At 31.6% G+C, this 72089-nt stretch overlaps 1 protein-coding gene across 1 annotated transcript; it reads right to left on the reverse strand.

Moving 5' to 3' along the window:
• Positions 1 to 23795: 23795 nt before the first annotated feature.
• On the reverse strand, positions 23796 to 34956 carry LOC129312945 (cysteine-rich receptor-like protein kinase 10). The gene is made up of 8 exons (XM_054955743.1): positions 34513 to 34956; positions 32612 to 33024; positions 30991 to 31101; positions 29344 to 29510; positions 28604 to 28814; positions 25687 to 25927; positions 25410 to 25560; positions 23796 to 24288 (listed from the first exon to the last, which is right to left on the reverse strand). Exons 1-8 carry the CDS (start codon positions 34878 to 34880, stop codon positions 23974 to 23976), a joined length of 1977 nt encoding a protein of 658 aa, XP_054811718.1. The 5' UTR covers positions 34881 to 34956; the 3' UTR covers positions 23796 to 23973.
• Between the last annotated feature and the right edge of the window lie 37133 nt (positions 34957 to 72089).

Raw genomic sequence — 72089 nt, forward strand, 5'->3', positions numbered from 1 at the left:
TAAAGATATAACTAATGGCATTGGTTTTACCCTCAAAAGGTGTCCTATTAAAGATTAGACACTCGAACGAAAAATAGTCACTTACGTAAACCTTGGCATCTAAATGCTCAAAATCTAAATCTAAGTGCCATCAATCTTTACCTAGACTTAAGTCAAGTCTAATGGACTGTGGCCCACCCAATAGAATAATCATAGGCATAAAATCATAGTCTAGACAATAATTGACCACTAAACCCCTAAAATCAACACAAAAGGGGCTCTTTGCCAAAATAATCTTTTGGCCACTTAAATCATCCAAATAATCATCATATCAAGTTTAACCTATCATAACATATACTTGTAATAGTAATTCAACCTTACTATACATTCAAAACATCAAATCCCATGTCCAGCCAAATTTCGCCATAGCAACATATATAATTTATACAAGTGTAACTAAAATAATCATGCATCCTAATTGACAATGTATCTATTTATATATTCAAGTTACACATAATAATCAAAAGTCAACATGGCATTACAAAGGTAGAATTCAAATCTACTCTATGCCCCGGTCGCCTTCCGCCTTGCTCCTATAGGCGGTATCACCTGTAAAAGTGTAACAACGGAGTGAGACAAAGTCATAATAACCAAATAAACTACACTACCTATTATCTCGCTAAAATATAAACAAGTACATAAAGTAGGTATATATTAAAAATATAGTTGAAGCATATATATCCAAATATACATAGATCACAATATACACATGCATGATCTTATGTCTATCTAAACCTCATCAACACTAGCAACTGAGTCTACAGGTTTAGCTTACCATTAGGTCAAGTCAATATGGCTAGACAGACCTAAACACATCAAATAAGGAAGGTAACTTGGCTACGGTCACATTCCACTTTGGGACCATGTGTTCCCTTAAAAAACAATAATTGAGGTGTTACATGCCTAACTACCACCACATTTAGTGAGCTACAACTTCCAAATAGATAAGATTAAATATTGGGGTTACTCATAGTATCAATGAATGCCATATGGTCTTTACACTACTCCACACCTAGGGTAAACCTCCTACCCCTACATGCACAATATGCATCACAACATCTCATGTTCACATTACAACAATAATATCCATTCTCATCTATCACAAGATAAGATCATGGCCTTCATTTTAATAATACATAGGCAGATAGATTCAAAGTCATATTTCCAAAACCAATTACCTACTTTACACACACACACATTTTAAAACTAACTCAGACACCCACATGCATGGGTGCTTGTGCACATAGAGAAAGATAATAATTTTATAAAACTCATTCATGAATCAATGAGCCAACAAATAGAGTACATTATCTAGTTACCTCAACTTTTTTATTATTGAAAGGGTAACTCAATGAATACTAAAGCTTTACAAGTTTCCACAAGGTCAAATGGTTCCAATTAACTAAAATCTACATAATTCAAATGCTAATCATTAAATAGTGGTTCTAACATAGGCACTACTTAGCCCAATTAAGCTACCCATAACCTTAAACCTTTATCATTATCTAATCCGATACCCTAGCAATTCACTATTAATATCATTTAGCTTATTTAAACTCAAAAAACACTAGATTATGCCTTACATTGCTCTTTAAACCCCAAACTTAACATAGGGCTTATCCAAACCCTAGTTTAAACCCTAGATTCCAATCACAAAATAGCATATAATCACTAAGCTTAGGTAGAGAAACTTAAATCAATTCCCAACAACCCTAACAAACTCGGTGGATTCAGATTAAATACCTCAAGGGATGAAATCATCATCTCCTAACACTGAAACTCTGAAAGAATTTGCATAGAGGAGGGGAAGAGTTATTAGGAAACTTACCTAGATGTTAAACTAGCTCAAATCACCTTCAAGAAGCTCTTCAATCTTGCCCTAGCAGTCCTCAAGTCGAGCTCTCTCCATCTCCCCCAACTCACTCCTTTCTTTTTATTTCTTTAGACGCTCTTTATGTCTTGTTAAACCCAAAAAATGGCTATCCTTCATGGTGCACCATGCATGCATCATGATAGATGGTACATTATGTCAACTCGGTGTTTTTAGGCCCTAACTCTTAAGCTGCCCAAAGGCCTAATTTACTCATTAATAACATATAAACTCAATAAACTTAATTATTTTATTATTTTACTAATTTATCCTTATTATATAGTGAAATTCCAAATTTAAAATTTTGGAATGTTACACAAGCCTTGAGAATTGCAATAGAGAGATATTTTGTTATGATCTAAAGGTCATAAGCAATAGGACAAGTTGTCAATTGTGTAGCAATTTCATGGGTCATTAAGTTGTATAGTCATCCAACGAGCAGTTGATCACTTACTTGCCAATCTTGCAATTTAGGATTGATTTTGAGCCCATCTTTGTCAAAGATGTGCTCAGGGGGACATGACCTTGTCCTAGCAATATGGCCTTCAAGATGACAACCACATATGATTGGAAGAGCAATAGTTTGCCTTAACATGTAGTTGTCTCAGTCCTATTTGACTAAGACAACAGTCAAGTTTGCAGACAAGATGAAAGGTGCCTTAAGGAAGGCAGCAATTACATTCATATTATTAGTTGAGGAATTGGATAGAGTATAGAGAAACTATAGTAGTAGATGTGCCAAAATTGGAACTTGAGCCTATATTGGAAGCTTAGGCCATTGCTTTGATACCAAGTTTGCAGAATTAGAAAATGTGATAAAGGTAATAATAAGGAAATCATGGTGGTATTACTTTAAGCATCATGCACCAATATACACATACATATACACGTAACATGATACTGCTTAAGGCACTACTAATGGAAAGAATAGTATTATACACATGTCATAAGATTAAACATTATATAGAAAAATAACTTTTAATAGCCATCTTATATTATTTTTCATAATACTAGGTTGTGATGATATTGTTATACCAGAGGCATTTGGCTTAATCATATAAGCATTAGGCTTATTTATCCAAAAGTTTATTCTTTATTAACTTGGGCTATAGCATTTTATGTCATTTCTTGTCACATATTATTTTCCAAATGTTTTTTATACAATTTGACACACTTGTTTATATTTTGAATACTCGAGATAATAAAATGTGCATTTTAAATTGTATAATATTGCTTATTTGCACATATTTTTGCTTTGGTGTCTAGCTTAATTGTTGTTGTCTTTTTATAAGGTTTGGTTGATTAAGGAATCAACCCATTTTAGACATTTGAAAGCTTTGAAAGCTCTTGGAAGAAACGAATTCAAAAGAAACAAATTTAATTTTGGTGGAAATTAATTAGGTTTGTAAACTATCCAATTGTAGTTATTGATTATAAAATATCAGTAATAGTAATAAAAGGTACCTTAGAATTTTTCATAAAGCAATAAATACCAAGCTTGCCCGAGACGTTAAGTTTCAACTATAATAATAGGGTTCCTGAGCTCCCTTACCATAGTTTACTCATATATAAAGATCAAAATTTATTTTTTAATTAATGTTGCAAATAAAAATACATAGCCACGCTAATTGCAACTCAAAACTAGAAGTAGTTATAAGGCTAATTGGGAATACAAGGTAAATTTGAAAAGTAAAATGGCTTTATTTGAAAATGTTGATAAAGTATTGTTGATGATTCTCCTCCTCACAGTCCTTAAGTCCATTTGTGAATTATTAACGACCATTTAGCACAACCTTTTGAGATGTAACATCTTGAATTCCTAATCCAATAACTAATTGCTACTTAGGGATAAATTAGTAAATTAGTGGGTAATCAAGATTTTGAATGGTGAACTGATGTTTTGGTATGTTGGGATGTTGAATGATTAGGATCAAGTGGAAGAGCAAAGTTTTCAAAGTGAAGCATGCGAGCAACAATGAGGTTTTCCTTACTGTGCCACAAGTTATGGCACACGTTGCATGTGTTGCGGCATATGGCATAGAACTTTAAATACACTGACATGGTCAACTTGTGAAACTAAAAGGGAAAAGAGGGAAATAGACAAGGAGGAGAGGAAGAAGGTGTGAGTTCTGCTAGGGCATTAAGTTTTGTAGCCGTGGAGGATATTTTTGACTAGTCACTTATTGGGTAAGTTTCATGCTACTTTAAGCTCTAATTCTACCCTAATTTTTCTTAGTTTAAGTTATAGAAAAATTGAATCAAGAAGTTTTAAGGTGTTGATTTCTTACCTTTTAGTAATAAAAAGATTCTTAAGAATCAAATTAAGGTTTTGTGACTAGTTTGGGAAGTAATAGTTAAGCTTTGAGGCTATAGGATAAATTTAGCCTTAATTGAAAAGGTAAGAGTTTTAGTATGAAGAGTTTTAGAACTTTTAGAGATGATAGAAAGGTTAAAGAGAATGAGTAAGTCTTAGAATGGTCGAATGAAAGGAAATTAATGGTTAATTGTGGTTAGTAGTGATAATTAGCACTTATAGTCAATTTACTAATTAAATAATAGTTCTAATTTATGTAGATTGATGTAATGGCATGTGGGGACTCGAGTTGTAAAAGTTAATTGCTTGTGAGAATAACACAGTAACTCTTCTCGTGATCTAAGGGTTAAGGTAACTAAATAATTTACTCTATTTGATTAATTCTCTTAACTATTTATGAGCAACTATGTAATACTTTATATGTGTTTTGAAATTGTTATATGTCTGTGAAATTGGCATATTGTGCATTCAAATTATAAAACTGAGTATGTTACTATTGAAATGATTTTAAAAGAAATAGATTTATGAAAAAATATATATATATGTGTGTGTATGTTAGTCTTGAATTACAAACATGTGGTTTGTATTTGAGAAATGTGAGCATGATCATATTAGGGGTGGGAGTTCACCCAGAGGGAGGAGTAGTAAAAGATCATATGGCTTATATTCTCCTAAGTACCTGATAGGGTACAATATTAGTGAATTCTTCTCCTGTGTGCCTATTTAGGTACAATATTGAAGGTCCCCTGAGTGCCTATATAGGTTTGGTCTTAGAGATTTGTATTCTTAAGCATTTATGTGATGTAGTATTGTAATAATGACACCTTGATTATGTGTGATAGGAGGAAACCATAGTTCAACAGTAGGATAAAACATCTTTGGTCTAGCGACTCTACAATTGAAGGCATGCTCTGATTAGTACATGTGTGATTGGTCCAGTAGAGCCTTTGCTTTTAGTTAGGGTGATATGGACGGTTAAATGGTAGGATGATCATGCTAGCATGTGAAAATAGTTTTAAGAAAAGGAACATGTGTTTATATAGATATACATATTTATATGAGCTTTACTTATTTACAGTTATGCATATTAATTGATAGTTGTAAGTATTCTATTACTAAGATGTTTATCTTACCTTGTAATTACATTTTTATAGGTTCTAATAGTAAGAGAGACAAAGGGAAAGACTCAAGATGTAACATCTTAGATTTTAATTTTGGGAATTTTTAGTGTTTATGAGGGTATTTTGGTTAAATTAGGTGAATAATTAATTAATGATATTTTTGGAGAACTAATATGGTCACTGGATTACTGAATAGCTTCAAAGAGGATTAGGTCAAAGTTTGAGTAGGCTATGGTATGGAGAGAAGTTTAAAACGTGTGGGGGACTCTCTGTTCCATGCACCGTGGCGAACACACTAATGCGCCACGACTCATATGCAAAATTTGCACTTATCAAACTCGCGAATTAAATTGAGAATCAAAAGTGAGATAAGAGAAATCATAAAGGATGATAGAGGACAAGCTTGTGGATGTTAGGGCTTGACTTAGGGACTGAATTGGAAGTATTTGAAGCAAGATTCATCCTTGAGTAAGCTTCCTACACCTCTCCCTCTCCCTTTTATGTGAATTTTCTAAAGTTTGGGGTAATGTAGGACTTGATTTCAAGTTTTCCTAGGTAATAATTGAACCCGTTGACTTAGATAAGGTCTTGGGGAGTTAAATCAAGCCTCTAAACCTAGGTTTATGGATTATAGTGATTTGAAAATTTTCAGTAAGGTTTGGACGAACCCTAAGTAGAAATTAAGAGATTAAGAGCAATGTGGGTAATGAAATGATGTTATTTAAGTGTTTGGATGTTAAATAGAAATAATGGAGTGTGTTAGGAGAGTTAATTAGGTTAAATTAAGGTTTTGAATATAGTGGGTACTTAAAATTGTATTAAAAATGAGGTAATTAGTGTGTGGATTGATGATTGAAAGTTTAATTGTATATATTAACTATTGATCGAGCATTATGGCGCTAGTAGACACAGGTGGAGTCATTGTTTAACCACAGTAACCCTTTTAGTGAGAAAAAAGTTTAGGTAACTGAATTGTCTAAACTCTCTATTTGCATGTTTAGATGGTTGTGTAATTACTTTTAAAGATAATGATATTATTTTGTACTAGTATAATATTAAAATGAAATAATTGCGATTTAGAAAATTTTTATGAAGTAGAATGGAAATTGTGTTTTTATTGTGAATTTGGAAGACTAAACCTTATATTCAAGTATAATTATTTGTGAAATTCTATGGTTTTAGTGGAAACTCACTTGTTATAGATATGTGTGGAAATGATTAAATTGTAAGAATTATATGTTATGGCTATGTGAAATCATTAAATATATGTTTGGCATGATCATTGTGAAAGGATGGGAGTTCACCTTAGTATGTTATTGGGGACATTATTTAGAAATCCATATGGTACACTGGCATTATGGAGGCCCCAATGCACAGTTCTATATTGTTTAGAAGTTCCAGTACTATATGAGATAGATTGGGCATTGACATTCCCAGTATTCGTGGATAAGGAGGATCTATGGTCCATAGTGGGTGAAGGAGCTCTTGACTAGGGCTACCTCTTATTAATGGTGAGTTTGGGCCAATTTAGTCACATGGACTTGGTCTTATTGAGTTGTTAGCCACTAGATTCAGTTGGAAGATATAAGAAGTATATAAGATGGTGTGTTGATCACGCATATTATACTATAACCATATGCATGTTGGTGTATGTGGTTATGTGTTTTCAATGCCACTTTAAATACTCACTATCTATTCTCTCACATGAATAGTTAGATTAGACTATTTAGTTATTGAGTCCCCAACTCACCCCATGGCTATATCTTACAAGTAAAGGCTTTGATAGGGACAAGAGGAAGTAAGGTGCAACCAAGCATCGAGGGGATTAGCTAACATTTATATAGTCCCTTCTCCTTATCTTGGTTTTGTAAAGAATGATATATGCATATGCCAACTTAGGAATCATATATTATTTTGTGAGCACTTGCATGAACTCTGGTGTAATTGTGAGCATTTCAACCTGAGAAATTGTAATTTTTGATGTAATGGCTATGAGAGGTCGAGATATTAGTGCAAGTGTCATTTTATGTTGATTCATGTGTTGGTTTGGCCATTTGGATGGATGTTGAATATTTGTTACCACTTTTGGATTTATGCTAAATTGTGGTTTGGATGGCCAATTTGTGTTTGGAATGTTGTTGTTGTGGTTTGAATGCATGAATAGGTTTGTGGTGCATTTGGGTGGTTTAAATGGTTCCACAGTTATTGGCACTTGGTTTATGAGTTTGGACACTTTGGTTATTGTTTTGGAAAGAAAAGATATCATTTTGGGTTTGGGTTTCCATCTCTCAATTGGTTTAGAATTTAGGTGTAAGATTAGTGCTAATAGCTAGGTGGCATAAAGAGCTATGTGTGGACGCTTAAATCGCTCAAATCAGACATTGGGCGGTGAAATAGTGTACTCTGAAAATTGACCTAGAGTGCTATCATGACAACAAGTGTGTGCCGCAACGCATGATGGTTGCTCCGTGGCACAATGACTAGTGAGAGCCTTGGCTCTTTGTGCCATCTGCTGCGGCAGATAGCACTTGTGCTGTGGCACGGACGAGGCCAATTTTTGAAAAACTCCAAATTTATTTAATATTGTTTTTAAGTGATATTGAAAATTCTTATGCTTCCATTATCTTGTTCAATCGATTTTAAAATATAGTTTAAGCTCAAACAACTATTTTAAAAAGGATTTTATTAGGATCTCAAACTTACTTCTTTTAACCCTTGCATTATGATAATCACTTTTAATGGATTTAATTAGTCTCGATTATTATAACGATGTCCTGTGTATTTAGTAATGTTGGGGATGACATTACAACAGGTGTATTTATGTTATAGTCGTGCTACACAAGTTAGTGTAATGAATTTGTCATATTGTAATTATAAATTATTTAAGTTGCTATAAGAATGCATGAGCATAAAGTATATAATGAATTTGTATAGTTTTGTGTGGATCTTATCCTTAGTGTGTGATAGTGTGATATGTGGTGAAATGTGACTTGTTGGACTAAAATAGTGATGTAGATGTTTGGTTGGGTGTGTGAAGGTAGTAGACGTGTAAGAAATTGGCCAGGAATATTTTGTATGTGGTAAATTGTGAAAACAAGCCCATTATGTGAACAAGGCAATTTGTTGGCCAAATTTGTGAAAATGTGTGATTATATTGATATTATTACTTAATCAGGTAAAACATGTCCTATTAGATGTGATCAAGCTTATAACACTCCAAATTGTATGAATTAATTTTTCACAAATTATTATTTCAATAAATTATTTTTACATCATTAAACCTTATTATGGTTGAAAAAGTTCTACCATGGTAATAAATAACAAAACGTCTTTTAAAACTCTACCATGATAGAAAAAAACTTGTTATACAACTAAAACATTTTACAAATAGCCTACCATGATAGAAAGAATTTAACATAATGAATAGGCACTACCATAATAATTTAAAATACATTTATAATAAAATTTTACCTAATGAAAAACAATGTAAAACCATTCATATCAAGAAAAATAATTTTAAAATTAGCATTTGGCACAGAAGCCTATCCAGGGTGGCAAAATCCCAAACAATTTTTAAAGACAAATTTTTTTTATGCATGTTATAATGTGACCCAAGTGTACATCCGAAACAATATACCATGACTCCTATTTAAGTACTAACACTTCCTAAATAATACTGGTTCAACAATACCCAAAATGAGTCTATACAATATTCACCATAATCTAACACTTGTCCTTAACAAAATATAGTTATAAGATGTCGACTTGTTCACAACATAAATATTTCTTCACTCAATGCTCGATGCTTTCAAGTAAATTTTGTTATGTTACTAATATTCTAAAAATCAATTAAGACCATGAGGGATAGAAAAATCCGTATGACATGATATTCAAATCAAGTCAAGGATCAAGTGGGACATACATGATCCTCTTGGTCGTATAAATGTAGCTAATAAAAAAGATTAGAGTTTATATGCTCTAAAATAAGATATGTCCTAAGTTGACACAAGATACATTGCATAATCCAAAATAAGAGGTAACGCAAAAAGGGTGGTGTCTCATATACCAAAGTTATGCCTTTGGTGGTTCTTCGACCATGCTCGTTCATGCAAAAATATTAACCACAGGAAATAAGACTTAAAAGTCTTAGTAACAAAAATTAATATGTAATGATACATGCCGTTATGACTAATCATGTGATTACTAAGTCAGCATATAAAAACATTTAACTGAACAATATTTCAACAAACCAAATAAATATTTAATTATATGACTACATCTTATATCCTCCTTTTGCCATGCTTAGACACCAAATTACTCTACCAAAGGTGAGTTAGACTAAGCTACTTGTCACTTATTAGGTCCAATGAGGGCTTACCATATAGTAATAATTAACCAGACATAAATTTCCAACAATACCATATATTAAAATACCTTGACAAGTCATACATAATTTAAACAACTAGATAAGAATATAACCAAATAATAATATCTCATCATAATACACATATACAAATTTTAACCCACTTGGCAATAATTTTGAAAAATTATCTATAAGTATTTATTTCCAAATAAATTATAATTTTCTAAATAACAAATAACACATAACCAATCACACACACATCCATTACAAGACATTAATAATGGTTACCTTGTGTCTTGGATAACACGTTCCCCTTTACAACACCACTTCCTTTACTTTCTTGTTCAACACAAACAACAAAATTATTTAATAATATATGTATAATATTAATTTCATAATTATCAACAATAATTGACTCTAATTATTGAGTTAAGGAGTATAGACCTAGCACACCCTTAGTACTAAATCAAGGTTAGTACCTACTTTAACTTTTTCAAAAATCCTTTCTAAAATTCTCATATTGCAATAAACCAGATTTAAGTCTCAAATCACTCTTCACATCCTACTTTCATCCATCTATATTCCAAAAATTCATCCAAAAATAAATTAAAAATTTAAAAATTATCCTCAAGCCTCAAATCACTATTCCATAACCTAAAAATCATTTATTTATATTCAATTAAACCTCTAATAATCAAAAATGCATTCCAACATCTTAAATCCAATATAAACTCAATCATATAAGTCTAGAGTTGATTCAAAAATTCTCAAATTTGAGTTTCAACCTTAAAGAAATATTCTATAATATTTCTTATATCCCTAACAACCTCAACATTTATTTTTAATTCATCATGATATCAAATTAACTATCCTATAGAAAAATCTTAATAAAAAAATTTTCTCTACTCTACAAAATAATCATATTATTAGAAAGCTATTGTTATTTATGCAATATTTATGAAAGAAAATTTGAAAATAAATACTTTTGTTATGCTAAAATAAGCTAAAAAGTTGAAACTTACTTGGGGGGAAAAAGGAATAGATGGACACTCTTATACACGAAGAGAAGAATGCGTAAAGTAGGGTGGAGGGAAAGGAATAAAATATTAAAATTGAAACATGGATCCCACAACTATATTCAAACCTGACAATAGATTTCAATTAATTATTCAAATATTTGGGCCATAAACTGTAGTTTTTAGAATTTGCATCTCAATTCCTTTTTGCCCCTGGCATGCTTGTAGTTGAGGAGATTACTCTTCTACATAGAACCAACGATGTGGGATAAAAAAAAGAAAAGAAAAAAGGTACACAAAACTAGTCTTTTACACACACACACACATGTATATGTATATATTTTAAATCCTTAAATTATATCTCAACTAAATTAATAAATATCTTTTATATGATTGTAAGCCTAAATTTTAATCCATAATTTAATACCTAAACATGTTATTAAACCTAAATAACTTCAAATACAAATTCATTCCTTAATTTAAACCTCAAAATAATATAAATTCCTACTTTTAAATCTTCAATAAGACTCAAATTCCATAATTTATTTATTATCTAAAGATCAAAATATTACAAAGCCCTTGAAAGTGGTTAATGATGTGTGGGTTAGATTCAGGACACTCGGGTTAGGTGAAAATGACTAAAAGTGGTCATTTTGCATCCGAGTGTCCAATTTTCAAATGAAACATTGGATTGAAACAAAACACATGTCTTTAGTTGGCTTAGCTTATTGGATAAGCTTTGTGCAGGTGCTTGACTTACTTTAATAGGACTTTGTATGAAGAAACAACACACGTCAAAAGTTTATATCAGCAAGCTGTCACTAACAGCAAAATTTAATATGTGCACTATAGTGCATAGTATGCATACCACAGCTCATATCATAGATTGTGGATTTCTTGCTTTGTACCACATGCTGTGACGCATATGGCCATTTTTCTTAAATGTGTTATTTTGCTTTAGTTTTCATGCTGTGTAATACTTATACAGCCTATGGGATTCTGCTGTGCAATAAAATATACATTTGAATGATTTTCATTAGTTTTTAAAAGGTTTTGGGGTCCCAAAAATTTTAAAGCATTTATATTCGATATTTTTGAATATTTATTATTTTGATAACATAAGTAGTTTACGGGGCCTTTAATTGTATTTGTGTGGATTAAATGTGAAAATTTGGTAATGTTAGGTGGACATTACATAAGATTTATGGCACATAAGATGATAATGCCATATCCACTCGACGGTCTCTAATGTCCCATCACCCTAAGTCTTAAGGGTTACCGCAAGCTCATGTATGGCATGATCCTTCTATTGGAAATGGACTGGGCTACATCTCTACTTATATAGCTTATGCTTGTGGCTCTATCTTAGTTTTCTCTTCTTGATTTTGAGCTAACACTTCATTTTAAGCCTAAAAAATGCCCTTATGTGAGAGTGGCTGATAGTCATAGGTCATATGACACATTTGAATATGAACCATTTTGTTGTTTCATTTCCTTAAGCCTCTTGAGACTATAAACTTCCCTGTCCCCATCAATCCTTCCTTTTGCTACTCTACGCTCCTGACTCTTCCTTACACTTTGAGCCTCTACCATTCTATCTTCTTGCATCCCTCTTAGTTCATCTTTTTCAATAATGGCATCCTAAACCAATGTTACCTAAACTACTCATGCCATTATCGCTGCTTAGACCACCTTAGGATGTTGCTCTAGTAAAAATTAATCTTTCTACATTTTCTCTACTGTTTGAGTCATTTTCTCTTTTTTAAAATTAGCCCTTCTTAATAGGACTCATTGACTTCACCTACATTACCTACTTCTCTTCAATTCTAGTGAGTATTTTCTTCCCATAGTCTATTTCTTTATTTTCTCACTTGCTTTAAATTTCTAATTTTTATTGTATTTGTCTGTGTTCAGTGATCTTTCATGTAGTTTCATCTCAGTTGTAGGGACCAATATTGGGCATTTATCTATAGCCTTAGAGATTATAGACCTAGAAGGCCTTACGATCCTTACCCCTTAATTGTTATCCTCAATGAAGGACTTATTACTAGCTAGGAGACCTTGTCATTTAAAGAGTCTCCCTATAGAAACTTCATAACTAGCCCCGGTCTCCACTTACTTAGGCCAAGTGGGTGTAACGTCTTCAACACAACTACTAGCTCTATTGTGAAGAGGTTAATTTGTTTGATTTAACCTAACTCTCGCTAGTCAAAATTGATATTCCTATCTACCTTCTTGAGTCCCTACTCTACTTTTAATCCCCCAGCTATAATGCCTTTCTACTTGAGATGAGCCCTATGAACGTTACCTTATTGGGCATGTTCATGTTCTTAGGGCTACCCATCACAATAGAGGAACTTCTACCATATCTTTATTGCTTATTTGACCTATCCCTCTCTGGATGCCAAGGTTAAAGCTAAGGTGAAGTCTTTAGGTTCGTATACCTCTATCATTACGAAGTATGTAAACCTACCTAATAGCCAAGCCATACCTACTAAAGAACATCTAGTCTGTTTATAGGTACTATTGAGCTAATGAATCTGCTCTAGGAGGAGATAAGCCTGTGTCCTACTACCTTCCCCAAGTAAACCACCTTTATTGTAAATGACATGTTGCTCTAAGCATAATGTTTTTGTATTGCTTATATGAGAAGATGAGGGACTCTATGGAAATCAATCTCTTTGACAACTTCTACAAGCCCATTTGGTTTCTGAAGTTGTAGGCTATGGCCTTTTTTACTAAACTCCACTTGGCTCTACTCTTTGAAGACCCTAAGGTAAGGGCTTCCTATGTTCTGCTTCTCGCCATCTATCCTCTATGTCAACTGGACTATTTTGATTTCTTTTGCTAGTAGAAATAGGAACTAGACTGTCAATTGAGTATGTTATCAGTCCCTGACCACCATCTCCCTCAATGTTTCAAGTTTTATTTACTAAGAGGTCTAGGATTGTTCTGTGAGATGGTGTCCTTATTTTGGCCACCACTCCTAAGAAGATGTGGCTGCCACTGACTACCTCTACTAGTAAGGCTTTCTTGGAGTGCTATCACCCCTATTAGTGATAAGCTAGTATAGGCTTAACCAATACATGCCCCGCAGTCTCACTCAAAGGTCTGGGTTGGAGACTATAGAGAAGGATAGTATCCCTGCTATAACTCTACCTCGTAAAATCAAATTACAATGAAAGGTAGAACTAGTGACTTAGGATGCTTGCATTCGCTTTAATAAGTGGTGGCCTCAACATTTTAAGCACACTTTAAGGACCTATATTGGTAAGTTTCTTTAACTTTAGATATGCTTATTTTTCTCCTAATGTTCATGTCTGATTTAATTATTTATCATAGTAAAGTTTGGCATATCTTTCTAGGTTGCTAACTTTAAATTTTATGGCTATAGAGGCTGATGAAAAAGTTACTTGTAAGGCAGTTGGGATTAACAAAAAGGCATGGTCCAAGAGGAAGCTCGAGGAAGATGCAGGATGTGAGAAGAATAAAAGTAAGAAAATAAAATTTTCAACTCTCAAAGTTAACTCTAATCTAGCCATTGCAAGGGCTATTCTTACTACTTTGGTCTTGTGATGACACTGTCATTATCATGCCCTAATAGCCGACAGTGAGGAAGAGGAAGATGATAACATGAGGATTCCTATCCTAACTCCTCTTTAAGGAAGTAATAGCTTACCACTACTAGAACTCATTAATGAACTAGTTGTTAAGGAGCCTCTAAAACTTTAGCCTTTTTCGTAGTAGAGTCTAAACCCATTCCTTTTGGATAGCACGAGCCAGCCCCCTTTCAATTTAGGTACACCTATTATCTCTCATAGATTAGTCCCCTTGACTTCCTTTCTCCCACCAAGTGCTAAAAGCGATCAGCCTTCTTCATTGCTCTTTGATGTTAGCATGATGTTTGTGTCAAGAGCTACGAAATCCACAAACAAAGGCAAATCTTCTATCATTTTCTAGGTAAGTTATTTATCTTAAGTGTTTTTTTCATTTATTACTTTTTCCTTGTATGATTACTTGGTTTTGTTTTATTGTAGGCCTGATATTCCTATCTTCAATCTCTTAGTGCATTCTTCATAGGACCTGAGCTCAATAATAACCTCATCATTGAAGAGGCCAAGGTGACCATCAAGTTCCACCTTAAAAAGGATTAAATGCATGGAAGCCTCACTTCGATGAGATTCTTAAGGGCTTAGATACTTCATATCAAAAGAGACTGTCACCTGTAGTTGACATGCTTTGTTCTTAACTCCCTCACAGCTTTACCTATATTCATACTTATCTTAGGGCACTACTCGATCTAGTAGCTAATATTAAGGTAAAGTGGGGAGTCCAGTCGATCTGGCTTGGATTATTTATAGAAATGGCATCCTTGGACACTAAGGCTGAGGCCTTGACAGCCAAGGTTGAACATGTTCTGGCACTAAAAGAGAGGAAAGAGATATTAGAACAAGATTTGGCTATAGTCTATAAGGAGCTTAAGGATCTAACTTTGGATGCAAGGCTAGTATAGGTACAAGAAAGATTTGTTGTGTTTAGAGCTGATGAGGCTACCTGTCTATCTTAAATGGCCGAGTTGGAGGAGGTTAAGTCTCGCTATAAACACACTAAGGCTAGCTTAGATGAAGCTGTGGATATTTGGAAGGCCTTTATGGAAAAATAGGAGACTTAGCCCTTTAGATACCTTAGTTTCTTTCTTTTTCTTGTACATATCTTTTGTTTTTGTACTTGTAAATAATTTTTATTTATGTACATGTATTCTTCCTCTACTTGTGTTTTTCCTTAAGGTTATTCTACACTTTAAGCCTTAATTTCTTTCCTCTAATGATGGCCAATGTTTCTTTAAGTATTTTCCATTTATGGCCTATTTATGTGGAGTCCTATCAAGACTAGATAACTAATACGTGTCCTTTAAGCATTTCACATACTTTAAGTGGTCCTTCCCAATTAGATGAAAATTTACCAAGTACACAATCCTTAATGCTAGGCGGTAAAATAAGTTTCTACGCAAACTTGCCTAACTAAAATTGTTTCTTTCTTATCCTTTTGTTATATACCTTTAAAACTTCTTTCTTCTAAGTAATCATATGATCTAATGTCTGTAGGCAAATTTCATCTAACTAGATTAATTCATTCATCATTACTTCATTATAATCATTTGGGCTCATTTGTAAACTCTTGGAAATTCATAGCAAAGGAACAACCACTTCCAATGGTAGCACGACCTCATATATATAAGTTAAAGCATAAGGGCTCATGCCTATGGCTTCTCTTTTCTATAATCGCATAATGCCTCTAGGAGTCTTTCATGCCATTTCTTAGGATTCTCTTCTTTCATTTTCTTTAGAATCCCTAGGATCATTTTGTTAAAGGTTTCAACTTGCCCATTTTCCTGAGGATAATATAATGTAGATGTTAGCATTTGATTCCACTCTCTTTGGTAAAGACCCTAAAGCTACTTCTTTTGAACAGAGTCCCTTAGTTTGTCATGGTCTAAGGGATCCCATAATGGAATACAAGTTTCTTGCGTATGAAGTTGATTATGTCATCTTGCTCGACCTTCTGTATAGGGGCAGCCTTTACCCATTTTGTAAAATAATAGGCAACCAATAAGATAAAGGAGTGGCCCTTGAAAGAGGCTGGGTTTATTTTCCCTAAAATATCCATGGCCTACCACCTGAAAAGCCATGTGTGTTAGTGTCACCTCCTTAAAGTCCTTTAGAATTTAAGTGGCCCCTACATAGTATATTATCAGGGCTAAGCTTGTACACTTATATCGCTAGTTTGAGTAGAGAGTCTCCTTCTATGACTACCTCGTGGGCTTTTACTCTTGAAGAATTTCTAGCCCTATCGATAATGCTTCATATTTAGCTTAGTTGTTAGTATATTCAAAGTCTAACTAGAGTGATAAGATAGTCGTTACGCTCCTTGGAGAGATCATTATAATCCAACCCTGGATGCTTCCTCTATGCTAGATCTATTAAACTTAAGTATCGAGGGCCCTAGTTTACTGAGAATACAGGTTGTTCTTTATCATCTTTCATAACTTCAGCTAAAAGGTGGTTTGCCAAGAAGTTCATTAATGCTTGGCCCTTTAATTTATAGATTTTTAAGATAGAAATATTAATGAAAATTCTACTAGGGCCAGTCTTCATTTTCCTATATAGCCTGTCATAATAGGCCAGATAAGCATGTACTTAATTAAATCAGAATGTGGAACTACATACACAACTACATTTATTATGTAGTTCCTTAATTTAGTACCAATCTAATACAAGGCCAAACACAATATCTCAATAAACGAGCATTAGGCCTCTATGGGAGTTAAACACTTACTTAAATAATACATTGCCTACTCGTGTCCCCCTTCATTAGTCTAAGCTAACATACAATCTATGGACATAGCAGTGGAAGCTAAATACAATAAAAATGGTGCATTCTCCTTTAAGGCTACTAAGATTGAGGGCTTTATTAAATATTCTTTACTCTTTTCAAAGGAAGCTTAATGATGTTTAGCCCATACAAATTCCTCGATATTTTTAAGCTTCAAAAGCTCAAAGAGCTCCTTAGTCTTGCCCTCCAGATTTAAAATGAAGTGTCTAAGATAGTTAACTTGTCCTAAAAACCTCTGTAATTATTTTTTGACTCTAGGTGCCTTTGCGTCTAATATAACCTGTGCCTTAGTCTAGTCTATTTTGATCCCTCACTTATAGACTAGGAATTTAAGGAAATCAATCACCTGCAAGCACATTTAAGTGGATTTAACTTAAGGCCTACTTCCCTTATCTAAAGAAAGCTCATCCTTAAATATATGATCTTGTGCCCTTTTTGACTTAATCATTATATCATCTATGTGTACTTTCAAATGCTTTCCTATCATATTATGAAAGATTGCATTCATAACCCATTGATAAGCGGCCCTAGTATTTTTGAGATCGAATAGCATAACCACCCATTTAAATATGCTAATGGAGCCTGAGCATCTAAAGGCAATCTTATCAATGTTCTCTTTTGCAATAAAAATGTGATTATAGCCTATAAAGCAATCTATAAATGACAATAATGCATTCTTAGCCCAACATCTATTAACCTATCTATAATAGGTGTTACATACACATCTTTAGGCATCATTGAGTTAAGGTTTTGAAAATCTACACAAACTTATAGTTTTCTATTTTTCTTTACTACTAGCATTATTATATTTGAATGCTACTAGGCATACATGTAAGGTTGTATGAGTAGAGAAGGCTTTTAATCTCCTCTTTTACTTTAAGTTCTACTTCAGTGGAATCCTATAGGCCAGTTGTTGATGCGGTCTAAAGTTTAACTTAATGGGAAGTTTGCACTCGACCAGTTGTCTTGCTAAACCTAGCATTTGATTATAGTCCCACATGAAGTAGTCCTTAAACTCCTTTAGCACCTATATTATGGCATTTTTTTATTCTAGAGTTAACATTAAAGTAAAATAAGTGACCCTCAACTCCCTAGGTGGTCTTATACTTCCTTAACTTCTCTGGTTTTTTCCTAAGTCAGTTGGCTTTTTTTCTAGACCTACATCCAGCCTGAAGGTCTACCTTTGAATAGTTCCTCACACTAGGTAGGGCTAGTGAAGTAATCAAACTTGCCCAATGGATACCCTAAGCAGTCCCACACTACCCTAGCTTTCTCCAATCTTTTCTCAGGTTGATCACCTCTTGTCCAAACATTCTAAGGTTGTCTATTTTCTTGTCTAGCCCCTTCATGTTGGACTGTAGGATTCCTTGCCCAATCCTTTTTGTCTTTTGCTGCATCTTCTTACTCCTCAATTGTTACAAGCTATTTCCACTATGTTAACAATAGCAAATGGCAGAAATAGGTCCTCATCCACTATAATGGACTCCTCCTTTCTTACGAACTTCAATATACCCTTGTTAATCCAATCATATACCACATTCTTGAAGGCCTAATAGTAGTTATACTGTGGCTCCACGAATGATAGTATTTGCAATATTCTTTACCTTTACAATCTTCTCTAGATGGGATTTTATGGTCCACGAGCAACAAAATAAATTTTTCTTTGAAAAAGTAGTCAAAGATCTCCTTAGTCTTAGAGGTGTCGAAAGTGTATTATACTATGTTAGGTCTCTTTAGGGAGTTAGTAGTGGCCTTTCTTATTAAGACCTGGCATTTATAATCTCTTGTGTTCTTTAACTTTGCCATAGACATATCGAGCTCGCCAAAATATGTCCCTATAGTTATGCATCTACAATGACTTTTGTAGTGAGTTTGTAGAAATCTCTAAACTCCATTCCTTAAAATTTCTTTCTCACTTTTATGTCCAGCCCTAACTATGCCAGCTTGACAATCTCGACCTCTGGAAGGGGCATGTTACACCTTCCTCTCAACCTCTTAAACCTTGCAAGGTATTGATCTACTATCTCACCAGTCAATTGAGCCAATTTGTATAGTTCTACAATGCTAATTTTAGGCTCATTTTTGTAAAACTATATGTCAAACTTCTACTCCATTTCTAGCCAAGTAAGAATAGAATTACACACCAAGGTTGCGAACCATGTGAAGGCCAAGCTCATGAGAGAATTTGAGAACAGCCTTAGCTTTAGATTGCTAAGGTTATCATAATTGGTGATTTCACCACACTAAATAATGAACCTACCAATGTGCTCCAATGTCAACTACATGCCATCTCTAAAAAATAGGGTAAAGTCCAAGCCTGGTATAAGGATTTTCTTGATTTACATACTCAAGATATGGTTTTGCAAATGTAGGTTGGCTAATTGGTCTTATCTTGGGTATATAGGTGTCCTAAATCACATCCCTCAAAGCTTCAACTATAACCAATTGGGTTTGCTACTTATTAAGTCTTTTTGGGGTTGCATCCATGCCCCTCGGGCCACCTATATTTGGTTCCTATAAATAGTACAAAGGGTTATTCACAGGATTGGCATAAGAAAAAACCATGAGGGGTAGAATAATCCTTTATAGGCATGTAGTCCTAAAGGCCTTATGTTTAAAGTGCTTCCTCATAGTTGCCCCTCGTGTGGCCCAAAGGTTGAACCATCTTCTAGAGATCCTCCTCTTTATGATGCAGCTATATTTTTCATCCCCTTGTGTAAAGCCTGCATCATCATTTATTAATATTTGTCCAAATGTTCCTGAATTCCCTATAGTATTTCTATGACCCATCTGTTGGTTATAATTAGAGGACTGACATTATTGCTACCTGCTTTTGAATAGGGGCTCGTGCTACTACTACTTATAGTCATCGGCACTATGTGCTCGCAATGTACACTTCAACATTGAGGGTGCTAATGGCTCTAACCTTATGGGGTAAGGCTTCATTCTAGTTTGTGAGACCTAGCACCTATCTCATCAATCTTTTTGTACTTTCATGGCGTTGGCATCTATGTCACATAAAGTCCCACCGAGCATGGTATAAATTGTTCTTCACAAATGAATAAATATCAGGCGTGCTAGAAACACTAGGTCTCAAAGATAATAACAGGGTTCCCATGTCCCTTACTACAATTTGCTAGAATGTGAAGATACAAAGGTAATTTTGGAAAGTAAAGTGGCTCTATTAAAAATGCTAATAAAGTGTTGTTAATGATTCTCCTCCTCGCGGTCCTTAGGTTCTTTTATAAGAATTTGACTGAGATTGTTGTATTCATAATATTTAAAGCCCGTTTACAAAATATCAAGGACTATTTGGCATGACTCTGCAAGATTTATGGCATTTAAGATGATAATGTCATATCCACTCAATGGTCTCTAATGTCTATTCACCCCGAGTCTTGAGGGTTATGCCAAGCTCATTTGTTGCATGATCCTTCTTGTAATGACCTTAATTTTTAATTTGAATAATTCTGTTTCCCTTATAATAGATATTTTATTTAAATAAGTTTTTTTTAGCAAGTAGAAAATGGTAAATTAGAGGAAGTTATGTTAGAAAATTTCTTAAAAATCCAAAGTTCAAGTTTTTTTTTTTTAGCAAAAGTTTGGTTCTAAATTATATAAAAATTTTGTGCCCTTTCGTATAATTTTCTTGTGCCCATTGTTGTGATTTTCCCGTGTTTCTTCTTGTAATTTTCACAAATACTTCTTTTGGTCAGAATTGATCTCTATGGTTCGAGAAAAAACAGAGCATTGTTCTCTTCACCGCCATTACTCTCCTCTGCTCCTTCATTATCGCTCTACTTCTCTAGTTCTTCTCATCAATTTTCTTTCCTCACCGTCGACTGCATCTCTTCGCTGTTGTTGGCTCACTCTCCATTCTTCTTTCTGCCTAAGTTCATATGTTACAGTAAGGTTGGGTTGTTGGATGCTTTTTCCCCTGCCATCGTTTTTATCATGTTAACTTGAGGTGAGTGCTCTTCAATTTCTCTGCTTGCCGTCGCATTCCTATAGATGAGAGGGAGTTGGAGTCACTGAATTCCTTCTTGGCTTGCTGTTCTTTATTTCTTTTCTACTCAGTGGCCGACCGTGGTGGTGCGTACGTTCGATTCCTTTATGCTCTTCCTCCTAAACTGTTGGCATCGTATGTTGCTTGATCTTCCTCTTCACTCTTCCTTCCTATTCAGCTAGTGGGTGCCGTGTGAGTGAGTATGCTAAATTCAACTTCTTTTTCTTTGTTTTTTTGTTTTGGTCAAAAATTCTGCCTCTGCTTTTCTTCTTGTTGCCGTGTCTTGCTTGAGAATTAAGGAGCTGAATTGGTTAATGCTGTGGAATTTTATTGTGATGCTAAGCTTAATGTTGATAAAGTTTATGTGATAAGTTGATTAAATGGCTAAATGATTATTGTTAGCTAAAGTTGGATCTTCCAAGATGTTTGTGAAAATATTTGAATGTAAAATTTAAGAGCTATTTTAGATAATATTGAATGCTATTCTATTAGTATTGAGCTAAAGATTGATGAAGAAATTAAATGTTGAAAATGGTTGAATTTGCTTGAATGTTTGCCTCATAATTTTGTTAATGGTAAAAGTTCTCTTGGTATTTGTAAATGTGCTTGAAAAATTTATTGGTAGAAATGAGATTGTTAAATTATTATAGTAGAGCTTGGATGAATTATGAATATTACTCAAAGAAGTATATGTAAGGTTAGGAATTTTAAGAATATCAAAATATGAAAAAGGAATGCCCAGAATGCCTTTATGGTATGTTATTAAATCCAAAGGAAGCAAGAGAATAGTTGATATGAGATGTTATGACTTATGATTGAGAGTAGATTACAAAGAGCTATGAGAATGAATTGCAAATCATCAAAGGTTTAACTAACTCAAGTATACCTAGAACATAATTAGTTATAATATTATCTTTAATATTGTTGGATTGCCCTTTAAGTGCTTGAAAAATTATTTGATAAATAATTTTAAAATTTTAATTTATTTGTCAAGACATTAAGGACATCATTAGAATAAAAGTGTAAAATAAGAGAAGCAAATTTTATAACTTTTGCAAACTTTCAGGTGAGTGGGTAGCGTTCTTAATGAATTTTTAATAATTGTTTACAAAATTCCTTTACTTAAATTTTAATACTATTTCTTTATTTGTTCTATAAACATTCTTGTCAATTCTACTTTTATAATAATTATTTTATTAATGATGAGATCTTGATTTTACTAATGATTTATGCTAATGATAAATAATCATTAAAATTGATATACAATAAACGGTGTTATTTTTCAAAAACAGCTCAATTGTTTAACTTTATGTTTGATATGCAAACCTTTAGCACAACAACTCGTGCATGAAGAAAATGACAATGAATATGAGAATGAAAAATGACAACTGAATTGTATATTTTAAAAGTGAAGATTTTGAATTTGCTTTTTTTACTCCATGCATGCTTGATTTTAATTAAGGGGACTGAGTTGAGAATGCTAGATGCTAACGGTAGTTTCGTTAGCCCTTGGTGCGCTATGGTACACTTAGTTAGCAAGGTGTTTGTTGGAGGTGCTAGCCCCGTGCGAAGGCCAATGCACGTGGATCGGAGGGATGGTAATTCGTGAGTATTGTACTCACTTATTTTCATAGGTCTCGTGCCTGCGCTTGATTCGTGGCTCCTGCCATGCTTGTTTCATGGCTTTTAGCTATGCTTGATTGGTTACTTGCCATCGTGGACTGTGTGTCCACGCTTGATTGCTTATTTACCCTCGTGGACTGTGTGTCCACGCTTGTTATTCGTTCTGATAAGGCCCTCCTATATTTGATTTAAAACTTATCATTTTATATTTGTTTCTTTAAAGGATTTTTAAATTGCACCTTTATTTGAAATCTTTATATATATATATTAAATAGAAAAATTTTGATAAATTTATCTGGTTTTGATGCTATTGTTGGTTTCATGGTTATATTATTAAAAAAAACTCGTTATTTATTGTTTGTTAAAGTAAGTTCCATTATTCTCTTGTTTTGTTTAAACTAAATTTATTAGTTACTACCTATCACATTTTATTTTTAATTAATTATAATTTATAATTTTGATTGGAATGCTACTCACCGAAAAATTCTTTGGTCTCAGATGTTGTAGATGACCCTGTCTGTTGATTGTTGAGGGGCAGTATCGCTTTTTCAATAGTGGAAGTATATTCTGGTTATTCCGATGTAATTATAATCTAGTGCTTCACGTATACCATAGTTAAATTCTAGTTTTGTTTTGACGATTTATAATTTGTTAGTGTGGAGCTAAGCTCCTTTACTGTATTTGGCTGACAAGTTTTGTTATGGTAAAAAAAAATTTAGGAGATCTAAATTACAGGGGAAACTCTACCAAAATTTCTACAGAATATTTAGTATTTTTTTAACCTTACAATTTTATATATGAATTAATTATTGATATTTTAGCTTAATTTCATATAATTAAGGCTTATGGAATGTGAGTTTATCTCAAATTTTGTGATAGTCATACCCTTAGTGTCAGGGTGGGACACTTCTCTTGGAAATAAACCAGACTATGTCTCCACTTATATCTTAGGCTTATGGCTCAGTCTTAGCTTTTGCTTCTTGATTTTGGGATGACGCTCCATTTTAAACCCAAACACTTACACAACTAGGATAACTTAAAGAAGAAAAATAATAATAAAATGAAATAATCAACATCTATAAGAAAGATAAGATTGTCATGTATTTTGGCTTTTATCAAACCATATCGATTTTCCCCCAAAATTTAATCCAATCTTTTTATCTCTGTCCTCAATGGATTGTGCAATCACTACAAAGCACCTATGTCGTCCTCAACAAGATTAGTTTTGTCACCTAGGTATAATATAAGACACTGTTACCCCATTCACAGAAGGAACTTTAGAATCTTTTGAAGTAGATGAATCTTCTGGAATATTAGCCGTTCTTTCCACTGAAAATGCAGGACGATTAGGCTTGGGAAATGACATTGTGTCACTTGCAAGCATGACCACAATAGTGGACATGGTAGGTCTGTCTTTTGCATCTTCTTGAACACAAAGCAAACCAATGTGTATGCACTTCAAAACTTCACTTCCTATGTATGAATCTTCCAACATTGGATCCATGAGTTTCAAACATTTTCCTTCGCACCACAGATTCCAAGTCTGCAAGCAATTGTGAATTGTACGAGATTATAAAACCATTCATTCAAATTCAATAGCAAGTATCATGGGATAAATAGTTCTATATGATTCTGAATTGTTATATTTGTTTAGCTTTATTCAACAAAAATAGCGTTGCACTTCAATTGTTTTGGCTAATTAGAATATTGATATGCAACAAATTTTGTTATTTTCAAAGGACTTGTATACTCTCATTTTGTTGGAAACTTAAGTTAGATGTATAAGGCTATGTTTGGACCCAAGTTGGGGTGGTTTCCAGATAAGCAACCAACTTAATTAAATGTGGCTCCAAACATGCCCCTATCCCAACAAGGTGTTGTTTGTTTGAAGAAAAGTTTTGGGAGAATGACCAAAAAATATACCTTGAAAATATGCAAATGACAAAATATCACAAAATGTGACAATTATTGTTTAATTCCTAGAAACTTGTCTAGCATCTCAGTTTTTGACAAGATGACAAATTTGTCCCAAATTAAAATTTGAAATAAAATATATGGAGAACAATGACTACTTAACAATATACATAAAATAACAACTTCTCTTGGGTAAATGACTGATAGCAAGTTACAAGTAGTTGCTTCATGTTTTTTTTATTTCAATTTGCTATTAGGTTTTAGTCATTTGTCCAAGAGAAGTTTTCATTCCTTATTCTTAAAACAATCACTATCCTCTACATTTACATTTTACTGATGAAAAAAATTAGCAAAAAGTTACTTGTAATTTTGATATTAAGTTTTAGTCATTTGCCTAAGAGAAGTTGTTGTTTCTCCAAAAACCAGTATGTCAAAAAAGTCTCTAGGGACTACACAATAATTGTTGTATTTCATGATGCTTTCTTGTTATTTATATATTTTAAAGGTATTTTTTATCGTTCTCCTAAAAAATTACTTATAAGTAAATGAACAAGTGAAGTAGGGTGGTTCTAATATTACTTTAAATGAAGGGTAAATTTATTATTTTTCTCAAAAATTTAACATCAAATCAGTACCCTTAGACTGCAGTGAAATTTCAAAAATTTAAGAGCTTTGAATTTAAATAAGTGTGGTCAAGAGGTTTTTATTGAAATTCATAATGAGATTACATCTATAAAACAAAAAACTCACATAAATTAGAAGACTTTGACCACATTCACATAGGTGGAAATCCCTAATCCTTTTTCCGCATATGATTTCTAGTAGAACAACTCCAAAGCTATAAGCATCTGATTTGACTGAAAATAATCCTTGCATAGCATATTCTGGAGCCATGTATCCACTGTTTTGAATCAAGTTATGTAACAATTTAAGTTATCCATGAGCTAAACTTTTCTAAACATTTTAAATTATAGCTTTTAAATTAAAATAAAAAAGAGAGAGAGAGAAGTAGATATATAACCCTTACTAGGTACCCATTACTCTGCCGGTATTTATTCCTTGATTTTGAGCTCCTTCAAAAGTCCTTGCTAACCCAAAATCTGATATTTTAGGATTCATCTCATGATCCAAAAGAACATTGCTAGCTTTCAAATCTCTATGAATTATTCTAAGTCGAGAATCTTCATGAAGATATGAAAGTCCTTTTGCAATTCCATTAATGATATGTAGTCTTCGTTCCCAATTTAGTTTCTTTCTATTTTCCTCACCTGACAAGAATTGTTCAAGTAAAATATTTATCGACAATGGCATATGAAGTGAAAAGAAAGATTTGCTAGATGTTCTTGGAGCATAAACAGAAATTATGTCGCCTACTAGCTACTAAAGCAACAACATTTGTAACTAACTTGTGTTGCAATGACTTTTCTTGACAATCTAAATTTTGTTTATGAAGAGTTTTATTCTATGAACTACTAATAATTGTGATAGCCAAAAATAAAAAGAATCATTTACGTGTGAAATTCACCTGTCTATTGCTCATGAGGCGAGCAACAACAAACTAGCTATCACATTTTAGGCATCCGAAATGCTCATGGTGCGATAAAAATTTTTATGGGAAAGGCCAAGTTAGGGGTAAACTTTTTCCCAAAAAAAAAAAAGAAAAAATGAAACGATCATGCGGGTGTCTATTGCTCATGAGGCTAGCAACAACAATACACTAAACTTACATTTTTTAGATTGCATATCAGTGCTTAATTTTGGTATTTTCTACCTAATTAAAGCAATCTTGGTGTAGGGATATGTTATCGAAGAAATCAGGACATTATGCTCATTTCGAGAAGCTTTTGGGAGGTAGTCATGTTCACACAAAAGAGAGAACTGCAAATAACCTCCCAACGTTGTGACTTTCAAACACGATGTCTCTACATACTATGAGAAGGAAAGTGAATTATATATATATATATATATATATATTCATGATGTAGTCAAAGAGTACAATTCTTATTGGGAGAATCACATCCAAGGACCTGGGAAGAAACTTATTCACAAACAAAGACTAATAATAAGTCTTATTCAAGAAAAATAAGTCCATATTCTTATTTTAACAATAATCTATTTTATATTGATTGTTGTCTGCAAATAACTTTCTTGACAAGTCCTTGAATGTGATGCTTCCAATCTTATATACTTATTTGATTGCACTGTGAAATACAAAAAAGTATGCTAACACTAGAGCCATTAGGTACAAGCATCGACGAAGAGAGGTGTCAAAGGAGAAAATCATATGTGGATGATATTTCAAATATTTTAGCTAGATTTTGGCTGGCAATCTTTATTAATTCCCTAAATTTTGGCAATAGAATTTCCTTGGAAAAGGTTTATCAAGCAACCAAGCTGTCCTACCTTGGAGATTGGACACTGGAGATTGGAGAGATTAGCTCTCATACCATGGAAAGATTAAGAGATCAAGAGAAACACAAATGAATTGTGTGTGAAAACATCTTAAATATATTTTCATTTTATTTTTCTTGTTTTCAAAATACGTCATATCTAATTATTGAAGACTGTAGTTACCTTAGCTAATACTCCTCTGGTCTTGTATATTAGTCATCTTTTAGAAGTATAATCTGGTCCACTTTCTAAGTTACTAGTTGATGGGATTGTTTTGTTTCAAACTAAAATTTCCAAACTACCCTTGAAAAGTAAGAGAGAGAAAGCCAGGAAAAATAATATTATATCATTTATTTACTTTTTGCTTTTTACTTAAGGGTCAGATTTGGAATTTCACTTACTTTTATTTCTTATATTTTTGTTATATTGATATTGATAAAATTGGTAGAAATAACTATAAATAGGACCGAAGGGAGTAATTATTATAAGCCATCACCATTAACCACTAATGACTATCATTATCGACCAATTTTTTAATTCTAAAAATATTTTTAAATTAATACAACCAAACATATTTTTTTTTGTTTTATTTTGAAAAATAATTTTAAAAATTGTATTGCAAAATAGTTTTTAAAAATAAAAAATAGAAATAGAAACCAAACAAGGTCATATTCATTGGAATTATGATATGTAGTCAATTAATTCAAGGGAAAATTATGTAAATGTCTCACGTAAGTGATTTATCTGCAAATAGGTCCTGCAAGTTTTAAAAAATACAACCAAGTCCATTAACACCTAGGTGTAATTGAAATTTTTGGTAAAAAGACTTTGTGCCACTACTTACCCAAAACTAAAAAAACAATAGACTGAAGTCATATTCACCCTTTTCTTATAATTGCAACTTTACGCAAGTATAAATTCTCAATTCACAAGTCATATTTTATATTCTATAAATAATACTCATTTTTACCCTTCATTTACAATTACAATTTCATAATTTACAATTAGAAATTCTTAATACACATGTCATATTTCATTTTTATAAGTAATAGGCTAAAGTTATATTTTTTTAACTTATAATTGCAACTTCACAATTTACAAGTAAAAAATCTTAATTCACAAGTCATATTTTGTGTTTTAAAAATGCAAATGCATCATTTTTTTTAGATATAATTTGATTTGATGTATTTTAACAAGAGTAATATTGTCTTTACACTTAATTACAAATTACACTCAAGTCTTAAAAGGCATACCTATAGTTTTTGAATTTTGCAAGACTTATTTATAAATAAGTCTTTTACACGGGACCTACCTATTTTTTTCACCTAAGTCCAACCTTTGCAAGGAAAATCATTGAATACTATAAGCACATGATAACAAAATATGAAATAAGCGACCCATGTATATTAAGCATTCTCATATATACACTCATTGTCTAGTTATTATATTAATTGAATTATATTATCACTGATCACTCATAAACACAAATTTTAAACCATATAAGGAAAAAAAATAAAGCATAAAAGATATAGACAGGGATGTAGAAAACTTACTGAAAAGATGGAAATCAAGGCTGGAATTTGGCATGTACTCGTACACAAGCAACTTTTCATTTTGTTCTATACAACAACCCAAGAGTCTAACAAGGTTTCTATGTTGCAGCTTTGCTATGAATATCACTTCATTCTTGAACTCTTTTGTACCTTGACCTGAAGTTTGTGAGAGTCTTTTCACAGCAATTTCCCTCCCATCTGGTAATGTACCCTAATGAAAATTAAGGTTGATATATGAAAGTAAAAACATGAGTATATTGGACAACGCCAAACATTTCTCATCTCATGTGTGATATTGATTAATTCAGTTACTAATTTAACCTCACATCAATCTTCATGATGCTAAAATAACACATTGAAGCAGAATCATCCACAAACATAAATTTAATAAGAGGGAAGAGTTTTCGCCCAAAACATAATTGAGAAAGACTTAGGTATTTAACCTTATGTATTTAATATATCTTTATCCAATCAAGTCAAGAAAAATTATAGAATAAATAATAAGAGTTTGTTATAGAATAAATAATTTATGAAAAGATACACATGTCTTAATTTAATTGAAAACAATCACATCTTATGCATATAAAACTAAGTATATAAATTTTTCATATAATAAAGGCCAAAATAAAATATTTTACAATCATAAAATAAAAAGGAAATAAAACTTCAACAATCATAAAATAATCTAACATCTTCAACATCATAACTTAATTACTACGAAACCAAAAATATATCCGTACCTTATAGACAGGACCAAATCCCCCTTCTCCCAATTTAGAGACTTCTGAAAAGTGATGTGTACTTTGTTGAATTACAATTAAAGGAATTGTGGGAAGGTCTGTGTTCAATGAAGCCTCTCGTTGAGAAGGGTCATTAATCATAAGATTGCTCTCCAACGGCATTTCTTCTGCAAATATCAAATTTGTGTGTGAAGATACAACTTATTTTGCATACACGTTGTGTGAGATGTTGAGAATTTTGATAAAGTAGAAAAATTTTATACATTTACAGTAAATAGTAATTTTAATTATAATCCTGTCATGGTTATTCACTGTGTTTTTATTTACTATGTGTAATATACACTGTGTTATCCAATGTACCAAGTGAAATGAACCACTTTAAGGAAAATTTTTGGCTACTTTGAAGAACATGTCATGTATGTTCTTACCAATCTCAATAATCTAAATCAAATGAGTTTGAATAGAGGTATTTTATAATCACTTTGGACTAGCCAAAATCAAGAAGCAGCCTAATTAGGCCCCAACTGGTATGTATAGTTGTTCCCCCTACTTTTAATTTTTGAAAAACAATACATCAGAAAATCCTTATAATTTTTTATAATTTGAATTGAGTCCTTATAGTTTATGTTTTTCAACATAGCCCTTATAATTTGATCCTATAGATTTTTTAATCCCCAAAAGTTAAAATTCTTGATTTTTTAAAAAATAAATATTAAGAAATTTTATATTTTATTAAAAGATTATCAAAATTTGGAATTAATTATATAAATTTTATTACTCAAAATTTATATAAACTTGGGTTATCTTCTACGTTACATATAGAGTTTTCATAAAAATATAAACATTGTATTACATGAAATATTTTTTTATCATTTTTTGGCCAAAAGTGTTAAATAAAATTTTCTATCAACTCCAAAAGTTTTTTTTTGAAAAAATTAATAATTTTGTATTAATTTTAAATTATAAGGGATTAAAATGTATAATGGATCAAATTATAAAGGCTTTATTAAAATAAAATAAATTATAGGAATCTAATTTAAAATTAAATAAAACTATAAGGACTTACAGATTAATTTTCCTTTCATTTTTTTTTATAAATGTTGGTTAATTTATAATATTATATATTTCCTCTATTAAAAATTGTAAGACATTTTTAACCGAATCTCACCTCTTATTAAAGTAGTTGCTTATTTTCAAACTAATTCTATATTTTCATATTTATCCTTATTTAATATGGTGTTTCATTCTAAAATAAATATAAAGTGATTTATTTAATATGGGTATTTTTGAAAAAAGACAACAATTACACTTTGAAAGATTAAAATGCTTTATATTTTTTAACATCTAACCCCTCAATAAATGTTTTACATTTTTTTAATGGAAGGAGTATATATATATATATATATATATATCATGCAATAAGATGATTTTATTAGATTTCGGATTTCAAAATTTCCTCAATAAACGCAAAGAAATGCATATATATGGTATCCATCATTGGAGAAAGTTTATTAAATGATTTGATGTGATGATCGGTCACATATATGTCAAAAAAAATTATGTGAGATATTCTCAACATAGTTAAATTAAAAATTCATAAGTCTGAACCGAATCCAAATGCACATAAATTAAGTACGTAACGAATACCTTTTCTAGTCTTCCTTCTCCAGATGAAAAAACCCACACATAATAAAGCTACACCCATAAATACAGTTATGCTTATGATCAATGCTTTTGACTTGCTGACACCATTATTTTCTGCACCAATGACAACATGAGGTGATAACACAGATATGCATGTTAATTTGTTTGATAATCAAGACATGAAGTTAAAAGAGCAACAGTAGAAGTTAGTATAAAAAAGTAAAAATTATGGAAGAATAAAATTTAACCTCATCGTAGGTAATAATCGACTTTTACATTAACAAAAAGAAAACTAGCTAGCTAGCTAGAATAAAAATATTCACATTAATGTCGAAATATGAATAGTACCAAATACAAGTTTTCAAATTAAAAGGCATCAAATATATATAATATAGAAAATATTAAAAAATATTAATACCATCTGCCCTATTTATTTTAGAGAATTTTTGGTAAGATCAATTTTAGAAAATTGATATTAATTAATAAAAAATATATTTATCGCACTGATCAATCTTTAACTATTAAATAATATAAATGAAAATTATAATAAACTGTAATATTCATGAACCATGAATAGTATGAATCATGTATCAATCCCCATGTGTCCATGTCTGCCTTTATTGATTTGTATTAAACTCAAACCACATATTCTCATCAAATCCTTTGACTTCTCTCCACTTGCTCACCACTTAGGGTGGCCAGCTACCTTTGTTCATTTTATTTTTTGAAGGATGAAAGTTAAATTATAACAAATTGATCTAATGAAAATTTAGTCCCTAATAATTTTTTTAAAAAGATAATTTACAAATATTGAGTGAGATATTTTTTTTTTTACTTGAACGAGATAATTGTAAATTCAAGAATCTCAACTCTTGCATATAAAATTTTTAAATTTTGAATGTAACCATATTAGTTTCAACTACTCTCTTCGTCTAAAAAGTTAAGGTATTTTTTGAGCAGTTAGATATTAAAAAATATAAGATATTTTTAATTTTTTAAAATGTAATTATTATCTTTAAAGTGCTCCTATTGGTAAATGACTTTATATTTATTGTAGGGAATTTAATAGAGGTAAATAAGGAAAGATAAGATTAATTTAAAAGTAGGTAACTATTTTATTGAGAATGAGATTCAGTTAAAAATACCTTATATTTTTGAATGAAGGGAGTAAGATTTTTGTTTATTAATGTATAAATTGGTATATACGAGTTATTTTTCAAAACAAATTTTTGGGAATCTAATTGTCATTAATTGTTATTTTGGGAGTTAAATAACATTCCCCTTTTTAATAAAAGAAGTGATTAAATATAGGTAGTTGTCATTTTTCTTTAATGGATTTCATGCATTTCAACAAAAATTGGCATTTATGTTTTATGTATGTTACATATTGATATTAATTGCCTTTAAAACTCCAAAAGATTGCAACACAAAGAAAAGAAATGTGAAATCATTTAATTCCTTTTTCTTCATCAAATTAACTTCAAAATCAAAAACTCAAAAAAAGTATCAATTTTTTCATGAATATAATCTAATTGCTTTGTCATCTTTCACAACTCAATAAAATGATTTTATATATAATAATGCAAATATGAAAAGGAGATAAAAGCTTGTTCTTGTGTTATACCTGAAGGAGGATTAGGACTAAGAGAAGAGGATGATTGATAGAACATGTAATCATTGTACTTGATCATACAACTAGGAGATGAAACTTGCCAGCCTTGTTTTTGTTCACAACATTGAGGAACCTTATCCACCATAGCCTCCAAGCATTGTCTGCAACCTTCAGTGTCAAGGTCTTTACTACACTGAACCAATCCGTACCTTTTTCTTCCTCCACCCAAATCAAACTCTCCCTTTGCGCCCAATTCTTTCATCCCCTCCGTTGCTTTCTCTATCAAACTTCTCAAGTAACTCTCTGCTTTCTTCCCCTCCCCCGAAACCGACATCATCTTCGCATCGCTAACATTCCACCATGGGCTTGCCGTCACATTCCCAAAGAAGTTCTTGTTAGAGTATCGAAGGATGCAGAAGTCATACCTATGTTGCAATCATATATAGAAACTAGCATGAGTATTACTTAAAGTGTGCAAACTCTCCGTTTAATCGATGCATTTTTTTTTTTGTTACATTAGGAGTGTTTGAAATCATAAACTTTACTTAGATCTTATGACCCACGCGCTTGCAACTTGAGCTATAGCTCTAGGTAGTTAATTGATGAGACTTATAATTTTCGTACAAACATGAGGAAAAAAGAGCTGTTATCTGAAACTATAAGGACTTGCGCTTGAAACAAAACAAGCTACAAGGACTTAATTTAAATTTGAAATAAACTATAAACACTTGCAAATATATTTTCCCTAACGCTAATTTATTCATCAATTTACATCCAATTAATAATTGGCATTTTTCACAATGGATAAATGACTATATGTATATGCAGATGCGTAGTCACATATAACAATTAAGAAACTATATTATACTTCATATTGTCGAACGCAAAATAATTCTGATATTATTATTCCACATAATTATAACAAAGAATTCGTAAATTCTAACAAATAACTGTGGCGCATACATGGGAAACATAATTCCCACAAATACTCAAGAACTCGCTTTCAAATGGGCTCTCAAAGTATGCACAAAATTTATAATTTTTCAAGAGTTTGGTCAAAACATTCATTCAATATTTCAAACAAAAAAAAAAAGGCAACCCTCAAAATATTTTAACAAAGGTGCATAATTAATTTTGGTAAAAAAAATTATGGGTCAAAATAAAAATGCCAAAAGTTATTGACACAAAAAAAAATCTTAAAATTATAAGTGAAAAGTGAATTTCCTAAAATTTGGGGTGCAAATATAATTTCAGAAAGTATTGGCATGAAAATATAATCAATGCAAAATTGAAGGACCGTAAATAATTGGAGCCAAAAATATAATTAAAACGATATGAGTCTAAAAATAATTAACATGACATGGAAGCGGGGCTAGCCATAATTGCCCTCTTATTATGGGCCTATCTTTGGATTAACGCATATTACATTAATTTTGTTTTTATAGATCTAGACCAATAATAATAAGATCCCACTCACATTGTGAATTGTAGGCTAAAATCTCATGCCACTTAAGCCCAACGAATTGCTTATGCATGCATTATATTTTCTTTTATCATTGCTGTGTTGGTAAATCATAATTTCAAAGCCACTCCAAGTAAGTAGAAGGGTGGGATGGGAGTAGAAGTGTTGAAGTAAAAAAACAAATTATCGAGCTACTTGATTTTTCAGTAAAATTATTTTAAAATTTTAATTTTTATAATATTTACAAAGAATTAAAATTTTATTAATTTAAAATATTAATTCATAAATTTTAAAATAATTTTAATTTTTAAAATTTTATTTTCTAATATATAGTAACCAATATTTTAAATAGCTAAGAATCAAATAATTAATTTTTCTAATAAAAAATTATTTTGAATATCTGAAATTCTAAGTTATGTAAATAATCAGATCGGCACCAATTAAACCGTACCATAATACAGCAGAAAGTTGATTGGGACACCGTTGGAGAACCTCTCTGGTGGCAGTGGAGAGACAGAACTGGCAGAAATATCCGGCAAGGTCGATGCGGCAGTCATAGTGGCCGTACACGGCATCATCGGCGGTGTTGCCGACGGTGGTGTTGCTGTAGCGTTTGCCGGTGGTAGAATCGGCCGAGAGCCTTGAGAGGAGCTGGTTAAGATTGGCTTTGTAGGAGGAAGTAAGAGCTTGAGGGGTTTTGTTATGGCAGTCATCTCCAACGTAGTTTGGTGCTTGAGACTGACTTGTTCTGATGAAACTGATTATCAGAATAACTATGAAGCTGATGATCAGAAAATCAGGTTTCGATAATCCCAACATTGGGTCAAAATTCTCAATGAGCCTATTTCAATTTCGAACTATACGTAGTGAAAATAAATAGATAGTTGAATTGGTCATGAATTGTTGAAAAATAGGTAGAGATAATGTGCTATGATAAGCAAAAGTTTGACTCGCTATATACTTGCAATGAAAAATCTAACTTTGAATCTTGAATCAAAAGCAAGGGGGAAAAAAACAAAATTGGAACAAGAAAAAGAAGTACCGTATGGGCCCACGGTATGACTTTGTCAACGAAGAAGAATATGACCATTTGCCATTTCCAATTGTCCCCTTCAGAGCGTGTCCTATTTTCTTCTTCCCCCAGCCAGAGGGTATGACCATTTCATTAAATAAAGATACAAATTTTCTCTAGTGACCAGATTTTTTTAAATTTCTTGTTAAGTTAAAATATGAAAAATATCAGCTATCGCTAAAACTTGGCAATATTTGATACTTTAAATTTTGAGAGTTATGAGTATAAACGTGGAAAAAGGTGAAGCAAAGAAGGGTGAAGTAAAAATTTGACAGTTAAATGTTTAAATGTTATGCACACACACCCCCAAAATATTTAACGGTTATATAGAGAACTGTCAAACTTATAATGAAATATTTCAAATTTCTATTTTAAAAAACATGATCTGATGGATCGTTCGGCCCAAAAAACTAGACTGAATCCACCTATGCCCTCACCACTTCGTAGAGCGAAACAACTCACTAGGCCTCAAGAAGGGGTATGTGATGGCGAGCGATTATTGAGTCCAACAACTAAACACTGGTTATAGCGCCTACGGTGATAGAGTTCTCGTCGTGGTCCTTCTTTGATTTACGTAGCAGACCAAAGATCCTTCCTCCATTCCTCATTGGCGTCAACTGGAAGAGGTCATTTTTTTTTTCTCTGTCCGTGCTGCTATGGGTGCTATCATCAGGTCTCTCGTTCATTGTTTTCCCCTGCTTCAAGTGCGTCCGATCCCCTCTCTTCTTGTTTGTATCTTTAACGCGTTTGATAGAATAGATGTAACGGATTTTGTTTTTGATTCAATGGAGGCATCCATATGCCGTTGACAATCTCTCTCTTGCTATATACCTGTATCTGCTATAGATTCAAGGGAAATCGATTCTGTTGTGAGTTCTATGAATAAATATATTTGTTCGGAATTAGGAATTTCAAACCAGCTTTTGGGTTTTGGCTTGTTATTTTACTGTACATAGTTAATATGTGAGTTTTTTTGTTGTTGTAGTGATTTTTGGAATAATTTTCATTCGGATGCGATGCTATTTCATTTGAATCATTGCTTTCTTATTTTAACCAATCGATGCCACAAATTGAAATTAGATTTAATGTGTTTGTGATATAAGAGATTTATGATGTAATACGGAGTGGAGTTTACGTTCTATAAATTATGGTTTGACGAACTACTGCAAATCTTGTGGGAAGTCTTGACTTATCCATTTTATGTTATTTCATGTCATAGTCATATTTAATTTTGAGTTCAGAGATACTTTTAAGTTCTTTTAATATATGCAGCACAGTTTATACTTTAAATTAGTGGAAGATTATTATCTTGCCTTTTCTAGGACCCGATGGGTGGAATTATTGTCTTTTCAACCAGTCCTTGCTCTGCTACTAGTATGTTCGAGTAGGAAATGAGGAGTTTAGGCATGCTGAAATTTTAGTCTATTAAGCAAGATGAAGTAGCGTGGACTTGAATTTTATTTAAGCTTATTTTGATTTTGTTGAAGGAATGCAATTGGGAAGCTAGATTAATTCAATTATTGTTATTGGAGAATTAGAAGAAAAAAAAAGAAACAATCGTTGAGATCAAATTGAAGAGTTGAAACGTGGCATTAGTTTAAAATTGAGTGCTTGCAAGATATTCAATAAAATGTCTGTTAGGAGTGCTTGATTATGTATCTTCTAAAATTCTATTAATTATTTTGAGAAGCATGACTGACTTGTGGTACTAATTAATTGAGTTTAACTATAAAATTTCAAAGAAATTTAATTATGAAGCTACTTTGTGGAAAATTGAATTTTGGAAGCTATACTATTGATGATTCATGCAAACCATGGTGTTGTTTTATGTGACTCATATGCACTTAAAGTGCTTGATAAAATGGATAATAGAAGAATTTTGGATTTTTCGAGTGATTAAGGGTGATATGCATATATAAATATACTTTTGATTAAAGTTTAGCCACATGTACTTGCGAAGGGTTAAATAGAAAAATAGTGAAGGAATAAAACTCCAAACCTATATATATATATATATATATATATGTAGAGAGAGAGAGAGAGAGAGAGAGACCTTTGAATTTTGAGAGCTGTATCTACAAAAAAAAAAAATGACTTTCAACGGCGACTTTCAGTGGCGACACTAAAAAGTCGCTGCTGAATTTCAGCGGTGACTTTTTAGCGTCGCCACTAAAAGTGTGACTTTGAGCGGTGACTTTTTAGTGTTGTCGCTAATTGTCAGCAGTTTTTATTTTCTTTTAAAAAAATTATGTTGCAAGTTTCAGCGGCGACTTTTTAGTGTCGCCGCTGATTGTCAGCATTTTTTTGTATTTTTAAAATTAGATTAAAATATTTTTCATAGAAAAAATATTTTTTTGTTTTACCAATTTCATGATATTCTTTTTATTTAAATTTCAATTTATTTCCATTTTCATTTATTTAACCAAGTTGTATGTATGTATGTATGCATAGATACACATACATATCTTGTAATATTACAAGTGAAGAGAGGTTATATGAAGAGATGGAGAAAGGGCCATTTAACTCAATGCCTGCAAAATCAAAAGTCTTCTAATTTTATAGAAATTTAAAAAATTCATGGTTAAATTAGCTCTTTTGATTTGCTTCACTTAATTACCTTTTTTTTGTGCTTAAATTATTTTTTGACAAGATTTAACTCTTGTTTTTCTTTTTCTTTTTCTTCTTTTGTCATATTTGTTTTTCACCCGTAATTTCTTATGTCTTTTTCTATTTCAAAAAGAATTTGGATATAATATCTCTTTCAAATTTTTCTCTTATTTAATTTATTCTATTTTTTATTTTTGAGATTTCTATTTGTTCTTCAATTCTTTTATAATGTATTTCTTTATTTTTACCTCTTCTACTTTTCTTTCAGGTTCACTATTCCTATTTAATTATAGACTAAGACTCTTAAGATTTATCTTATTCTTCTTTTTTTGACTTAGATCCTAATATCTTATCGAACCATCTCATATTTTTATTTCTACAAGTTTTATTTTCTATTGATATTGTTCTTCCTAGGCTTAATAGGAACACCACTGCCTAACTTTCCTATTCTTTCACAGGATTTTTGAATATTGTATTTCTTGAATATTCTCTATTTGTTACTAAACTTACTTGACAATATCATTTTTTATAAGGTATATGTGATATTATGTTCATATATCTTTGTTGATTTATTTCAAAAGGAGTGTTATCTATTTCATTTTCTATATTTTCTTCTGCTTTTATTTTACTAGTTATAACGAAGAACAATAAATTCTACTATTTTAACATATGGACAAATAAGTAATATTATAAAACCTTTAGAAATGATAATTTTAAAAAATATAAAATAAAAATAGTTTGTTATAAATGTGAAAGATTTGGCCATTTTTATAATTTTTTTAAAAAATTATGTTGTAAGTTTCAGCGGCGACATTAAAAAGTTACCACTGAAAGTTGACTTTTAGCTGTGACTTTTTAGTGTCGTCGCTGATTGTTAGCATTTTTTATTTCTTTTAAAAAAATTATGTTGCAAGTTTCAGCGGCAACATACAAGTCGCCGCTGAAAGTGAACTTTCAGTGGTGACTTTTTAGTGTCGCCACTGATTGTCAGCATTTTTTAATTTCTTTTAAAAAAATTATGTTGTAACTTTCAGCAGTGACTTTTTAGTGTCGCCGCTAATTGTCAGCATTTTTTTATTTCTTTTAAAAAAATTATGTTGTAAGTTTCAATGACGACATATAAGTCGCTGTTAAAAGTGGACTTTCAGCGGTGACTTTTTAGTATCGCCGCTGATTGTCAGCATTTTTTAATTTCTTTTAAAAAATTATGTTGCAAGTTGCAATAGCGACATACAAGTCGCCGCTGAAAGTCAACTTTCAACAGTGACTTTTTAGTGTCACCGCTGATTGTCTGTATTTTTATAATTTTTTTACTAATGTATAATCATCAGTATATTTACTATTTATTGTTAGATATTTTTTATATTATAATTATAAATATGAATATTAAAATAAATAATATAACAACCTCAAGAAGTAAAAAAAAATTAAAATAAATAATACAAATTATATTGTATCAATTATATTTATAGTTTACTTTAAACAAAATAAATAATATAATTTATAATTTTATAATTGAAAGAATTAAATTGAAGTATTTAAGGATAGTAATGATATTTTATAATATTTAATATTTAATATATATGTGTGTTTGTATAGTTTAATAATATGTGTGTGTATATATATATATTTAATTATGCAATAATAGACTATAAGTTCATTCCAGCTCGGTGGCAAAATGGTTGGACACAAAAGGAGGAGGTCACAGGTTCAAACCTTGGAGTAGACAACTTTCAAAATGAAAATATAAATTGATGACATGATGACACGTGGCGTGTGGTGAGAGCAACACATAGAGAGTGACATGGGGCCACGTGGCATGAGGTGAGTGGCGACACATGGAGGATGACATGGCGTCACGTGGTGCGAGGTGGGGCCCTATGTAGAGGGTGACATGGCTCTACGTGGCGTGTGGTGAGAGCGACACATGGAGAGTGACATGGTGCCACGTGGTGTGAGGTGAGGGCGACACGTGGAGGATGACATGTCGACACGTGGTGCAAGGTGGGGCCTTACGTGGAGGGTGACACAGCACCACGTGGCGTGAGGTGGGGGCCACATGTACATGACATGGTGCCATGTGTGTAAGTGAACCAACATTACTTTTCAGCGATAACTTTTTGGTAGCTTCAACGGCGACAACTGTCGCCATTGATACTTAATATTCAGTGGCGACAGAAATAGTCACCGCTGATGCGTGGTTTTTGCGGCCACAATTATCGCCACTAATTCTCAACTTTCAGCAGCGACTTTTATTATTGTCGTAGATTAAATTAGCGATAAGAGCTCTCACGATGAAATTATGGCAACTTTTTATCACCGCTGAAAACTTTCAGTGGTGACTTTTTGACTTTTGGCGCGACAAATGTTTCCGCAAATTCTCAACTTTCAGCGGCAACTTTTTTTATCGCCACAGATTGAATCAACGACAGAAGCTCTCGCGGTGATATTGTGGCAACTTTTTGTCGCTGCTTAAAACTTTCAGCGGTGACTTTTTGTCCTTGTTAAAAACTTTCAGCGGCGACTTTTTGACTTTCAGCGGTGACATTTGTCGCCATTAAAAGTCAATTTTTTTGTAATGTATGGTTGATAAATCATACATAAATCTTATTAGGCTGGTTTATTTCATGTGAATTAAATTGTTGTAACTATATTACTAGTTTATTTTTCATACACTGGTAGAGTGTTGATAGAGGCCTGAGGCCATTAAGCATTGCATGCGACTTTGTTTTGTTTAAAAGATATTATTTTCTCCTTGTATTTTCAAGATCTTATTCAAAAAATCTTTATTTCAAAATAGCTTCGTTCTTCTGAAAGAGCCTCTCATCTATCTTGTCAGAACATTTAATGAAAAGAGCTGTTACTTTCCTTACTTCCCATAATAGAGAAAGCTCTGCTAAAAAGCACTATTTCATTATCTTAGTTTAGCATTGGCTCAGAGGAAAGAAGACGATGACTCTAACAACTATATTCATGAGTGTAACAGATTATTTATAGAATCTAACTATAAATACAAGCATTTATAAAGACAGTTCAAAAAAGAAGAACACACAAAACAAAAAACTTGAGCTATTCGTATTTATTGTTCATCAACTTTTTAAGTTTATATTTATTATGAGTGAGCTTCATTGATTATATATCAACTCTAAACAAGAGTATTGAATAGTAGTTGTTTATTTTTGAACATACTCTATTTGCCTCTGTTTTTCTAACTCATAACAGAGCATCTTGGGGAATTTAAGTAGGTTATATCATTACCTTTGTAAGGGAGAGTGATTCAAACTTTAATGCAAGTTTGGGATTGTATTGTGGCTGCAAAGAGCCCAGATTAATCTTGGTAGAGTTGATGGAAAAATCTCACGTAGTGCTTAATGATTGAACGTAGGCTTAAGTGGTTGTAGCTAAACAAGGATAAATATCTGTGTAAGCTACTCTTTCTTCTTCTTCACAAGTGTTTGATGATGTCTTTTTAAATTCATTATCCAATGTTTATTTTCATTTGCCAAATTTTTACAAAGCCCAATTCATCCCCCCTCTTGGTAGACTTTCAGAATCAAGCATGCATGAGTCTAAAATCAACACATTATCTCTTTTCAAAGTTACTCATCAAAATCAACATAAATGGATGCATCTATATTTACGTCACATGCATGAATCGTAATAATTAATTGTTCTTAAAACATAACATCAACATTTTCAATATAGTAGATACTTTTGAATATTCAATTGAAGGAAACTCTTTCTATAACATATAATATAATAAAATATAATATAATGAAAACATGTTCATGTATGTTAGATGATAATAAAATTAAGATCATGAACCATACAAATAAATTAAAATACTCTATCATTTGTTCTTGTGAAATAAAAATGGTTATATAAATAGAAGAAATGGTACATGAATATGTTAAATCAATATTTTTATGAAAATAAATTTGCTAACAAGTCATTAGGACACTATTTACTTTCCTGATATGTTCCTAAATATGTATAACTTCTAGTTAGCCCTCTTGGAACTATAACCGCTCTTTAAATCCCTAGTACCCAAGGTAACACCTTTGTTATATCTTTTATGCCCTTATAAATCCAAAATCTTCAATCTAAGATAATCTAGAGGAATAGAAAGGAAAATCTCAACTCTAGCCTCTCGTAATAAAATTCCATGTTGAGTTTAGTCAATAATTCTTTGGAATACCTATGTAAACAATATTCAAGTTTCTAAATCTTCTTATAGAAAATAGACAACTCCTACTATAACTTGTTCAACATTGACAATCATTTATATCCAGTTTTTACAATCTTCCATTCACAAACATTTTATATGCACCCAAGAGCTAACAAAAGAACAAACAAACTTTGTCCTTGAATTATTAACCAAATATCTTCTTATTTTTAAAATTTCTTAATTTCCTTTCCAACCTTTCAATTTATAGAATACTTGCCTACTGTAAATAATTTATCCAACAAGAATACCATTCATCCACTATCAAACATGGCCATCATCTTAAATAAGAGAAAGATAATTCCAAATTTCAGCAACCCAGCATAATTACACATACACACCAACTAGACAAAGAAGGGAGAATAAATTAATTTCAACCACTTGAATACACATCCGCACAGAACTGAATGCAAACAGAGAAGAGAAGGGAATTCAAATTACTAATCAAACACATTAGATGTCACGACCTAAAATTTGACATGACTAGCATGGTTTATGCATACAAAATATATTCCTTAATCTTTAATCAAAGAAACTATAATTCAATATTTTAGTTCTTTTGAAATACTATTGGAAACCATTTCAACATTTACATATAAATAAAAAGATTCCAAATTTTTTTAAAATAATCTTACATAACCTCTTCTGTAATTGGAATTTCCTAAAATTTCTACAACAATCATATACAATCCAACTCAGTATTTAGGAGCTTTGCTCCTCAACAATAGATAGACAATATAAATTACAGACCAAATGTTATATATAGTTAACATGAAGTACTTATTAGTAATTCCAAAATATAACACATAATAAAACAATTGCACGAAATAAAGGTATCCTCAAAAGTGTCCTTTTTATCAATTCAGCAATGAACTCCTCAAAGATCAACAAGAGATAGATTAATGACTATGCTATCTGAGATTAAAAATATTTTCAGTAAATAACGTCCCAACCATAACATTTTTTGTAAAATCAAAATGAATAAAATATAATAGTTATATAAATTAAATGAGCTTTAACAAATTTGCAAGCATGGAATAGAAGTTCTATATAACTTTAAAATTAAGAAACTTTAAATCTATAACAATAAAGCAACTTTAACATTTGATCTTGACATGTCAAAATAATTAAAGAAATACATAATTGAAAATAATAACATTTGCTAGTTAGAAACCATAAGAGTGTGAAATGATCAATCAATTAAAACTCATATTTATAGGGATTTAATAAAACAATTCACAAACATAGGTGCACAGTCCATGAAAGTATATAACCGAGTGTGGCTTGAAGCCACAAAAACAAACTTAGATATACAGTCCACGAGAGTAAATAACCAAATACGGCCTAAGCCAAGAAAACAAAAGCATTGACACATAATCCACGAGGGTAATACTAATCAAACGCGGCTTGAATCCATGAAAACAAATGCATGTATAAGACCCACAAATAACAAACATGAGAACAAAGCTCACAAAAATCAAACTAACTAGTCATTAGCCATGGTGCGCTAAGGGCCAACGGAACTGCTATTAGCAACTAGTGTTCTGTATAAAATTTTCTCCAAATTCATTTTCAAACATGCGAGAAAATTTGTAATAACCTAAAAATTTAAAAATTTAAAAAAATTAATTAAAAATTCAAAATATGTGATAATGTGTATTGATTGTAAATATAGTAATTATTAGAACAAATAGTCAGGAAGGGAAGTTGGTATAGTGGTGGCTGTGCAAGTATTCCTCTGATAAGTCCCAAGTTTGAATCTGCTGGAAGCCAGAAGGAGAATTATTTTTGCCTTTTTACTTTGTAAAATTACCAATCTGCCCCTCTCTCAAATCTGATATATTCTCTTCCTTCTCTTCAATTTTTCTAGACTCGTGACTGTGAGAGAGAGAGAGAGAGAAGCTCTGATGCTCGGTTCTTCTGCTTCACCTTCTCCTTCATCTTTCTGATTACCACTTCGCCAACGTGTTTATGTTTGTCACTGTTCCGTCCGGTACTGATCCAGCAACTTGTGGCTTCTGTTCCTTTCTTCTCCTCTGTTCCAGCTCACTGAAGCTTGTTCTTCTGCACTGTTGGTGATTGTATGGATGAATGTAAGATGGTTTGCTTTCTTTTTCTTGTTTTATCAATCACCGATCTATTCATCTCTTCTCTGCACTCAACGACGATCTCCTTTCCCTCCTCTATACAGGCTCGATTTTTTCTTCCTCTCCCTATTCGTGCGTTTGGGTTTATATGAGGTGAAGAGATTTGATTTCTTCTCTTTTCCTTGGATAAATTCTGTGCGTGTGAGTGGGTGAAGTGATGGAGATAAAATTTCAAATTTTTCTTTTGGTTCTGCCTTCGTCCGTGCTGTGTAAGGAAAAAGATAATAATAATAAAAAATTGAAAATTCAAAGTTGAGTTTGAAAAATATCTTATAGGTTCATGATGGTATATGTGGGTCTGAATTTTATGTTAACGTAATTTTGTTTGGATTGACTGATTTTGAGGATTTGGTGGGATGAAGTTGGAAGGGAAGGGCTTAGGCATGAGATTGAGATTGGTGCTTATAAGATGTTCAGTAAGATGCTTGTTTGAAGAGTTTTGCTAGATTTAGACTTTTCTAAAATTTTATTTAGTGGGATGAGCAGCATGACCGATTCAAATTTTTATTTATGTGAGTTTTAACTTGAGCATTGCAAGGAGTTTGATTCTTGAGTTATAGTGTGGTTAGTTGAATTTTTAGAAGATTTATGTTGAGTAATTTATAAATTCATACGTAAAAGGGGTGTTTATCATTCGATCTTGAGAATACATTTAAGATATTTGAGAAATGGGCAAAATAAGCATGATAAATTTAATTGTAGGTGTTTGGGAATTTTGCACACAAGGCGTTTGACACAAGGTATAAGAAAAATCATATATCATTTAAATAGTAGTTATGATTGGTATGATATGAGGCAACTTGGTGGTAAGTGATGACGTTTGGAGACCATTAAGATATAAATTTTGGTTTTTGAAATCTTGAATACTTCTAAGTGGTTGGGATTGTGTTGGTAATGAAATAAAGTTTATATAACTATAGGAAGCAAATTGAGGTTTCATTTATTCATATAGGGTATGTGGAAGATGAGTCTCTTGATAAGAATTGAGGAAGGAAATCATTGGGTTTGGAATTTAACAGGTAAGTGAATAGCACCTCATCATTTTTCAATTAAAGCAGTTTACTTTTGAAAATATTACATTTTCATATAAATCATTTTAACAACTACGATGATTATTACGTACTTTGTTAATGAAATCATTTTAGTTTTGAAAATTTTAGAATGATGGTAAAAGTTAATTAAATTATAGTATATGCATGTATTTTCTTTATGAAATATATTTTCAAGATCGATTGAGGAATCTTTGTTTATTTTACTTTTGAAATGCTTGGTTAATGACTAGCTAGTTTGGTTTTCATGAGCTCTGTTCTCACGTTTGTTATTTGCGAGTCTCGCACTTGCATTTGTTTCATGACCTTGAGCTTCATTTGGTTACTTACCCTCGTAGATTGTATGTCCACGTTTGTTTCGTGGTTTCGACCATGTTTGGTTACTTACCCTCGTGGACTGGTGTGTGCACGTTTGTTTTCGTAGCAGAAGCCGCGTTTGGTTATTTTACCCTCGTGGACTGTGTGTCCATATTTGATACTTGTTCTGCAAAAGTCCTTAAAAATATTAGCTTTTCATTGATTTATGAATAAATGCTTTATTGGTTTTATTTAATAAAGGGTACTCTTATTTATTTATTTATTTATTTATTTAATTTGCTTTACAAGCACAAAGAGTTGAACTGTTTTGTTATTATTAATTTGGTGGTTTAGTACTTTGAAGTTATATGGAACTTCTTAATCTTCAAATTCATGATTATATTATATTAATTTTTTTCAGCTATTATAATTGAATTTTCAATGTTTGCAATTAGTAAGCTTGTTACTTTTACTCAATTATGAGTAAATTATCCTCCTTTAACATATTAGATTCAAGAAATTTTAACTCATTCATGTTTTATTATTATAATTGATATTTATAGATATTGTGAGTTATTAATCTTAATTAATTTCCTTTCAATTATTTCACATAATAGTAAGTTTATTATTTTGCTCTGTTAAATTTTATTTTTAGGGATGCTATTCACTAGAAATTGTTTTGGTCTCAAATTTATTAATTGACGCTGGAGCTCTTGCTAACCTTTAAGGGCTTGCAACTGTGCTGGATAAATATTTATTTTTGTAAATCTCTTCTCTTTTAATGTAAATATTCAATTAGATGTTTTATAAAAAAAATTATGCTTTAGCAGCTCCATGTTAACTATAGCTAGGATCCTAATTTTTGTTCTATTATATTGACTATTTGTATTTGGGAAACATAGTTTCAACCTGTTGAATGCATACTATAATAATTTCTGTTATAGAGATTTTGAAAAATCTTATTTATAAAGAAGGTTCTGCCGAAATTTTTATAAAAATATTAAAACTTTTATTAAAACAATCATTGTTAAAGATATCATAATTTCAATAAAAATATAATTATGTTTTTGAAAAGTAAAATTTTACTTAATTTGAGGCTTAAGGGATGTATAATATAATTCACATCCTATGCTGGTCACTCTCTGTTTTAGGGGTGTGACAAAATTATTACTATTAAAATACTGTTCGCATTCTCAAAATCAAACTCACATGGATAGTATTTTAAGTATCAATACTTGCCGAAATAAAGTTGCATAGCTAATGCTCATTCTTGCATTTATTAAGAAACCACAATTTCTAGAGGTGATAAAATAATTTTATAATATCCTGGAAGTGTGCTTCACAAGAAGAATACATTCACACATACCATAATTTAATTATTCACCACCAATGCTTTATAATTCCATAACATAAAGAAATCTAAATGATAAATATTCAATACTTAATATAATTATTATAAATATGATTTACATATAATATTTGTAAAGTAGTTAGGATGCTATCCACTTACTTGAAAAGCTCATGAGATAACATTTTGCTCCTACTAAACCCTCTCAATTGCCTCTTTGCTATTCTATTACTAGACATGACGAATAAGTAATTTTCTTTAATAATAACTCTATTTCCTATGCCACCAATAAAATTCATCAGCTTATTATCTTATCTATAACTTATCAAAGTTTTCTCAATTAATATTTGTCTCTAGCCTGGTAACCATATTTAAAAAGATCTTATTTCTTTCTCTAGACAATAATGATACCCTCATGTCACACTCACACCATCTTCCCTTAGTAACTAATAAATGATTTATCATAGAGGCTCTCCACTAGCTCTTCACAAATACATTTTATTCAAAGCATGTATGCTTTTCTTGCACTTGCAAGTTTCAAAACATCTATCAAAGCTCATTAAAATATTTGAGGTTATTTTTGATAATTAAATAAACACATTCTCAATCCAAGTCCATGACAAATTTCAAAACAAAAAATAATTTAACTCGCTTTCCTCATATAGCAAGTAACATTGAAATTACTCACTAATATATATATATATATATATATATATATCACTATAACTAACCATTGGTCTTAACATTATCAAATCTATAGAAATTCTATCCTTTTTATTTTTATTTCTTTTCCTAATATCAGTATTTAAATTAATTAAACTTCAAAAAAAATTTCCTTCCTTATATAATAATCAGTCCACAGCTGGAAAGAGTATCATTTATCTTATTTCCCTCTTACAATAACAAGTTTCTTAAAGTATAATTACCATTCAAATTAAGCTTCCTAATCCTCAATTCAAACTTACTTCAACACTATTCCTATCCTTGTTCACGCACAGTGATGGAGCAAATGGAAAAGAACAAATTTATCCACCTCGATAACCATGTACAAACTGGCCGAGGAAGAGGAGACAGGTGATATTCACTCATTTGTGGAGCACATGAGAAATTAGATGAGAGACTCGAAATATTTTTCAGCCACATGAGCACGGCAGTGACACAAAAATAGGAGAGAATGATCGAAAATTAAGGATGTTTATGATTGAATTTTGAACAGCTAACAACAATGAAAGAATAAGAGAAGCTGAGCTTACCATGCACACATGTTCGACATCCAGGCTAAGAAGGAAAAGGAAATTGAAGGCTGAACACATGCCCAACACAACTTGTGCAACCACCAAGAAAGAAAAGGAGAACAGAAATCATGCGAGCTCACTACTTCAAGTTGACGACAGCATAGATGAAGAGTCAACAGTCAGGACCCAAGATGCATACTAACGGCAAGAATCCGAGAAGCAAATCGACGATAAGGAGGGAAATGGTGAAGCAGAAACCAGACGCTCTCTCTCTCCTCTTGTGCTCTATTCTTCCACCAAGGGAAGGGAAATTGAAAGTGTTGAAGTTTATTTGGAAAAATAGAAACTCAATGGATATTTTCTAAAACCACACAAGAGGTAAGGGCATTTTAGTAACTTTATTTAATGCTAGCAAAAAATAAAATTTTCCTTAATATAAGTAAGATTCGAACCCCATACCTCCAAATGACAACTGATATAGTTTTCACGAAACTACTATTCTCTATTTGTTATATAACTAAAACAGTAAAATAAAATATCAATTGAAAGGAAATATTATTTAATTTTAATTTTTTTAAAAAAAAATTTAGGGTTATTACGGTTATTACATTAGAAATTGAAACAGAGAACTGCAAAATTTTACAGCCATGCGACAACAGCAACGACGCGGAGCAAGGAGAAATCTGGAAAGTGAGCATCAAAGAGGGAAGAGGAAACCGATGGCAGAACAGAGGAAGAGGAGAAGGCCACAAGAACTAGGACTCCTATGGTAGTGAACGATGGCAACGCAACATAGGAGGGAGGATATTCCGACACACACTCGCAACTACTTGAACGGAGGAGGAAGATGAAGTCTCCAGCGCGCGCGCACGGGTGTCAACATTGAAGGGAAGAAAATAGAAAGTATGAAAGCGCAACGTCTTCACCACTTCCAGCGGCCAACCACAACGGCAAGGACAGCTCATGACAGCAACAATGGGACTAGAGAGAGATGGCTCGACGCTGAAGAATGAGAGAACTCTTTGTCGATGAAGAGAAGGAAGAATGAACTCTCTACCAAAGCTCTATTATTTCGCACGAGAAGAAGAATAAAAATCTGATATAAGAATAATTGGGAGAAATACAGGAAAGGGGCCAAAACCTTTTTTCGATCAACACAAAAGATAATTTGAACTATAGAACAAAATGAAATTAAGCTGCTGTTCAGGAGAATTTGAACTCTAGACTTTCAAGTAAACTACTACCAGGAGTTTCACTAAACTACCACTCTTCATTTTCTACAGAACAAAAACAATTAAATAAAATATAAATAGGGAGAGAAATTTATTTAATTTAAAATTTAAAGTCTTTACATAGGTAGCACCAATGGTGACCTACTGCCTTTTGGCAGATGACACTTTAATATTTCTTAATGCTGCCAAAGATAATTTCCATCTATTTAAGCATATTTTGACGATGTATTGTGATGCATGTAGTCAGGAACTGAACATTGATAAGTGTAATATGTTTTTCTCTGCAAACACCCCACCTACTATTCCAGAAGAGGTTGTGAATGTTCTACAGATTAAGGATGTAGAGAACCCAAGCATCTACTTGGGCCACCCTGTTTTGTGGGGTAGATCGAAAACAGCTACCTTAGCCTTTAGAGACAAAATGGGTCGAAAGGTAATGAACTGGAAGAAAAAATTGCGGTCTTTTGCAGGGAGGGAGGTGTATTCATTGGAAGTCAGGTATTCATTTGAGGGAGTCAAAATATGCCAAGAGGCTTGGCTTCAAAGATTTCATGGGATTTAATATTGCCCTACTGGCTAAAACGGCATGGAGAATACTGGAAAACCCATATTGTTTAGTGTTAAAGAGTATATACTCCCCTAATTGTTCATTCTTGGATGCTGAAAAAGGTCCAAAGGCTTCACGGGTGTGGGACAGTATCCTATCAAGACGAGAATTACTGGTTAAGGATTTTTGTTGGCAAGGGGGTACCGGTGCATACATTGATGTTTGGAAGGACCCGTGGATTCCAACAATCCCAAATTATAAACGAAGACCAATGCCTGGTGCTATTGTGGATGTCAACATGAATGTTGCAGGACTGACAGACAATGGCAGATGGGATCTATCTCCTATTCAGAATGAGGTTGATGAGGCGACATTGTCCCTTATAAAGGATATCCCTCTATTAGTTTCACGTAGACCAGAGAGGTTTATATGGGCAGCATCTAAAAATGGGGAGTATAATACCAAGCTCGGCTGCAGGAGTGAATTGGACAGATCAAAGAATTTAGGTTCAGTGCAACTGGGTCCTTTGGTGTTTGATGACAATGGGGTATGGAAGGTATTTTGGCATCTCAATGTGCCTCCAAAGCTCAGACACTTTATGTGGCGGATGCTTAATTTGGCTCTAGCCACTAATGAAGCCTTATGCAATTGAAAATGTGGGTCTGACCCTCTTTGCAGGATGTGTGGTTTGTCTGCTGAATCCTTGGAGCATTTGTTCTTGCTTTGTGAGTGGGCTAAAGCAGGGTGATTTGGATGTTATTTGGAACTTCTGATTGATCCTCTTAGAATTAGAAACATACGGAGTTGGATAAATGATGTAATGTGCTCACAGTCACCATTTGATGACTATGGTAAGGCATATGTAACACTCTTCGGTTGGCATATTTGGAAATTCTGATGCAAGATGGTTTTAGACGATGACCCCCCAGATCCTTGATGCCTTATTGTACTTATTGATGCAAGCTTACGTAAATTTTGGCATGCTTGTGGCCTGTTAACTCCAAAGCTGTTGACCCAAAGGGGGGAGGAACTTAGATGCTGGGTTAAACCCCTTGGTGGTTTCATTAAACTAAATTTCGATGGGGCATTTTGCAAGCGGAATGGACATGCTGGAATAGGAATGGTATCTCAAGATTCAAGTGGGACGTTTCTAGCTAGCTGGACAAAAAACACTGAAGCCGATTCAGCGCTAATGGCAGAGTTACAAGCTATTAAAAAAACTCTGGATCTGTGACAAACCTATTGTTGCATGGGTTATATTATTGAACAGTCTCTTTTTCACTCATTCATCGGGATGAGAACTATGCTGCTGACTATCTAGCGGGGTTGCCTTCAAGGGAGTTGGAACCATTTGGTTGGGTGCTATCACCGCCACCTCCTGTAGCTCTGTTTTTGTTCAAAGATTCAGGTGCTGCTGCGGATTCTGCATCGTCTCTTGTTGCGGAGCAAGAGGGAATTGGCTAATGTCTAGCCACTTTGTCGCTTTGTTATTTACTTTAGTTGCTGCACTTTGTTTACTATTTGTCTTGTTTTTCATTCTTCCAGACACTGGCATTTTGCCTTGCACTTTTAATTGAATGAAACTCCGTTGCTCAAAAAAAAAAAAAAGGAAAAAAAGAACTGTACAAGTTTAACGGCTTTTATGTTCTAACCGTCAAATACATAGAACAAAATATTTAGCGATTGTATAGTTAATTGTCAAATTTATTTGATAAGTTTAACGGTTTAAGGTTATAACCGTCAAACTTAGTACTCCCTGAGCACATTGTGTTTGTTCCACTATTATTTCATCTTGGTGGAATCCGAGGACATTTAATCTAGTTCCCAAGTGCTTTTACTCTCCTCTAATTGACTTGGTTCACTTTTTTGTTTCGAAATCCCTAAACTTTGGTTCTAAAATCCCCAGATTTCATTAATTGATATGTTTAATTATCTGTATTGATTAGATTTTGGTACAAATGGCTGGAAATTGTCATGTGACTGTTGAATCTTGCTTAGGAACTTTGAATAGGTAAGGTTGAATTGTCTCTTGGATCATGTATCGTAGAAAATTTGTCGGTTTTTTCTTTATTTTTAATTAGGATATAAAATTTGTGGACAAATAGTTGGAAATTATCTTGTGGGTGTTGAATCTTGCTTGAGAACTTTGAGATTTAATTTTGACATGGGTAACCTTAAATTGCTCCAGGACCAATGATATATGATTACCCCTTCCTATATGTCAAATATTTTTAACTAAATCATGCAAACTAATAAAAGTTAATTATTTAATTAAAAGCAAATTAATATTCTAATTTTATCTCTAATTATTGTAAATAAAAATAAATTTCTTTTTTTAAAGTAAATTAATAAAAATACTTATCTTTTTCTTTTTCAATTTAATAAAGATATAATGGTTCATTCATTAAAAAATATACTAACAATCCTTTATATTTAAAAATAAAAAAGTTTTAAAAAACTTTTTATATATAGGGACGGAGGGAGTAGGTTGGAAGTTCTGTTGGTCTTTTATTTTTATGTGAATAAATAGTTGGTCGAAGTGTTGGAAATTGTCTTGTAGATATTGAATGAGATAATATTAGATTGAACAGGATAAAATTCAACATGAAGAAAGGAAAAAATACCCGAAAAACTTTCAATATAAATTGTTACGCTGTTAAAATTTTTTGTTAAATAATAATAAAATTTGTAGCTTTTATTGCTTAATCTTCAAAGTTTTAAACTATTTAACTATGTTATTGTAAATTTGGCTGTTATTGTGACTAAGTAAGGTTGAATTAGATTAGATTATAGACAAGCCTATAAATATCTGGTAAAGTAATGGTCAAATATTGACAATTCTGTTACAGTATATTTCTCTATATCAAAGTTATTATACAAATTATTATTAAATTTCATGAAATTTATTATTTAAAATTAATCAAACTAAAGTTGTCAGTAAATGTTCTAAATTTTGATAATTTTAAATTGATATTATCCTCATGTAATATGTCAAAGTTAAGTAACTTAATTTTTTTAAAAAAGCTAATTTTTCTCTCAAACAAAATAATTATTTTATGATTAAAATGCTAATTTGTCCCTAAATTTTATGGCTCAAGTGCACAGGGCATTCTCAAGTTCAGGATGGTGCAATATTGCCCAACGCACCTGGAAAAAAAAAAAAATTAAAGGGCAAATTAATACTTTAATCCATTATGACCGATAGCAGACAACATAACAGTATGATTGGTGTTTCTTATGTAAAGACATTCTATGTTTACTTTTTGGGTTAAAGGAATCAAACGAAAAAGAAGAAAGAAAGGACAGGCACTAAGTTTACATCATGTTGTTGTTATACCATTAATGACAATTTTGATGATAATTTTTTTTTCATCAATAACACAATTGTCATTTTTATTTTATTTTTCAACAATCCTATTTGGTCTTGAGAATAAATCACCCCCCGATAAGTTTGAATCAAAAGATGGTTGATGACAAAATGCTTTCCTTCACTTTGATAATAGAGACGATCAACGTTATGTGCTACAAAGTGATACACAAGTGAGATATAGGTGAAGATATGGAACATTAAAGCACTGCCAAAAATAGTGTATTTTGTTTGGAGATGTTTTAACAGAGCTGTGCCAGTTAAAGAAGCTTAGTTCAGAAACAATGGAGTGCTACTCCAATATGTCCTGTATGTGATGATGGTGAGGAGACAATTGCTCATGCAATTTTTATTTTTTTTAAGATTAAGAATCAATTTTATCTTTGACTATAAAATAAAAGACCATTGAAAATTTTAAATTTAAGTAAAGGTTAATTTATCCTTCAATGTCAAAATTTCGGTACCTTTGATATTAACTAATGTTAGTGGGGCTCACTCCATATTTTTTTTATTATTTTTTACACTTCACCCATTCCTCTCTCATCCACCTCTTCCTCTTCTCCCCACTCTCTCTCCCTCTCTCCTCTCCCTCCTCCCTACTCTCTGTTTTCAGAAAGCAATAATCAAAAAGCCTGATCCTCTCTATTTTCTTTTTTTTATTATCATTTATTGTACCCCTCCAACACAACACAACACCATCTTCGAAACTCCCTCCCTTCTACTTCCCCTCTTCGAACACACTTCACAACACAACAATGTCAACTCTCTATCTCATGCTCACTAAGACAGGTGGCTCATTGTAGCAACAACTTCGAACTCTCAATCATGTAAAGCTTCAAGACCGCTTAGTCCACCCCCAATCAACCTCTATTGCCACCGTTCCTTCTTTCTTGGATATTTTCTCCATATCTTCTTTATAGTTTTCCCTTTTGGTGGTCCATTGTGAAGCTGAGTTTTTCTCTGTTTCTTTGGTTTCAAACAGGGGTGACATTGCCAGCTAAAACCTTGCTCATTTCTCCAATCTTGGAGAGCTTCATCTTGGAGAAGAAATACTAGTTGGAATACCGAACCATGCATTCATCATACCAGGGGTATAGCCCCTTTGGAAAACGAACGCTCATGATGAGGGAATGCTTGCCGGAGCATGTGTATAGAGCTGGGAATGCCACTGACCTCACTCTTTTCAGGTCCATGTGCGATGCATCCAGCAGCCCAGGTTTCATCGGGAAGCTTGCAAATGCTTGCAAACAAGATGGGAATGTTGGTGTGGGAGTGATAGTGGTGGTTCCAAAAGTCGTGATTCCGATCGCTATCACCATCATCGATTCGACAAGGATTCCAAGCACGAGCGCTCGCACAAATCTAGGTGTGAAAGATCGCGTGAGCTGTTGTATGATTCTAGGGATGAGCGAGAAGGAAGTAGTGGGGCTTATGATAGAGATGGGAAGCGTTCACGAGCCTGGGAGCAAGGGGGAGGGAAGCAGAGAGAGACTGAGTGAGAGAGAGAGAGAGAGAGAGAGGAGAAGAGGGAGACGGGGAGAGTGGACGCGCGAGAGAGGGGTGAGGTGAGGTAAAAAATATAATAAAATATAAAGTGAATCTTCCTATTATATGTTATTATTATTAAAAATATTTAAAAAATTTATATGACCCCTGCTAACAAATAATAAAACCTAAGGGTACAAAAGAAGCAAAATTCTAAAATTAAAGAATAAAATTAACCTTTAGTTGAATTTAGTATCACTTATGTACTTTCACGTATAATTTAAGAGCAAAATTAACCTTTAATCCTTTTTCTATGTCCTTGAATGAGGTGTACCTTAAAGTGGGTCATTTTCTTGTCTAACATGATTAGTTTTGTTAGTTAATGGTGTGTTTGAATTAATGAAGATTAAGATTTAGATTTGAATCAAATCCCTCATTTGGATACGCAAATTTATGAATTGAATTAAGGTATATTTCTGTCCTTGAACTATTCTCCGAAGGGCATCTAGTATTTCAAATTATTTGTTGTAGCAATTTTGCCCTAAAGTAATTAAAATGCAGCATAGTTGCCCCTAACATGAAATAACCAAGCGTTGACTATTAAAAATACTACATGGGACTTAAGTCTGATTGATAATTTGTCACCTATTATACCAAGTTGATCTTAGTTAAAGTGCATTTTAGCCCATGAGCTATTCTCCATTGAGCACATAATATCCTAAACTCTTTGCATTATAGCAATTTTTCTCTTAAATTAATTAAAATTTCTTTCCTAAAGTAATTAAAATGCAGCAAATGCACCTTGATTTCGATATAACTAGCATGACAAGTGGCATTTTCAGTTAAACTTAAATCCCAGTGAGCATTTTTAATGGTCAAAGTTGGGTATTTAATATCAAGGGTAAATATACTATATTTTAATTACATTAAAGACAAAATTGTTATGCCAGATAGTTTAGTACTTGGAAAATAGTTCAAGGATAAAAATACACTTTAAACATTATGAATTTGGATTTGGTTTAAATCCAAATCCATTTCAAATTATAATTCTTTTGTAATTTCAAATTTCCTCTATACATTAGTCATTTGAAATTCTAATCATTTTAAACATCTTGTTCTTTTTACATTTTCACTGTTGATACTTTTATGACACTCATATCACTATTACAAAATATAACTTTAACTACATATTTTTTGCCACAATTTGTCCAAAAACTGTGGTAATATAAGATCTAGTGGCAAAAATATAAGTAAGGTAAAAAAATGTAGCATTTATGGCAACAAATATACAATCCAACCATCACCATAAATGATTTCACAAGACATTAAATAAGTTAATTAATTAAAATAAATTATTAATTCAATTTTTAATTCTAAATTATTAAGATATATAAAATTGTATTCAAATAGACATATTTATGGCCATAGTTATATGGAAAAACTATGGCCATAAATATATCCACTACTATAAAAATGTAAATATAAGATGTCATGAAAAATGACAATTAAATAAAAACACGTCATATATGAGATAGGCGGGTAATGATAAGAAAATAAATGATGGGTTTTCAAACAACTGTCATATATTGTCAGACTTTAAATGATGGGTATTAAAAAAATCTGTCATTTATTTCAGCACAACGTTTCATTTATTGGAAGGAAAAAAAATGAAAAATAAATTTTAACTTTAAATGACGAGTATTTCAAATACCCGTCATATAAAGTTCAAACAATATATGACAGTTATACAAACAACCATCATATATTAGTGCCCGTTGTTTCATATTCTTAAATTAAAAAAATAAAAAATTTTAAAACTTTAAATGATGGGTGTTTAAAACACTCGTCATTTAAAGTTAGGAATAATATATGATGGGTTTTTTAAACACCCGTCATATATTCATGGCCAACGTTTCATTTTCTTAAAACAACCGTCATTTAAATCCTCGGTTATATATGACAGATGTTTAAAACACTAGTCATATATTCTTGAATAAATGACGGGTATTAGAATACCCGTCATTTATTTTCATTTTTATTCAATTTTTAGGCTCACTTTTTCATTTCCGCCTGTTCATCATCTCTGCTTTCTCTCTTCTCTACTTCTACATGAAATCGGTAGAAATCTCTCAATTTGCCTCCATTGTTGCCGTCGACCACCTTAGTCCCTCACCGACGTGAAAGTGCTCCTCCTACACCGTTCGTTGCCTCTCTCATTTGCTTCCTTTTTATATTTCATCCTCTCTTCTCCAAGGTACATGGATTTGTGATTTCTATAGTTTTTCTTCATTTTCTTCTAATATGCTTAGATTTCTAGATTATGGGATTGATTTATTTAATATTATGGATTGTTTTATTAGTTGATTTTTGTTGTTAAATTTCTCCTCATTTTTTGCCTATTTTAATATTGTGGGGTGTCGAAAATTGTTAATGTTTGGTGTTTTATTGACTTGAGAATGATTGTAGATTATATGCTTAGCCTTAGGATGATTATTAAGATGAAAATCAGTGATCAAAATGGGATATTTGTGATGATTGTATTTTTCTATGAATTTTAACTGATTTATTTCAATAATTTTTAATTTAAATTGCATTGTTTGATTAGAATAGTTTTATCATTCAAAACTACATATTGAAATGTACTAGTGTATCAATTTTCATTACAATTGAAGTTCAGTGACGAAAACTGACACACGGTTTCTATAAAAATCATTGCTATTTTATTGATATTTTTACATTTGGTAAAGAATGATTTGTTCTTGGCTTGAGATTGCTAACATAGGATATGTGTAATCTTAGAATGGTCAATGAGATAGAAAACATTGATTCAAAATGATGTTTATAGTGTTCTTCTTTTTTTTTTATGATTTTTGAATGAATTTTATATATAATTTTATAATAATAAGAGTTAATTTGAAAATGCTCTTTTGTGAGAATTTTATTGGTTTTGTGATTGTATATGATTAGAATTAGTTTGTTGAGGGAGATGCCAAGATTGAAAAGAGGATTTTAGCCTGAAAAATACTTTCTTTATGCTGTTATGCTGTCGAATTTTTATCGACGGTTGAAGGAGTATGTCAATGCTCATGCATTGTGACTCATGATTCATTAATTACTCTATATTATATGTAGAGTAGTCAATTTCTTTATTGATAATCTTTCTATCATTCCTTTCCTCTCCATATTAATAAGTCACTGATCACATTTCCTTGAATAAATTATCTTTTAAATTAAAAAGTTATGGATAAAGAATGGAAGTCTTTGAATCGATTAAGTAAAGAGTATTTGAATTGTATGAAAGAGTTTATGAGGTTTGCTCTTGAGCATGTAAAAGACCCTAGAAGAATTGTATGCCCTTGTGTAAAATGTGGTCTTTTGAAGCAAATTAGTGCATCTGAGATGGAAGACCATTTAGTGTGCTATGGAATTGATGAAAATTACAAGTGTTGACATAAGCATGGAGAGACTAGAGGGGATGAGTCTACTAGTAATTGGAAGTATAAAGAAAGCTTTGAATCAGATGATCATGACACATATACTTATAAGGGTGACTGTCTTGAAGAGATGGCTAATGCAATTGAAAGGGAACTTGAGGATTGTCCTGAAATGTTAAAGATGTTGAAAAGTGATGCAGAGAAGCCCTTGTTTGATGGTTGCACTGAATTCATAAAGTTGTTAGCAGTGTTGAAATTGTACAACTTGAAAGTAAGTAATAGATGGAGTGATAAGAGCTTACAGAAAATCTTAGACTTATAAAAGAACTTCTACCTATGAACAACGAGCTTCCAAGGACTATATATGAGGTAAAATAAATGCTACGCTCAATTGGCATGAGTTATGAGAAAATACACACCTATCCTAATGATTGTATATTATTTAGAAATGAATATACATCATTAATAGAGTGTTCAAAGTGTAATGCCTTACGCTACAAAGAGAATGGGAAGAATCCAAAGAAGGCATTATGGTACTTTTCCATTGTACCTAGATTTAGATGACTGTACGGTAATGCAGAGGATGAAAAAAATTGACATGTCATGCGAATGAACGGATCAAAGATGGGAAGCTTCGACATCCAGTTGACTCTTCTCAATGGAAAAAAATTGATCTCGATTACCCTGACTTTGGAGCAAAAAATAGAAACCTTTGCCTCATATTATCTACTGATAGAATGAATCCACACGAGCTTCAAAGTAGCAGTCACAGTATATGGCCAGTTATTTTGGTAATTTACAACTTACCTCCATAGTTATGTATGAAGCAAAAATATATGATGCTATCCATTCTAATTTCGAGGCAAAAATAGTGGAGAAATGACATAGACATATATTTGGCTCCTTTAATTGAAGATTTAAAATTGTTGTAGGAGCACGGTGTTGAGGTATATGATGGACATAGAGAGGAAATGTTCAATTTAAGAGCATTGTTGTTTGGTACAATCAATGATTTTCCAGCATATAGTAATTTGTTAGGGTATAGTATCAAAGGAAAACTCGCATGTCCTATTTATGAAGATGGCACACATTCAGTGAGATTAGAACATAAGATGAAGAATGTCTATCTCGAACATCATAGATGGTTGCATCTTGATCATTATTATTGATGCCTAAAAAAAGCTTTCAATGGGAATTTAGAAGAAAGTAAGGCACATTTACCACTAATAGGTGAGCAATATTTATGGGTGCAAGGGCTGAGATATCCCTTGGTCGAGTTAGGGGATATGGCTTTGGTGTCTCAAAAAAATAAATATTTGGGTCACAGAAGAAAGCAAGATCAATAAAGAATGTGGGTGCAAGGGCTAAGATTGTCACCCTAAAAGAGAAGCTATCTAGGCAACGGGACATGATTGAAGCTTTGCTAAAGGACAAGAAGAGGCAGGAGGTAGAGTTTCATATTAGTCCTAGCAGGAAAGGTAGTTACAATGTCATGCAGCCTATTAAAAATCTCTCTAAGGTAAAACATTATTAATTTAGTTCGTTTATGTTTCACTATTTCTATTTCCCATAACTTTAATATAGTATATTACTTATTAATATAGGGTGAGAACCTATGTGAGCTATTGGCAAATAGCCCGAATTGTCATGTGGTTGCTATCGGTCGGGTGTTTAATTTGCCGAGAGACATGTCACATAATATGCCACTCCCTGCATCTTATGTATATATTGCTATTGATGTGTTGAAAGATTTGAACTATTTGCTACCTATTCCCATTGAGGACGCAAGGATTGTTGGAGAGGCGATGGGTAGTTTTATTGGATGGCAAGCTAGTCAAGTTAGGATGTTAAGTCTAAAAAAGACTAGCAAAGATGCACAGTAAAAAAAAAAGATGATACCCCGATCTAGGCTCTCCTCTAAAAAGGCAGTCTCCTATAAAGTTGTGCCTGAACAAGAGCCTCAATTGTGAAGCCAACATAGAAATTTGCTCCAAGCATATGCAACGGTATATAGGTGTAATCCTCCGATCCTGCAAATCTCGTTTGAGGCTGGTATATATAGCGAAGACCGATATGATATGCTTTCGCTTGATGTTGTTGATGAAGTGCTTCAACATGATATGACCAGTCTCACTGTTCTCAGCTTCTAAATATGGTAATTTTTTTATATATGAATAGTTAATATTTTAAATATAAACTAATCCATTTCTTGTATTTATAATAGGTGCTTGTATGACAAATTTGTTGTCCCTTTCGATCTACAAACGAAGTTCATCTTCGTTAGTTCTCATGAAGTGGGTGCACATGCCTTAATTAAAAGCAACAAAATTTTAAAACAAGCCAAGGCATTAAGTGAAAATTTCAAAGCAAAGGCTCAAAAGGGAACATTATTCATAGTACCATACTATCAAGGGTAACGAAATTCTCACTTATCTTAATAATTTTTTCATTTTTAATTTAATAGATTAATTATAATTTTGCAACACTTGTTAATACTATTAATGACCATTAGATGTTGATCGCCGCCGAACCATTCGACAACACTCCAAAGATATATTATCTCGATTCTTTTGGAGGGGAAATAGGGAAGAGACAAATTTTATTAGAGTTGATTAATACGGAAGTGCATAAAGTATTTTACATATTTATTTAATTATTTAAATTCCATACTAATATATTTTTTATTGTTTCATTAAGGTGATTGTGTTACACTGCACTAACACAAAACAATCAATTCTAAGGTCCTTTACAAATTTTGATGCAGCCTATACTTGGAATATAATTAAGATAATTGAAATCATTTATTAAATTAAAATTTAATGAATTAATACATATTCATATATTCTTTCATTTTTAGTGTCCAAGACAAAAAAAAATAGCTTGGATTGTGGCTATTGCATCATGAGGTTCATGAAGGACATCATTATCCATAACGAGAGTATAATTTTTGAAATGGCATGTCAAAAATATTAAATTTTAAATTACAAAAATATTTAATGTATTAAAATTATATTAATATATGGTGAATCATTTATATATTGTAGTACTATGATGATTCTTATGTTGAAGAATTCCGAGATGGAGAAATAAATGAGGTAATTGAAGAATGATGGCAATACATTTTTCAAGTGTGGACCTCATACAAAGAAAATCAATAGAACTACCTTGAAGAAGTAGCTAGGAAGTTTTTTTTAATAGATAGTTTATTTTTAAAAAAGTTTAATTTATGTAATTACATTTGTTTATTGATTAATTTTGAAATTGAATACAATAAATTTTGTTGATATTTAAATTTGGAATAGTTGACTGTTGCTATTTTGATTTTTTTTGTAGGGGGCTGGTATAAAAACAGCTCACGTATTAAAAAAAATCACATAAAAAATGATGGTTATATAAATAACCATCATTTATAGTGAAATAAATGATGGGTAACAAATATACCCATCATTTATACTGACTTTAGATGACGGGTATCTTATTTACCTATCATTTAAAGTATGGTCCGAATTATTATCATACTTTAAATGATGGGTAAATAAGATACCCATCATTTAAATGAAGTATAAATAACGGGTAAATTACTTACCCGTCATTTAAAGTTTCATTTAAATGATGAGTATCTTATTTACCTGTCATTTAAATTCTCATTTTGTTTCTTTCACTATAAAAATTTTATTTTAAATGACGGTTTTATTTGTAATCTTTAAATATCAGCCAAATAAATGACACTTATTAACCATCATTTATGGACTAAAATAATCATAATTTATTTTCTTTTTCGTAGTAGTGATCCCGACACATTTATGTAGGTCACAATGTGATGTTGTCATAAATGTGGCAATACTATTACTGTTATTATTAATGATAATTTTCATTAAATTAGTATTAATTAAAATTCATATTAATAATTTTTAAATATTTAAATCTTAATGTGTCTGAATGTAGACATATTAAATATATCTAAATTTAGATATATTTAATTATTAAATTAATATTAATAATATTATTTAATTTTTATAAATATTTAAATATATATATATATATATTTATATTTAATGTGTCTGTATTCAGACATATTCAATAATGCCTGAATTTAGACACTTATTAATTAAGTGATAATTAAAATTAGTATTTATAATTTTTAAATATTTAAATCTTAATTGTGTCTGAATTCAGACATATTAAATATGTCTGAATTCATACATATTTATTTACTAAATTAGTATTAATAATAATGTTATTTAATTTTTAAAATATTTAAATATATACATTTTTAATGTGTCTAAATTCAGGCATAACTATTATGCCTGAATTCAGAGATCCACGATGATAGGCCGCACACACGCCTATCGTCATAAGTGTGTTTGGACACACTTTCGATGACAGGTGTGATTGGTGCCTATTGCCATAGGTGTTTAATTTCAGGCATATTTAATATGCCTCAATTAGACACACTTACAATGACAAGTATGTGTGGTGCCTATCGTCGTATGTTTTACTTCAAAATATTTTCGTCAACTTGTCACTATCGCCAATAAAGATTCATTTTCCCTCAACTCAATCCCTCACTCGCCCTCAACTCCCTCATTGCCGTCATCCACCCACAGCTCCCTCGTACTCCCATATCTCTCTCCTTTACTACCACAGCTCTAGCTCCCTTGTTCGTGCGCCTGCAACTCTCTTGCCTACAGTGCTAGCTCCCTCGTTCGTGTACCCACAGCTCTCTAACCCATAGCTCTCTTCCCTCATGCACCCATAGCTTGTGTCGCCATCAATTGCCCATAGATCTCCATGCCGCAAGTTGTCTCTTCCCTCAGCTCATCTCGCTATTCCCTCATCTTTTTCTTAGCACCTCTTCCAGGTTTTTGCCCCTAATACTAATAATAATAATAATAATAATAATAATAAATATTATTATTATTATTATTATTATTATTTAGCAATTTATTTCATTTTTTTAGCTTTTGTTTTTTATCCGTTGCCTAAAATTTTTCTGTTTCATTTGCAAACCTAATTTTTATTTTCTTCTAATTATAATTATGCATTTTTTAATTGTAATTTTTTTAAATTTAATTATAATCTATCATGCCTTGAGTTTAATTAGTTTAAATTAAGTTGTTTTGCTATTGAAATTGTTGATGTATTAGAAAAATAGTTGAATTTGAGGCTTTAAATCTTGAAGGATCTCTATTCATAAGTTGTTATGCAACCAAATTTTTTTAAAATTTCAAAACGTAAATTATTTGATTGAAAGATTATTATTATTTGTTAATTATGTGGTTGATTATATTTGATTAGCAAATAATATTGTGCATTGGATTTAATTGGTTGAAATTGGTGATTTATTGGAAATCAATAGGCTTAATTGGAAGGTTTAGTGTGAGGTGAATCTCAATTTATAAGTCAATATGCTATCAAATTTTTTTAAAATTTCAAATCATAAATTATTTGTTAATATTTTAATTAGGTAATGATGAATTGTAGTTGGATAGATGTTTTGCAAACAAGTGATGAATGTGAGAGAGGAGTAGATCAATTTTTGAAATTTGTAAAGAACAATACTCCTATTGATAAAGGATTATTCTATTGTTCTTGTGTTAAATATTTGCATGGGCTGTGATCAAGTCCTATTGAGATTAAAGATCACTTAATTTATTTTAGGTTCTATAAAGCATACACACAGTGGGTGTTGCATGGTGAATCTAGATAATATAGTGTGCCATAAGATGCAGATGATAACATGGATTATTTTGGTGATCAAATGGAGGATACGTTATGTGATATTGGCATTGAAGTTGTTGAAAAGGTACACAAATATGATAGTTTATGCAATGATTTAGAAATCCTTTTGCATCCAGGGTGCACAAAATATACATGACTAACAACATTGTTGAAGTTATTCAACTTGAAAGTAAGATATGGATGGAATAATAAGAGTTTCATAAAGTTGCTCAGATTGTTGAAAAAGATGCTTCCAAAGGGTAATACACTTCCCAGTAATTACTATAAGGTGAAAAAAATATTGTGTCCAATGGATTTGGGGTACCAAAACATATATGCGTGCCCTAATGACTGTATATTGTACAAAAATAATTTTCAAGTATTAGATGCATAGAGAAACCTTGGGGGAAGTATCCATTCATTGATTATAACATGTGGATGAAATGTGTTCACAGTAGACACGATCCTAAATTTTTGGTGAGAGAAAGAAAAATATTATATTAAACTGGTATTATTAAAATTTTATTTTAGCAAATGTTTTTCATTGTTTGTTAACAGAAAAAAGTCAAAAAGTCAAGAGCGTCGAAAGAAAAACCTATACAACCACACTATGTCTCAAGAAGGGTATGTATATGTTTATGACATAATGACTCGAGAAGTTGGAAGCTAAAAGACAAGTGGCGGGGGTTAATAATATTGAAGACGTTTCTCCTTCATCTTCTATTAATTGTGCATAAGCACTAAAGAGAGGACATATGACTAAAAAATGAGTATATTTCCCCAAAGGCTAAATAAGTGGCCAAAAAAATTGTAAGTATTGTTATAATCAACATCTCAATTATATGATGTAAATTTACCAACTACATTGGTTGATTGCATGTTTCAAGATGTTCTTACAAAAGCATCCTCTTAAGGGACCTTTGCATCTACTAGTAGGAAGGATATATTAGCCACAGCCTTAAGGAGAAGAGCACCCTGATTGTGTTAGGAGGTTTCAAAAGGCATGGGCATAAGACAATATTTTGGACCACACCACATCTTGATCTTGTACCAATGCAGAAAGTATAAATGATGACAACAGAATGTAAATCCACCACTAGAAAAATGCAAATTAGCAAGGAAATTTAGTAAAAGATTGTATATTCCTCTCTAAAATACCAAACAAGCGAGGAAATTAGTGAGGTATGTTGATTTCATAACTTGACTTGAAATTAGTGAGGAGAATAGCGAGGGACTATCAATCCTTCTTTAAAATAAGATAATTAGTGAGAAAAATAGCGACGGACTACCAATCCCTCTTTAAAATAAGAGAATTAGTGAGGAAAATAGTAAGAAACTGTCAATCCTTATCTAAAATAAGATAATTCGTGAGAAATTTTGTCTTTAGCTAATTACAAACAAAGAAAAATATTAACTTTTGACTATGGCTTTTAATTATATATTTAATTATTTTCATTTAAGAATAAAAATTTAATTTAAAAATTAACTAAAATATTCATAATAAAATTATTTAATATTTTATTTATTTTAAGTTGATTTTCATTAATAAAATAATATTTTATTAAAAATATAATATGAAGAACAATTTAAATAAAATATAAATATTTTTAACATATTAATAATTGAAAATAAAATTTAATATGTATATATGTGTGTATTTTTATAATATATTATTTGATATATTTATGTAATTAAATAATACATATTTAATTTCTCAATAATGACTACTTGTGCCTTTCAATTTAACTGGCAAAGAAGAAGAGTATAAAGCTTAAAAGGTATAAGGACAAGGGTTCAAATCTTGACTTTGACCTAAACATAATGAATATATAACATGGTAAAGAGCAAGTGACATAGCACAAGGTGGACAATAACATGTCATGAGTTATCATACATGTGGTAAGTGATGGAGTACGAGATGGCAGGTAACATGGTGGTTGAGAAGGCATAAGGTTGTTGGTGACATATCACAAATTGACGCACATGTGGCAAGTAATGTGGCATCATTATTTTTAAATATAGGCATATTTAGAGTTATCGATTTTAAATAGTATTAGTGAGGGATTCAGTCCCTAGCTAATTAGTATGGAAAATACAATTCTTTGCTAAATTTAGCGAGCTCTTTTTTAGCTACAAATTTAGCGATGAATAAAATTTCTTGCTAAAATGCAATTTAGCTAGTGAAAGTGGCATTTGTCCCTCATTAAATTTCATTTTTCTAGTAGTAATCAAGCATGATGATGGAAATGCAATCAATAATTAGTAATCTTCAGATGCAATCACAACAAGTACCAAAATATGGCGGCATTCTAGATCTAGGGTGTGATCGATCCTGACCTATCAAAGTAAAGAATGCCATGCATACTTTATATGGAAGATCATGAAAAATGAGTAGATGCACATGGAAAGGTGTATAACCATACAATTATAGTCCACCACTAGTAGATACAACATAACCAAGTAAATGTCACGGTTGAAGAGATTGTGAATGCTAATACTCCTGTGCTATTCTCTACTGAGGAGGTGCAAATAGTATGACAACCTAAGCATAATTTTACTATTTGGTTGAAAAGGCTAGCCCGGCAGGTTACTGATAAGGTACGAAAAAAGTACAATTTTTTATATTTCTTAATTAACATCATAGGTATTTCTAATTTTTATTATATATTAATTATAAAAACTCCTACAATCAAAAGAATCTCTGGGTCCCTAACTGGTAAGGTGATTTGAAACAGTTGGCTTTAGTGGTGGTTGACATGAATGAATTTTTTGATGAAATAAACGCACGTGAAAAGAATGTTGGAAAGCCTATAACTTTCAGAGTCGCCAAAAAGACATTAATGATTTCATTATTCTTGACTGGTTGGACTTACCAATAATTCAAGTTTTTATTATGTAAGTGTTCATTTTTATTTCTAGGTTAATATTTAATATTTTTATTTTATTGCTAACATATTTCTTATTATCAAAGTACCTCCACAAGACATGTACCGAACTCAGTGTCAATTATAATTATGAGTTCTTGTCTCTATTTTTAACTGCATGTGGCAAAGTGAACTAAAGACTTTCTTATATTGGAAAGATGATGTATAGGCAAGAGTAAAGGTGTTGGGTTTTATAAATTATTGAGAAGTATTAAATCTTAAATTCATCATTCAATTTACAAAAAATTTACTTAATAATGTGATATTAATATAAATTAATATGTTGTAGTTGTCATTGAATGCTTCTTGTCATTTACCCATATGAAAATAATATATATTAATTTTGTTCACTACAAAGGGAAGTAAATGACGATATGAAGTCTTTGATTAAATTGTAAGTTTTTGAATAATTCTATTTTGTGTTGTCAATAACATATATTTAATATTATCTAAGTATGTATATTTGATAAATAGATCTTTAGCGATATATTGAAAATCAGCTAGAATGGTTGATAAGGAAAAAAAAAAAGAAATCAAGTAGGTGCAAATGCTAGTAAGTATTTCAAATTTATTTTCTTATTAGAATGAAGATTATAATGTTAGTTTAATGAATTTAATTATTTTTATTTTCTTTATAGTGTCCTCAACAACTAGAAAGTGTAGAGTGTAGTTATATGTGATGATTTTTATGTATAAAATCATCATTCAAGGTACTTTGCACTTAGTTGATTAGGCAATAAGTTGTTAATAATGATTTATATTATGAAGCTTGCCGTATACTTGGGTTATTATTCATATGTATATTGTCATTAAATTTGCAGCACTTCTAAAATTTAGAGCCATATTTTAAGCAAGAGTTGAGATATATACACAATATTTGGTCTAATTTTTTCTTAGAATTAACAAGGTTAGAGTAGAACTTTCTAGATATTTGTATTGAAAATGGAGATTCTTGATGAATATGTTTAATACTATATATATTTATATTGATCTTTGGAGCTATTGTTTATGTATTAATATAGGTTTTGTAAAGCATGTATATAGTTATAAGTGATTTTATAAAAAAATATAATATTTATGGCCACGGTTATAATAATAAATGTGGTAAAAGATGTATCTATGATGACAGTTGTAGCCACAACTATTGCCATAAATGGCAACATCCAAACACCAAGTGAAAAATAGCATCTTTTGTCACAAGCGTATCTTGGACCAGTGGTGAAAGATGCTATTTTTTGCCATTAGTGAAGCTGGGACTTGTTGTGAAAAATAGTATCTTTCACCGCCACAAGTCTAAAATACACTTGTGGTAAAAGAGATTATTTTTCACCACAGGTGAAGTTGAGACCTGCGGTGAAAAATAACATCTTTCACCATAATTTTGTTAGACTTGTCATGAAAAATGTACATTTATTCGCTCACAACCTTCCACCACATGTCTTTTGTAGTTAAAAATATGTTTTAACTGTGGTAAAAAAATAGTTCTCGCGCTATTGTATCTTTTCTAATCTTTTATCCATTAAAAAATAAAAATAAACTCATTTTATTTAATTTTTTATTTTCATTTCAAATCTTAGTTCATCATCTCTCTTTTTTCATTTGAAAATTTTCAAATTACCCTAACAAATATTAAATTCTTTCAAAAGTCCTTGATTTTCTCCTATTTTTTAATCATATTTTCCTAATATCTACTCATTTGGACCCAAATCTAATCCTAAATGCACTCACAATTAACCTCTATTGAATTATAAGACCTTTAAAATTATTTTTGAGATATTATAATTATCCTTACCTAATAGAATTTTGTCCCTAAAATTAAAAACAAGAAAGAAAAATAAAACATACCTAACGAAATAAGTGAAATTACTATAGCTTCATCTTCTCTTTAGTCTCCCGAGTCGCACAGGAGTCATTCCTTTTCAAATTATTATTTTTTAGTTAGCGTCAGAGATCATCAAGATCTTGTAATCCGTATATTATTATAATTCCTGCACATATATATATATATATATATATATGTTGTATTTTCTAGTTTGTTCTGATAGATTCCATTTATAAGAGATTATGTAGAGGTCATGGGCATGCGATGTGATGCTGCGCATCCTATATGTAACTCTAGAGTTCACTCCGTGGAATACATCAAAACATACTATTATCAATTTGCTTCTTCTTGTTTTTTTTAATCATTATACAGTTATGTATTTGGAGAGAAAGTCGCCCAAAATTAAAGAAAATATAATTATGTATGAAAACATTTTTTTCTTTTTTTTATTTTATTTCTCTTCAAATTAGTAGAAAAATATAAAACTTGGGTTAAAAAGCAAAAATGGCTAAAACATTTTCATAAAGAGTGTCTGTTATGCTTATTATTATTTTTTTTTAAAAGGATAACATCATCTCAAAACTTTAAAAAAAAATATAATATTGGCTTAAGTAAATGTTGACCGTTAGTTGACTAACGGATGCATAGGTGTTAAGTTCTTAAGCCAAGTGTGACAAGCCACATGCCTGATGTAAATTTTCCCCCCTTACTGTGGAAATATTTTTCATTCCCTCTCTGCTCATCGGTCAAGACCTCCCCCTGCTTCTTTTTCTTCCATGACAAGCGCTCTATTTCTTCTTCTCCGGCGAGCGCCCCCTCCGATTCCATCATCTCGTCTTCACCCTTACATTTCTCTTATACCTTATCAGAATTGTGAACCCAGATTGAACCTAGATCTAAAAAGCACGCTGGCAAAATTGTGAACTCAGATCTGAGTTCTTTCACGAGCAACCAGATTGAACAGGCAACCAGGCAAAATTAAAGCATGGCTAATTCAAATACAAGTTCTTTCACACTAAATTTGTGACCCGCATAAGGAAATACAATCTTCAAACTATCAATAGATCTAAGAGCCGAAATGCGATATGAACCAGGTAGAGATTCAGCGAAGGAAAACTTGAATAACTCAATCAAACTCAGCTAAAATCTGTCAGCATCCTTTACATTTCTCTGATTTGAATCTAATCCAACTCACTCACTCGATCCTCACCTAAATCATGCTCATCATTCTCCCCATGGCTAGTCGTTGTAATCGTTCTTACCGTCTCAATCGCTAGTCGCTATAATCGAACTCTGCTTCTCATTTCATCATCTAATTGAGAGACCATTAGCGAGAAAATTTTGGCGGACTTGATCCTCAACGTGGCTGAAACCTTGAAGGCTCCAGGAAGCAGAGGCGATGGTTAAGGAGAAAAGTAGGAGCATTCGAAGCAGATCAAGGAGAAAGCTTGGAGGTCTATCCATTACATGCCATTGCCATACTTTCCTGTTACACCTTGTCCTCCCATTTCATAAGCATCCATAGCTGACAGAGAAAGAGAGAAGGGGAAGCTTGAGTACAATTTGAAAGTAAAACGTGAGTGAGAAGGCGTCCAATCCAGATTTTCATGTTTTACTTTTATATTTTATTTTATATTTATTACAATAAAAATTATGAATAATAATAAATCTACTCTTACTGTAAAATATAGTTAATATAAAGAGTAGAGAAGGACAAGACAATGGAAAAAATAAAAAAAAATAATGGAAACGAATTCTTATTCATTAATGTGCATATGCTTTGGATATGACCTCTATTTATAGGCCTCAAACCATTTAAATTTTATCTTAATATTACAAAGATATAATAAGGTATATAATGGTGTATTATGTAACCTTTGAATATTATAAGCTATTAGAACTAATAAAGTCTTTTTATGCCATTCATGAAGACATTAAAGATAAAGGAATCTAAAGGCTATGAGTTATGGACATTCATAACATAATATTTATAATACTTTCTCTTGGATGTTCATGCCTCATTAAAATCCAATAAGATAAAAACTCGGTGGAGGAAAAAGAGTACACAATATTTTTAAACACTCACTAATTTTGCTTCATTAAAAACCTTTTTAGGAAAATCCAGTGGGACAAAACCTTAGAATGGAAAAAAGAGTATAACATAATATTTACTCTCCGCAATCTCCCCCTGATAAAAATATCACTTCATTCCCCATGATGAAATCATCATTTTATACCTCTGAGTTTGCGCATTTCAATTCCATGCACTAACTTCTCAAATGTCGAAGTTGTAACATCTCAAAAATTTAACTTAAGATTAATTAAATTAATCAAAGGCAAATAAATACTTTTAGTTAGGAAATTATTGTTGGATTTAATTTAGAATAAAATTCAAATCTTAAGTTATGATTTTTTAGAAAATAAAATTATTATTATTATTATTAATAAAAGAGAAAAGGGATATGAAATTTTAAAAAAAATACAAGAAGAAGATTGTGAATAGATTTCATTCGTTTGTGCATGTGTGTGTTGGTGTGAAATATCATTTAAAAATAAACAAGGAGAAAAAAGAAGAAGAAGAAGGAAAATGATTATAAAATAAAAAAAATGAAATGAAGAGATGGGACGGATGATTTGCGTGTGTATATTAAATGAAACAAAGAGACAGATGTAAATTTTCTCACATGGGACACACAGCTTTTTTTTTTTTTTAAAAAAAAAGCAACACATCCTATTTCTTTTCTTCATTTCCCTTCCCTATTCTTTTCATTTCTTCGTGCGCGCAGAGAGAACGGGAGAACGTGACATCGTCGGTGACAGGTGACAGGGAAGCTGAGTTAAAAAGTAAAGCTTCATAATAGGATATTTCAGTTAAGATTTCAAGTATTTTAAAACTATATAAGTGTCTCAAATATTTTTCTTAATTAAATTTTCCCTTAAGTTGATTTGTAGATTATGAGAAATCTAGGATTTGAAAGAAGAATAAATGTTTGATGAATAAATATTGTTATTGACATTGTTGGTAGTGTAATACATATCCTAAAGTATTGTTTTGTTAATAGAATTGGATTTTGAGGCCTTTGAGTTTATCCATAGATCTCTGTAGATAGATTTTTGGTTAAATTTGAAAATATAAACTGATTTGTTGATATTTAGATAATTACTTGGGATGAGAAATAAATTATTATGGTTATAGAATAATGATTCTAGACTTAAGACTAAGTTTGCAATTTTTAAGTATTTTTATGTGCGAATTTTTGGAATAAAAAGAAAAATTTTGATATTAGAAAATTATTTGAATGATGTTTTTGGCTAAACTTCAATGAAATTATTGTGAAGGGGGCTATTAAACTAAGTAGATAGGTTCAAATACATGAAATTAAATTTTAGAACTCAAGAGGCTAAGACTAAGGTCATAAAAAAATTAAATAAAATAAAATAAATATTTAGGTGTTGGAATATGAGTGAAAATTGTGTTAATAATATTATTAATACATTGAGATATGATTAATTATA

This window comes from Prosopis cineraria, unplaced genomic scaffold (assembly GCF_029017545.1).
Source record: "Prosopis cineraria cultivar Desert tree isolate PC_DT_omini unplaced genomic scaffold, ASM2901754v1 PC6, whole genome shotgun sequence".
Classification (NCBI taxonomy): domain Eukaryota; kingdom Viridiplantae; phylum Streptophyta; class Magnoliopsida; order Fabales; family Fabaceae; genus Prosopis; species Prosopis cineraria.

Bases quoted from the DNA above. Each gene is read 5' to 3' on its own strand.
- LOC129312945 (XM_054955743.1), bottom strand. From the start codon at position 34,880: ATGTTGGGATTATCGAAACCTGATTTTCTGATCATCAGCTTCATAGTT. The intron at 31,102-32,611 runs GTATAACACAAG...TCATTGGTGCAG, and splicing joins TAGTCCTAATCCTCCTTCAG to AAAATAATGGTGTCAGCAAG. The intron at 24,289-25,409 runs GTGAGTTTTTTG...AATTGCTTGCAG, and splicing joins GTCAAAGTCTTCTAATTTAT to ACTTGGAATCTGTGGTGCGA.